At 37.6% G+C, this 72,089-nt stretch overlaps 5 protein-coding genes and 1 non-coding gene across 6 annotated transcripts in view; 3 read left to right on the top strand and 3 right to left on the bottom strand.

The window, feature by feature from the left end:
- Nucleotides 1-7,722, top strand: part of LOC145621623 (putative serine/threonine-protein kinase At1g54610) — an 18,707-nt gene extending 10,985 nt beyond the window's left edge. The window contains exons 7-8 of the mRNA XM_081676345.1: nucleotides 6,614-7,069; nucleotides 7,303-7,722. Of these exons, the coding sequence (XP_081532471.1) occupies nucleotides 6,614-7,069; nucleotides 7,303-7,467 (621 nt within the window). The 3' untranslated portion in view covers nucleotides 7,468-7,722. The remainder of the gene's footprint in view (nucleotides 1-6,613; nucleotides 7,070-7,302) is intronic.
- Nucleotides 7,723-20,605: 12,883 nt separating this feature from the next.
- LOC145619687 (uncharacterized) lies at nucleotides 20,606-22,521 on the bottom strand. The gene is made up of 3 exons (XM_081674389.1): nucleotides 22,193-22,521; nucleotides 21,472-21,964; nucleotides 20,606-20,731 (listed from the first exon to the last, which is right to left on the bottom strand). The coding sequence occupies exons 1-3, from the start codon at nucleotides 22,519-22,521 to the stop codon at nucleotides 20,606-20,608; spliced, it is 948 nt and encodes a 315-aa protein (XP_081530515.1).
- A 2,496-nt stretch (nucleotides 22,522-25,017) lies between these two features.
- LOC145621755 (small nucleolar RNA R71) lies at nucleotides 25,018-25,123 on the bottom strand. Its single transcript, XR_014108554.1, has one exon. It is a non-coding gene; the product is annotated as a small nucleolar RNA R71 (small nucleolar RNA).
- A 5,903-nt stretch (nucleotides 25,124-31,026) lies between these two features.
- On the bottom strand, nucleotides 31,027-40,830 carry LOC145620338 (protein SHOU4-like). The gene is made up of 4 exons (XM_081674996.1): nucleotides 39,961-40,830; nucleotides 34,501-34,656; nucleotides 32,361-32,572; nucleotides 31,027-31,753 (listed from the first exon to the last, which is right to left on the bottom strand). Exons 1-4 carry the CDS (start codon nucleotides 40,738-40,740, stop codon nucleotides 31,561-31,563), a joined length of 1,341 nt encoding a protein of 446 aa, XP_081531122.1. The 5' UTR covers nucleotides 40,741-40,830; the 3' UTR covers nucleotides 31,027-31,560.
- A 10,188-nt stretch (nucleotides 40,831-51,018) lies between these two features.
- Nucleotides 51,019-52,293, top strand: LOC145619686 (uncharacterized). The gene has a single exon (XM_081674388.1). The coding sequence runs from the start codon at nucleotides 51,019-51,021 to the stop codon at nucleotides 52,291-52,293; it is 1,275 nt and encodes a 424-aa protein (XP_081530514.1).
- Nucleotides 52,294-64,049: 11,756 nt separating this feature from the next.
- On the top strand, nucleotides 64,050-64,781 carry LOC145619685 (NDR1/HIN1-like protein 6). Its single transcript, XM_081674386.1, has one exon. The coding sequence runs from the start codon at nucleotides 64,050-64,052 to the stop codon at nucleotides 64,779-64,781; it is 732 nt and encodes a 243-aa protein (XP_081530512.1).
- The last annotated feature ends 7,308 nt before the right edge of the window (nucleotides 64,782-72,089 follow it).

The raw sequence follows: 72,089 nt of genomic DNA, 5'->3' as shown, positions 1-72,089 counted from the left end.
TTCCTTCATTCACTTCTATCTACTATCTAGTGATATATTGACGCGGGAGCAAGTATACGGCTTTTATTAATTATTATTTAGTTCGTAGTACATAGATATATTTATATTTAAAAACAGGATAAATATATAGTTTGATCATCATTATTTTTATGTGATTTATTTCATTAGGAATCTAAATTTATCTTGAGAAATTCTCAATGGTGCTCGTAACTTTTTTATTTTTCTCAATGGTAAACATAAAAAAATCAAATTATCACTGATTAATCTATAATTATAAGCCAAACCATAGTTAATTAAAGGCGAAATGACTAATATATCCTTGAAAATCATATTTTCTTTTATTTTTTAACAATTAAATTATTTTTAGAAAAAAAAAAAAACCATTAACCCCGCCATCATAGCCAGCCAACCAGCAGCCACCACCCACATAACCTCGTTCCCCTTCCCTCGACCATCAGCCACCCTCCTACCCCCACGAAACTCTAAACCCTTAGGGAGCAACCCCAACCCTCGAAAAACCCCAACCATCCCCAATCAACAATGGCGTTTGAAAACCCTTACCCCAAATATCATCTGAAATTTCAAATCTAGTAACGACAAATTCCCAACAACCTCGCCAATTTCGATATAGGGTTCGTGAAGTAAGCTCCAGATTCTCATGTTACCTACGGCAAAACCTCGGACGAACATCCAGAAGCAAATCTGCATCAAAACCATGCTCCCTGACGATCTAACATCGATTTCTAGCAATCGCAGTCAAAATTGACCCGATTTGTTGAGCCGGAAATCCGTTAGCCCGGTTCGATCTTCGATGAAACCTAGGACTGCTGTTAATGTTGAAAATGATGATGATGATGGTGGGTGTTCTGTTAATGGTGAAAATGATGATTATGATGGCGGGCATCGCGAAAGAAAGAAAGAGTAAATGGCCGATGGGGTTGTGCTGGCGCTGGGGTCGTGGGTACTAGGTAGGCAGAGGGTGGCTGGGTTGTGGGTAGGGGTGTTCAACCCGGGTACCCGAAATAGCGGGTACCTGGATCTTCGGGTAGTTTATAACTCGGCCCATGATTTGACCCAAGTAAGTTGGGTACCCGGGTTTCGGGTGCCCATTTTTTCGGGTCGGGTCGGGTCACAGGGTACCCGGATATCCGAATTAGATTTGACAGTTTTCTAGATTAAAATGTGAAAAATTATAAACAAACTAACATACAATTGGAAGAAGTTAAGAAGAACCAAAATTACATACAATTGGAAGAAGTCAAGTACAACTTAATTAGATCTTTTAGTTGTATTGAACATTAAATAAAAAAAAAAGAAACCCAAATTTTCGTTATTAGCTTACATCATTCACCAACACCAACCCTCATCATCAACACAACTATTATACACCATCTTCCTCCCTTGATTCACACCTAGAAATCATCGAAGACCCACTATGAAGGAGTATCAACCACCATGGCCAGGCCACCTTTAATTTCTTTGATTATAACCCAAAAAATGAAGACCTTTTCATAAAATCGAACTACCTACCTCCACCATTATGAGATCTACTGAAGAATATAGCGCAAGTTAGAGATAAAGACATTGGAGAATTACAAATGAATATATGGAGATTAGAGATTAAGAGGATAACTAGAGAAAGAGATGTATAGATGGAGATTAGAGGAAAACCCAAGAAAGAAAGAGAGGAGAGGAAAACGGCTGTGTGAGGGTAAAGTTTGAAAAGGCAATAAACTATAAACCCTAACAAGTAAAAACTAAAGATTCCAGAAGGGAAAAAAAAAAGGGACTTAACGGGTACCCGCGAACTACATAGATCGGCCCATGACCGGACACAACAGCAACATAAATTTCCCGGGTCAGGTATCCGACCCGACCCGAAAACTGACAATTTTTTTAACAAATACCCGGCTATTTTACACCGGGTCATCGGGACAGCGGGTCGGGTCATTCAGGTCGGGTATTTTTGAACACCCTTAGTTGTGGGAGGGGGGAAGACGTGGGTGGGTCTTTTTTTAAAAAAAATAGGGGTATTTTAGGCATTTCACTTTTCCCTCCCTTTTAAAACGTTAACCATGGTTAATATTTTCTTAAAATGTTTAACTAATGTTGCCACTGAATTAGTTATACAAAATATAGATTACCAAAGATAATTTGATATTTTATTGTTTACCATTTAGGAAAAAAAAAAGACTCATGAGTCATGAGTACCATTGAGAATTTCCTTTATCTTATTGTTTTTAAGATTTTGTCAATCTTTTTAGGGTTTATGTTAGTTGAATAAAGGAATCATTGTATTCTTTTATAAGTAGAGATTGATTTTAGCTGAATATGAGTTGAGCTTTAATGCTTAAACCTAAGTGAGAGGATTATTGTAAAGAGTTTGAACAGGAATTTAACGTTGTTGATTGGAATTCAACGTTGTTGCCGAACCCTTAGAAGTTGTTGTCTTCTAAGTTTTATCCTAAGGTCGTCAAGATCTGCATCGTATATGCTAATGTAAATCCATTTTCATCACTTTGTTTTCATTGCTGGTGCATCTACTGCTCGCTATTGCACATCCCAAACAAATCTTGCAGAATCACTCTTATTATATCCTCAAATGTTGCAACTTTTATTGATAAGGAAATTGATGCTTTTGAGCTAAGATTTTTAATAATCTTCTCTCAATTTTCATAATGCAAGGGTTATAAAATTAATTTAGAGCTTCACATATCTTAATTTTTTTTATTGAGGTTTATTCAATTTTTTTTTTTTTTAAATCTAGTATATTTCTTCAGAGTCTAGACTAAACATAAACAACCAATCGTTAATTGGGTTTAGACTTGCCAAGGAATTTTTGATAGAGTTCACTCCTTCAAACCTAACAAAAATTCTAAAAAACAATCCAACTTCATTTCAGCAATAACAATCTCTTTTTAACGAGCAACTCAAAAGTTTATTAGGAAAAGATAACTAATTCTAAAAGAAAAAAAAAAAAAAGAACATAGGTGAATTAATTCTAATCTAATTAGGAAACAAAATTGTGTGTACCAAGTACACATTTTCAGCAAACAAATTAATTCTACACTTGTAAGTAAAACAAGGTTACATTCCTTAGAAAGAATTTAAAGAAAGTTCTTGCCGACAATCGACCTTCAAATATCTTCTTATTGAATTCCATCTCACAAAGTGTTCCCACACATCCATCCCAAGATATGCATCTTTGTTGCAGTCATCTTCTTAATACGGTCTTTCCTAATTTCCTTGCATTCTGACCCATATAAGATGGTGTAATAGTTATCTTATTAAATTTCCCTTTAACACTAGTTACCACACGATATCTAGTTGTTGCTCTTTATATGAGCTACTCAAATTTTGTGACTACATCTTGGTTTGTTTTTCAATATCTTTGCAATTTTCAGCCTAAATAAAGATTCAAACAACTAATATCTTAATCTCCTCCTAGTTTTTTATGTTGTCATCCCTTTCTACGACCTTATATTTGAATATCTCTATAAAGACTTGCATAAACTCTCTTTCATTAGGTTTTTGTGGAGGATGAACTTTTGTTTCTATGATATGCACATTGTTCACCTAAATCCTAAATTCTCCCCTTCCTTGAAATTTATACATTACAAAGATGTGTAATTATTACAAATTTGTCAACAACTACCATTAAGCTATTACTTTTGCGATCAACTACCTTTTACCTCAAAGTTTATGAACAATTACCTTTTATGCCAGTTTTTGAACACCTATCTTTTATTCTGTTTTTGTTTTAATATCACCACTATTTGATGGATTTCATTAAAACTACTGTTTGTGGTACCTACATCCAAAGATTTCAAACCTAATTAACCTTGTTTGCATTCATTTAATCCCATTTACACACCTTAATACTAAATCTTGTTAATTCAAACGCCAAATTAATGCTAAATTTTGTTTATTTACCCCAAATTTAAATTTTATTGTTTTACCTTTAATTTCAAACTTTTATATAGATTCGAAACTCCGCCAACTAAGCTTGGATACAGGAGGAGGGTTACAGTAGGCAAGTAACAGCCAATGTAAAACTTTGTCACATCACATAATGTGGATGTCTACGGAAGAATCACTTTTGATTTATGTAGCCGACCCCACTTTTGGGATTAAGTCTTCGATTGATTGATATATAAATACATGACCTTTTGTTATAGTATAAGGTGTGTGAAACATTTAACTATGTTACATGGGCTCGAGCATATAACACGACATGACTTGGGCATGAAATTTGGGTTAACCCGACCAATTACTCTTGGACACGACTATTTCAAATCATTAATTCTTGAAATCCTAGATCTACAAATCTGTACTATTACTATTATATTAAACGGCGTTATTAAGAACGTGTATTTGTCACGTAGATGGTTTAAGCCACGTTACCTACTCAAACTGTCGTTATGCCACATCACGTGTCATTCAACCATTATCATTATGTCATTCAACCTTTATCACTCAATCAACCAACATTACTCCATTTAAAAGCACAAGAGTTAAACATTCAACCTTTTATAAGAAGGATAGTTATTGAACCATCTAAGCCAATTTTCACCCATGTTATAAACATTAAAAAAAAAAATGTATTTAATTGCAAATCACAAGGTCTAAATTTTTTTTTTTAATTTTTTTTTTTAAAAAAAGGCACCATGACTATTAAATACATACTACCTCCGTTTCTTTTTAGTTGACGTATTCCTATTTAGGAAGTTTTTTTTCTAGTTGACACGTTTCCTTATGGGGTAACTTTTTACCTTGCATTTACAAGCTACCCCACTTGTCTTTTCATTCTCTCTCACTCTCTCTCCTCTCCTTAATATGTGTGCCTAAATCAAACGCGTCAAATAAATAGAAACGGAGGAAGTATAATCACAAGATTTATTTGAGTAGCAATCTGGTGCAACGCTTGGACCATACACTAGTTAGCATAACAATTGAAGAGAAACAAATGTAATATGTTGGGGATTTCGTAAGCTCTTGCGAAACGATCCCCATGGAGGTGTTTAATTCATTGCTAGTGGTCAGAAAGTGACTAGAGATAATGCAGATGGCCTGGAAAAAAAAAAAAGTAATGAGGAGAAATAATCTGATTTAAGTAGGCGGGTGTGGAGAGAGATAAAGAATGTGGTAGTAAAAGTAAAATGTTGAGAAGATTAAAATGTTTTTTTTTTTTTTTTTGTCTTTCAGTGAGTGTTATAATATCCCGCAGTCCCGCCTCTTAATACTGTTACAAATTTACTGAAACTACTTTTCTTCTATATTTCTATAATAGACCAATTTTGTATTTTCAGGTTTTTTTAGCAAAATATTTCTAAAACAGCTGGAAACTATTAATTCATACTAATTATTTGCCTCCCCGTACTCATGTCTAAATCTTGGACAAAGTCCCCGTGTCATAATAATTTGAGATCAACGTACTAGACTTGTAACATAGCATTTTAATGAAGAATGTGAGTTATTTTAGTTTCAATCTAGCTAATTTACTCCTAGTTTAGATGTGTGTTCAATTTGAGGATATATTAGTAAACTCTGTGCTAAATTAATTTCATTCGAACAATCAATAGATGAATTGTGGTTATAATTTGTTCTTTTACATCCTTTTTTCTCTTGCTCTTTCGATTAAAATTAGGGTTATTTATTTAGGTTAATGGAAATTATGACGGAAACTGTCAAATGGTAGTGGTACCAAAACAAAAGTTTAATAAAAGGTAGTTGTCCACAAACTTTGAAGTAAAAAGGTAAGTAATAACTTAAAAGGTAGTTGACAAAATTTCCATCATCATTGATATAAGCATGAAAACTTTATTTTACAAAACTCCAAGCTCTATATCATTTTCCTTGTATTAACCTAATGTAGACTAATAGCATGTAAACAAGTAAATATTCCCATTTTAATAACAAGAATGTTTGTATTTTCTTAATTCTGCTGGGTACATTGTACTCTAATAGAATGCCTTTGTTAGAATAGTTTTACAGGGAAATATCCAGGGCTCAGTTTCTGTAGGATATGATGCATCATTAAAGTTTCAGGTCTTTAAAATGCTATATATTTTGTTGTAGATAATAGTTTGACATCAGTGTACCACATGTATGTAAGTTATTTATCTTTTGATGCTAGGCTTATTGCCTTATATAATGCTTTCATAATCTTTTGCTGACCATTTCTTGAAATAAACAAAGTAATGAATAGATTGCACGTTTTAATGATATTGTTTGGTATGTTGGGCCCTTTCTTTTAGCATGTGGGAGAAGTGTGTTGCTAACTTGCTATTGTGAATCCCTCCTGAATGTGAGACCTTATTGCTGAATAGCATTTTATCTAGAGAATTATTGACCTCTATACAGGTCTCTGGAACAACCTTTTATCCTTCACATTTTGAGTATTATGATTCAAATTTTGCTGCCTCCAGTTTTGCAAGTCCCATATATAAATTGTCAATGATGTTGTGTATATATTTATGGATTGGCAATTTTGTCTATCCTCTTTTGTATGTCATTTTGTTCTTGTATTTCTCTTTCTTTAGAAAGTTCCTCCAATTTGTTGCTTGACTTGCTCATATGCCCTCTTGCTCATTATACCATGATTGAATTGCAGAAAAAGAAGAGTCAATCCCAATTTATGCCTCAAAATGAGTTATGGCCTGTTCAAATGGATTTTTCTTCTGGTTCTACGGGTAATTCAGAAGCTGTCAAAGAAGTGAGTAAAGAAATCTTTGACCGCCTTCACCAGAGAGGTGTATATTCAGGTCCATTAGCTCGTGTGGATCGACGGTCAAATGGTGAGAGGAAATTGAATAATCCTCCATCATTTTCAAGACTACCAAATGTAACATCATCTAGTTTGGTGCCGAGTAGGACTTCAGTTATTGATGATAATCGCCAAAGATTTGGCCTTTTGAACAAAAAAAAGGCAACTGATGCAGCAGAAAGATTTTCAGGGCCTATTAATGATTTGGAGGGAGTAAGAAATGATGATTGGTTGCACTACTCTGGCAGTATGATGGGTTCCCATCAGCTTGAAGAAAATACACATCGAAGGAGACCGGCTTTGGTAAGTTTTTAATCCTTTTTGTGCGTTACATTAGTCAAATATCGAGTTTGAGTGTAAACTTTATCATTTGATTAAAGTCATCATATTGAAGCTTCCTCTCCTTTAACATCTATAACAACATATATGTTCTGCTGGCTGTCTTCTACTTAGAAGCTCGAAATTTTTCCAGACAGTACACTAGAATGTTTTAAATGTCAATTTAAGCATTATTTCTTCTGTTTCCGTCTATCCAGCAAAGTCTTGCACATGACAGTGACAGAATTCACTTATCTGGCCCACTACTCCATCCTTCAAAAGATCTGGATCAGATGCTTAAAGAGCATGATCGTCGATTTCAAGAGGCAGCTCGTCGTGCTCGTCATGATAAGTTAAAGCACAACAAAGTGCTGGCTAGTTGATCCGAATAGATGCTTAAAGAGCATGATTAGTGATTTCAAGAGGCAGCTCGCCATGATAAGTTTAAGCACTACAAAGTGCTGACTAGATAATTCGATCAATTCATACTGATACAGGTCAAGTTTCATTCAACCATCCATGTAAATACACATATCATCAACTTGTTTGGTGGTGATGAAGAAATTAAATATATATCAAGCAATATATCTGTATATGTAAATTGGGTTAATATAAGGATCATTAGCTAAGTACTGTTCGTTTAATTACATGAGCTATTTTTTGCATGTCTTTAAGCTACTGTTTTTTTTTTTTTTTTTTTTTCCAACCTCACCCAGCCTCTTTTTTCATCATTTGTAGGGTTTTGTTGTACCCTGCCCATATCCAAAAAGTTGGAGTTTATACGTGAGAAAAGAAAGTTTAACTTGATTGAATTAGAGTACCTCATGTTCTATCGTTTGAGAACAAGAATGAGTAGTTTTGTCAAACAAATTGTTGCAGGAGCTAAGCTCTACTGCTTGAGACAACAGAATTTGGTGAAATAGAGGAGATAAAGAGAGTTAGAGAGAGAGATAGAGAAGTTTTGTTTATCATATACAAGCTTAGAGGCGCACACAAATGTGTGCACTATTCATTTTGCCTTCTATACATTAAGTTTTACTTTTTTTTTTTTTTTTTACCCCATCTATCTATATATATTATCTATACAATATATTAAAACACGTTCATAAAAACGGAGCAATTTCCGCAAATAATGCTATATTGTAAACTAATTCCGTATATATACGTTGGTTTAAAAAAAATTTCTCACCATATCGTCCATGTAAGCTTGATTATTAGTTTATTTATTTATTTTTTATTTATTTTTTATATATTTCATCCTAGCTAGTATTAAACCGCTAATATTGATTGCGTTTCTAGCTTAAATAGAAACGCTAATGGTGTTAGAGGTTCTTCAAATAGAACAACTAATGGTATTAGTGGTTCTATATATAGTATTAGCGGTTCTTTTAGAGGTGATAAAAAATCGGGTCGGGTTGGGCCTTAACACAATTTCTCTTGCCCAAACCCGTAAAAAAGTAGCAGTCTTGTTGGGCCAAAACGGGTTTTTGGGCTTTTTCGGGCCGAGTTTTGGCTTTTTAACTAAAAAATTATTTTTATGCTTGCTGTTTATGGTAAAAAATACCCCAAATACGTGCTCCAATTTCATGGTGACACGTGGCCCAATCAAGAGGCGACATGTGTTGATTCAAGTTGAAATTCTTAGCTTTTATCAAAATATGTTGGAATCTGCTGCCAGTACTTTACCATCTGTTGATGTTGCTGTTGTTAGGGCCTGGAAATAGCTTTCCTCTGATGATATTGATATTTTTTTTGCTCCTGTCTCTCACTCTGAAATTGATCACTAGCATAGATGGGTTCAATGTTGTATTTTTTTAAACAAGCTTGGAATCATGTGAATATGATGTTTATAAAGTTATTTTGGAAGTTTTTAACACTGGTGTATTAGAGAATTCCTAGAGTTGTACTACTCTTACCCTGGTTCCAAAGGTTCAGAACCCCTCTTATGTGAAGGAATATAGGCCTATAGCTTGTTGTACTCTAGTCTATAAATTTATCTTTAAGGTCATTACTGCTAGATTAGCAAGGGTTGTAAGGTCAGTTGTGAATGAACCTCAGGCTGGGTTTATTCCTGGTAAGCACATAGGTGATAACTTCTTGCTTGCAACAGAGTTATTCTCACAAATTTGTTACTCCTAGGTGTATGTTGAAAATAGACCTTAGGAAAGCCTATGACTCTGTTGAATGGGGTTTTCTTGAGGATATGCTTGGTGAGTTGGGGTTTCCTAACAGGGTCATAAGCTGGATCATGAGATGTATAACTTCACTTACTCAATTATGATTAATGGTTACCCTTCTGCTCCTTTTCAACCAAAAAAAGGGTTAAGACAAGGTGATCTTATGTCTCCCTTTCTCTTTGCTTTGTGTATGGAGTATTTGTCAAGGTGTTTGCAGGATATAACTAAGAATCCAGACTTCAATTTTCAACCTAGGTGTGAGAAGCTTGGGATTACTTATTTAATGTTTGCAGATGACATGCTGCTATTTGCTAGGAGTTAATCTGGGGTCTATTAAGCTTCTCTTTTAGGCTTTTCAGAAATTATCTGAAACTTCTAGTTTATCTGCAAATCTAGACAAAAGTGATTAGGGGGGTATCTTGGAGCTTCAGCAGGTTCTTGGAATGGCTAATGGTTCCTTGCCCTTTAGATACCTTGGTGAGATGAAATAAAGGAAGAGATTCACACTAATATTAATGATTGAAAATGAAGAAATCCAAACTTGATTGATCAAATGTTGAGTTACAAGTCCAAATCCAAGAACTTCTCTCTAACTCCTCTCTAACTTCTCTCTCTAAAACTAAGCTAATGATTATTATCAAAAAGTTAGATTCAAAAAGGAAATACAAGTTTATTTAAATGCAAAGAAGGAACTCAGACTTCCCGCGCCCTCTCCAAGCAAACCCGCAGCCGCGGGGAAGTGGGTACGGAATCCATAACAAACTCTGCGGGCTGTTTGGGCAACTCCAGCGCCCGCGGACCCTTTAACCCGCGCCCGCGGCACAAGCGCGACATATCCCCTGCTCCCAAAGGATGATCAGGGGGCCGCGGTGTAGGAGTTTATAGGTACTACGCAGCGGAAATAAACATGAATCATATTCATACAGTACCTAATCAAAGGATCTAATGCATAACACATAAAGAACAAATAATTGTACCTTTAAAGCGTGATTCCACGTGCGATCGAGCAAGAACAAAGGGAGATAAAGAACCCCAAGCGTGATTCCTCTACTTGGTCCACGGGCACAAGTTAAACCTCCACTAATGCTAGTTAGTCGTGACTGAACGCTTCAATCAACCTTCAACGGAGAAGAGAGACACGAGCTAACCATGAACCACCACGACGAACACCACGAGCCACCATGAGGGGCGCCGCACGTACGGACGTGAAAGGGAGAGGGGAGGGCCGTGAGTGAGGAGAATGTTTTAGGGTTTTGGGATTGGTTGCCTTGATGTCAAAATTCACAGTGTGTGAATTATGACTGCTTGCTACAAACCCTAGGCATGGATCTTATTTATAGATCACATCTCTAAATAAGAGCCCATGTCAAAAGCCCAAAACCCTTATCCTAAACACACTACTCTAGCCCAACACTCTACATGGTATGTCATAATCTCATGAGGCCCATTAATGGGCCTCTTACTTGTTTAACCCAATACCCTTGTTGTGTGACCTCATAGGATCCATTCTATAAGGCTTTGGGCTATTTAACTAACCCAAAGATCAATTATCATATCTAGCACCAGATATTGACGACCCTATAGAATGAACTTATTATCTCCATAATAGTGATCCTTGATATATCTAGTAATTGCACTTATCGAAGACATAACTCCTTCAATCTCCCACTTGTCTGAGACAAGTGCGCAATATTCAAATTCCTTAAGTCAATGTGTGTCGATTTGATAATATGATTGCATCTTATGTCGTGATCATATTAATCTACAAATCTTTCTTGAAATCTGAGTTAGAATTACAAAACAAATGGTTACAATGTAATCCATTTGAGCACGGCCATGCATTTTCTGAATTCTCCCTCTTCAAGGGCCAAGACACATTCCTAATTAATTAGGTAGACTCGATCCAATCTTGTGGCAACCAAAGCTCCCACTCAACTCATGAAGTAACCGGGAAACATCCTTTATAATCTCCAGTTACGGCCAGACGTTTGAATGTACCACAGTTAAAACAATCATTGAATGAGATCAATGTTCCACTCATGTCAAAGGAATCCACTAATATATCCGGAAGCTCTATACTTGAACTTCAAAGTAGGTCTATAGCTCGATCATGCATCATTCATGCATATCCATGTGATTGATCGAGCATCACTACGCTCCTATAGCCCATGAAACTGCGCTATCCAATCAATCTTAACATGCTAGTCCATTATTGGAAATCATTTATGTCCAGTTTAATTATTCCGAACTAGGAACTTAAATAATGTATGAATTTAGTTCACCTGTGGGGTTTCATTCAAAAGGTCATCAACCTAGTGAGCCCATCAATTCATAATTATTTTGGACATTTTATTTAATCTTGAAACCACGATTAAATAAGATTGAAACTTTGTTTCAATTGATAAACATAATTCTGCAAGCTAATGTATTTACTTTTGTAATATGCTTTCTCAAAACATACACAACTAAAATTACATAACTTGCTTCAATCCAAAAACCTTAGTATGACTCTCATACCTTGGTCATGGAAGGGGTTTAGTAAGTAGAGTTCATGAGACATTCTCATAAACATGAACTTTGCAATTTCTAAATCTTATAATCATTTTCATCTCCATACACTAAGAATTTTCCTTCGCCCTTTCGCAAAGAACTTAGGAATTTCTAATTTGTATTCCAACGTTACATTGGATTTCGATTGAAATCTATCATCACTTGTTCTTTAAAACACGTGAATCAAATAGACGAGTATAGTCCATGACATGCATGATGCATCCTTTGCAAATTGCATAAGGATCATCACTCAAAATCTTAATTTCATCAACATTTCTTAAAGTATTAAATCATTAAGCAATGTGCCATGTTATATAGGATTGAAACTCCTTTCAATATAATGTTGAATCCTATAAGAATCTTATCAGTATAAGCTTCTTAACCAAAACTCAAACATCCTTCGAGACCTATCTATATAGATCTTGAATCCCAAATTTACTCATCTTCTTCTTCAAGATTTTCATATAAAATACATTACCCACCACTTGACTCTTCAAGCAATGAATAATTGCTCTTTATACTAGACCAAGAAGACTTAATAGCTCCCACTAAACATCTTATACATAAAAGACCTTTTCTTTATTTTACGAGAACATCAAACGATTTGATTAACTCACAAAATTAAGAACATTAACTCCCTGATGCTAACTTCAATCCATTATGGATCTTTTATGCATCCCTAGGATTATTGGATCTCTAAACTTTTGATTGTATCATATACAAATCTTATTTCATGAACAATTTCAAGAAAGTGTTTTGAAATCCATCTACCAAATTTCATAAGGTAGAAATCACTAAATTATCTTTAATAGATCTTTGCAACATGACTAATGTAAAGGTTTCATCATAGTCATAGTCATACTAAGAATTTGTTGAATCCTTAACAAGTCTTTGCTTTAGTTAGAAAACATTTTTCTTTCTTATCTGCTTTGCTTACAATGGGTTTCACCCAGTTTAGGCAAATTATTCAAGTTTCATACACTTGCTTACAGACTTAGAATCTATTGCAGATTTCCTGGTTTTAACCACTTGGAGTTATAACTTGTCAAATCATCCTTATTACTTGCATAATCATCATGTTCCAAAATGAATATTTTAGAACTCTTAGTCAATATGAAATCATATTTCTTTGGCTAAGTTTTACATATGCTAGTCATCATTGTGGGTTTTTATGCAACAGTTGAAATTCATACAACTTTGTTTAGTTTTCAATGAGAAACGACAATAGAGGATTTGCACTTGGAATGTACTACCTTCGACACATGGTTATTAATCCCATTACACTTAATGAGACCACGCGTTGTCATTTGTAACATGAGGTGAATCATGCTCATATTGTTGCTTTTATTCGATAACTTCTCAAATTTCTTCGAGATTTTCGAAATTACTTTTCTTGAACTCTTTCAAGGTTCTCGAACTTTTCGAGATTCTTATACTCCCACTTGCCTTTTGAGGAGGCATATTTAGCATAGGGTGAACTAATCATGGTTTGAACCACGTTTGTTTGTTGCTTTTCTCAAACTCTTTCGAGTTTTATACTACTCCCACTTGACCTTTTGGAACAATTTCCATAAGGGCACCTACTTGAGCAACAAACATTTTGTGCTAAGTATGGTTGTGCAGTAGTACCCTGTGCTCTATATAGGAATCGAACATGCATCAAACGGTTTAATACATGTTTTATTCCTTGCTTTGTAGAAAAACTTCATAAGAACTTTTCTTATCCATATCACATTTGAAGCCTTTGCTACATTCTGATTTGACCTATGTAATTTTTGTTTAGTTTTGTAGCTTATCTTAAAAGTATATACCTTGAACAATGGTTGGAAGATAGGTAATTTACATCCATTATCAAAATATATCTCATATAGATTGATAGCTCCCTTCAGAAACACTTCACAAGGTTTTCTTTCGGATTTTGTTGTAAAACGATTTCACAACTCTTGGATGTTTATCAATGTGTTGGCTTAAATTCTCATTATTACGATCATATCGCAATATTTCGAATGTGTTGCCAAGTACATGTCTTGACTTAAATTTTCACTATTTCAATCATATTGTAGTGTAATCATTATCTTGTCAAGTTGATACTGAACTTCATACTGAACATTTTGAACTTTTCAAAATCTTCATTTCCATGCTTCAACTAAGCATAAATAGTGATCATATCACAAATGAAGTTTCATTGTTTGTCTCTAGCCTTTGAACCTTTGGTTTTCTTACATCGATATGTATTCGACCTTTAGTTCGCAACATCATTTCTCTAAATGGTGACTTTGTCAAAGTTTCAAATTAGAATGATAATTACATATATCAATGGATTCATAATTCAATGATATTGAAAGTCCATCCCTTTGGATCTTCCGCATGTAATTTTCATTTTCATTCGAATTAATTGACATATTAGAGACAACTAATATACATAGAAATGGTTTAACTATTTCTATCATATAGAACTTTAAACCTATTTAGCAATTCAAAACACATTATGACTCAAAGAAGCATAGAATAACATTTATTCCACGTTTTTGAATCTTCGATGCTTAGTCATTACTAACATTGAATGGTGTTTTGATAATGGCAAGAATGAATATCATTTATTTAATTCTAGCCAATTATTAGTGGTGAAATACTGGTTCTACTTGTAAAGTTGCAACTTTTGCTTCCAAACTTGTAGATTCTACTTGTGAAGTTGCAACATTTGCTTCTAAACTTGTAGATTTATTCCTCCTTTAGCTAATTTCTTCCTTTAGTTCGACCAAATTGTGCAATGAGTGATCTAAACAAGACATCATATGTCCAAGAAGTAGCAATATGCTAAATCAATTTCTATAATATAATTCTTAAATTGGAACATTTCCATTCTTTTACCTTCCAACTGTATGAGGTAGTATCTAATCAATTGGAATAGATCCATTTAATTAGAAACATTTGTTGTTCATAACAACTTTTAGCATGTAAGTAGTTCTAGGTTTGAGAAGTAGCAACTTGTTTGCAATTCTTGGCCTATAACTTCTTAATGCAATCCTCATATATTCCTAAACCTTTCCATTTGAGCCACTTAGAACATTTCTCTTAAGTTCAAAATGATACCTTGCTCAACTACTTTAAGCATTTTTCATGATTTTACTAAGTCTATTCTATCATTATTTATATTTGAGTTTAATCAAGTATTAAACTCTATATAAAATAGATGAAGAATACTATCATTTGATCAACTTTTGATCATAGAGATTTCCAATCACTTTCTCATATTCAATCATATTGAAGATAAGAGATTTTATTGGATTTCTATACTTGTCTTTTGGAGGATTTGTACCTCCCATCTCATTATATCCCTTGAAACATTTTTCAAAATGAAGATGTGTTGGTATTTTACTCAAACATTTTGAATAAAACCAACCTTAGACATGTGACATGAATTTCTAAAACTTGCCTTTTAGAACAATCTTAGCAAAATTGGAATATAGGTTTATGGATTATCTTTTAAACTTTTTGAGAACGTTTCTCAACTTTATTTTTCAATCGAGGAGATTATATATAATAATAAAATTAAAACGACATGTTACTAATAAGTAAACGCAAAATTCAATTATGTTTATTAAATTTAAAGTACCATAAGCGAATTAAATTTGTAACTTTAAAGCATTTATTCAATGTTAATTGACCCCAATTGAATTAAATGATTCCAAGATCCTTTATTCGTGCAATAATTGACCGGACTTTGGCCCTGCCATCAACCATTACATTTTCAAGGTGAGTAAACTCTTTACTGATTACAACTCTTTGTAATTCTTGGTTGAATAATTAACCATCACATGTTTAATTATTACCCTTAGCTTCAAGGTTCTAAACTTTATCTTTAGGTAACCTTGTTGAGTATAACCAATTAAAAGTGTAGAATTTGTCCTACCCCCACTCCCCAATCAAAAATATGATGCCCAGCTTTGGCATGACCCATCATAAATGTCAAAGGTTTCATCGGGTTTTTAATTGGAAAAGCTGCCTCAATATTACTGGGATCTAGATTCATTATGTTGTGATTAAATAGTGAACTCTAGCGCATCATCACAAAACATCAATAAAATCTAACATGCATAAAATACTGAATGCATAAATAAGACATAGCATGGCCCCTAATCCTAAGAAAACTAATAAAGTAAATGCTCCCACTTGAATCATCATGGATCGCATCCATCTTGCTCCTTTGGGCCTTCGCTTCATGGGCTTCTTGGATTAACTGCAACCTGTAATTCTACTCTATTCTATCTACTACTTAAATAAAGTAAATAAAATTACAAAATACTTTATCGGTTCGTAGACCGTACTAAGATTACAAAAATACATCACGATGCGCAGATCGTATTTAGCAATCTACTGGGCCATACTAGTCATTATATAGCAATAAACAATATCATATATTATAAAATTGCCACATAATAAATCACTCATCATGCTTTCCTAAACTACAACATCGAATGTTCACAATTAAGGAAACATGGCATCTAAATATCTCATATTTTAATTAATGCAATTAGATAATATCATATATTATTCATGATCATCAATAAAATATCATATATTCTAAATTAGTCATGAGATAGAATCAAATCTTATTTTAATCTTAAAAGATAAATCATATTTATCCTCAAAGATTATCCTAACAAAGTTAGAAAATTCTATCCTAATTACAAGTCAATCACAAAATTTTAAATCAATTATATCCAAAAATAATTATGGGATAATCACATTATTTAAATCAATTATTATCCTTTTGGAATATGCTCAGAATATCCTGACAAATCTTATCCAAAATTAACTACTTTAATTATGGATAATTATCAAAATAACAACTTTAAATATGGATAATATCAAATATAACAACTTTTGAATATTTGATTTTATCCTAAAATAAAAGATCATATTTTCAAAATATTTTAACTTATCCAAAATAAAACTGATTTTATCCCAAAATAATTCATAATTATCTTGAAATAAATTTTCAAAAACTGATTTTTTTTTTTTGAAAACCGTGAGCCACCAACGCCGGCCACCGTGGTTGGCTAGCCGAAGCTAGCCACGGTGGCTGGCTGCCATGACAGCAGCGTGGCAGCTGCTTCTTCCGGTGCTGCAGGCCACCGTGCGTGGCCAGCCAAAGCTAGCCACGGTGGCTGGCTGCGGTTAGCAGCCACTGCCGCGCAAAAGAGGCAGCAGCAGCAGCCCTAGCGTGGCTGTGACAGCAGCCGTGCAACTCTTGCACGTTGCTGTCCAGCCACCTTTCGGACCACTTGCCCTCCCTTCCTCCCTCTGGACTGTCCACCTGGTCGGCAGCCGCCGTGGCTGCGCCACTCAGCCGCGGTTGCCGGCCACAATTTTTTTTTTTTGTGTTTTAATTTAATTAAAATAACACTTATCTTAATTAAATTAAATCAGTCCATAAAATTAAAATTAAATCACATTCAACTTTAAAATTAGGGTTCATCATAAAATTAATCCCAATTTAATTCTAACATTTAAAATTAAATCTATGATCATACATAAAACATTTTTATGCATAAATCAACCCAATTAAAATTATGAAACATAAAACATATCGAATTAGATCAAATCAAGCACAAAAATCATAATTTAGGGCTAGGATTTTCGAAAAAAATTGAAATTAGGGTTCTAGGGCTCGAAATTTTCGAACATATTAGGGCTTAATTCGGTCCTCTTCATGGCTATTTGAGCATAATTAAATCGCATTTAATCTATTCCAAAATTTTAATCACATTAAAAGTAACAATTGAACCATAATTAAAAATTCTCCCTCCTAATTGAATTTAAATTGTGGATTATCAAAGAATTATTGGCAATATGCGTAAATGCAATAGGCTCTGATACCACTGTAGGAGTTTATAGGTACTACGCAGCGGAAATAAACATGAATCATATTCATACACTACCTAATCCAAGGATCTAATGCATAACACATAAAGAACAAATAATTGTACCTTTAAAGCGTGATTCCACGTGCGATCGAGCAAGAACAAAGGGAGATAAAGAACCCCAAGCGTGATTCCTCTACTTGGTCCACGGGCACAAGTTAAACCTCCACTAATGCTAGTTAGTCGTGACTGAACGCTTCAATCAACCTTCAACGGAGAAGAGAGACACGAGCTAACCATGAACCACCACGACGAACACCACGAGCCACCATGAGGGGCGCCGCACGTACGGACGTGAAAGGGAGAGGGGAGGGCCGTGAGTGAGGAGAATGTTTTAGGGTTTTGGGATTGGTTGCCTTGATGTCAAAATTCACAGTGTGTGAATTATGACTGCTTGCTACAAACCCTAGGCATGGATCTTATTTATAGATCACATCTCTAAATAAGAGCCCATGTCAAAAGCCCAAAACCCTTATCCTAAACACACTACTCTAGCCCAACACTCTACATGGTATGTCATAACCCTCTCTAGCAAAATTCTTCCACCTTGCTTAGTCATTATGGTCCATCTTGATTCCTTTGCAAAGGCAACTCTCCAAGCACCTACACAAGCAAACAAAGAAAGGAAATAAAAGGGAAAAAGAGCCAAATAAAAGGAAAACACGAAGAAAACACGAGAATCATAAAGAAAGAAGGAGAAAAGAGAGACTAAAGGAAAAAGGACCAAAAATAAAAGAAGAAAGCATGAAAAAGGGAATGAAATCATCCTAAAAGACTACCCTATGAGTGCCATAAAAATGACACTCATCAAACATGATATAAATTAAATAGAGTTTTTGCAAAATTGAAACAACTATCTCCGTTTCTTCTTAACTTCATGCCTTTTAAACAAAATATTTCTTTAACACGTCAGCATTGAAACTGTTTCTTAAGACATGACCTTCTTGATTGCGAGGAGGAATGCACCTGGTCCAACCTACTCATGAATGATGAAAGGGCGTTCCCAGTTTGCTGACAGCTTTCCCTGCTGATTTCCTCTTCCTATTGTTGCTGTCCTTCTAAGGACTAAATCTAAGGACAGGAGCTCTCTGTGCTTGACCCTTTTGTTGAAAGCTTTGGAAATCCTGCTCTTCTAGGCTGCCAATTTGAGGGCTGCTTTCAGCCTTACCTCCGGTAGGAAGTCTAGCTCCTCCAGCATGCGTTTTTCATTTTCCTGCTGCTCGTAGTGTTGTATCTTCTGGCTGGGAATTTGCACCTCCACTAGGACAACTACATCAGCCCCATAGGCTAGGGTGAAAGGGCTTTTACCAGTAGACTCTTTCTCAGTGGCTATTTTCCCATAACACCTCTGGGACTAGGTCAGCCCACAGGCCCTTTTGTTTCTCCAGCTTCCTCTGCAGGGTTGTTACGATCAGCTTGTTCGCTGCTTCTTCTTGGCCATTACTCTGCGGGTGGCAGACTGAGGCACTTGCGTACTTGGTGCCCATTTCTTCCAGGTAGTCCTTGATGGTGTCACAGTCGAACTGACATCCATGGTCAAAGACTATGCACTGTGGCACACCGAACCTTGTGATGACGTTCTTCCATATGAATGTCCTTTTTTGTACTGCCTTTATATACTTTGTGGGTTCAGCCTCTATCCATTTGGTGAAATAATCTACTGTATTTCCTGCCCGCTGACCTAGTGTTGAAAGGTCCCAATGTGTCCATTTCCCACTGAGCAAACAAGATCGGGCTAAGGATTGGGGTCAGATTGTTTGCTGGCTGGTTTATGACTGGGGAATATTTTTGACACTTGTCGCACTTTTCACATATGCCAGTGCCTCCCGCGTTAGAGTTGACCAGTATGCACTTCTTTTGAGGACTTCTACCCCCAATGCCTTACCACCAATGTGGTTGGAACATATCCCTGAGTGTGCTTCTTCCATGATTCTCTCTTGCTCCTACTCTAGGATACACCTTAGCAATGGTTTCGAGAATCCCTTCTTGTTAAGCTCCCCATTCACTACCACGTACCAGTTGGCGTCCTTCTTAACTTTCTTAGCTTGCATTTCATCGTCTGGCAACGAGTCGTGAACTTTGTATGCCAGAATGCCTGTGTACCAAGCTCGCTGCTGCCCGATGCAGTTCACTTGCTCCTTTTCAGCGATACTGCTTTCATCCAGGATTTCTACCATCACCGTCCTCGTGAGGCTCTACAGGGTAGAGCTGGCTAACTTTGATAAAGCGTCGGCCTGGGAGTTTCCTGCTCTAGGAACCAAGTCTATCTGAAAGTGAACTAGCTGGACTGCCAGATCCTTTACTTTAGTTACATATTTCAACATGGTGGCTTCCCTAACCTCATACGCTCCCTGTAGTTGGCTGGCGACAAGCTGAGAATCAGTCTGCAGATGGACTTTGCGGGCTCCGGTTGCGATACTCATACATAAGCCTGCCAGCGCTGCCTCGTACACTGCTTCATTGTTTGATGCTTTGAACTTGAACTTAATGGCATACTCAAATACATTTCCCTCTAGGATGTCATTATGACTCCTGCTCCGCGCTTTGTTTGGGCTGAGGATCCATCTACTTCTACCTTCCAAATCCCAATGTCATCTTCTTTTTCTTCATAGGAAGCTTCCACGATGAAGTCTGCTAAGGCTTGTGCCTTGATGGCTGCCCTAGGTTTGACCTCAAACTCGTACTTAGAAAGCTCGATGGCCCATTTTAAGAGTCTGCCTGATGCATCCATCTGCTGTAACGCTTTTTCCAGCGGGTGATTTGTGAGGATTTGTATTACGAGCGCATCGAAATATGGTTTCAGCTTCCTTACCGTTGTTATCACTGCGAAGGCATGTTTCTCTACCAATGGTTACCTTTTCTCTACCTCAGTCAGTTAATGGCTCACGAAGTATATTGGCCTTTGCCATTTTTGTCTTTCTACCAGTAGAACGGCTGTGATTATCTGAATTGATGCAGAAATGTAGAGCTGCAATTTTTCCCTTAGCTCCGGGCTAATCGTTGTTTGGAGCTTAGTCAGATGCTCCTTAATACTCTCAAAAGGTTCTTTTTCTACAGCTCCCCACTTAAATTCTATGTTCCCCTTCGGTAGTTGGTAGAACGGCAAAGCCTTGTCTGCTGACTTGCTAATAAACCTGGTCAGTGCGACCATTTTGCCTGTCAACCGCATGATGTCTTTAATGCACTTAGGCCCGGGCAGGCTTAGGACTGCTTCGGCCTTTTCCGGATTTGCGTCTATTACTCTCTCATTGATCAGGAAACCTAAGAATTTTCCCGAGCTCACTCAGAAGACACATTTCTTTGGGTTGAGTTTGATTTTGTACTTGTTCAGGGTTACAAATGTTTCTTCCAAATCCATGATATACCCTGCCTACGTGACACTCTTAATAATTGAGTCGTCAATGTACACCTCGACATTTCTACCCTTCTGGTATAGGAACACTCTATCCATTGTCTTCTGAAAGGTTGCCTCAGCATTCTTCAGCCCAAAGGGCATAGCTATGTAATTGTACACTCCCCCTTCGGTGATGAATGCGGTTTTTTTCCTGTCGGGTTCATGCATGCTGATCTGATGATACCCTGAGATGGCATCCATGAAGCTTAGCAGGGCTTGCCCGCTGGTTGAGTCTACCAGCTGATCAATCTGCGGCAGCGGGTAACATTCTTTTGGGCATGCCTTGTTGCGATCCGTGAAATCAACACACATTCTCCACTGGCCATTTGCCTTCATTACCATGACCACGTTGGATAACCACTCTGGGTAATCGCAAGTTTCGATGAATCCTGCCTCCAAGAGTTTCTCCATTTCCTCCTGGATTGCCTTATTTTTCTCTATGGAGAAGCTTCGTTTTTTCTGCCTGACTGGCCTAATATCCTCCTTCACATTCAGCCTGTGGACCATGACTGCAGGGTCAATTCCAGGCATCTCATCTGCGGAAAATGCAAAAATATCCTTGTTCTTTCTCAGTAGCTCTATGAGGTGTACCCCTACTCCAAGAATGATGTCTTTCCCGATTTTTACTATTGTCGAAGGACCACCTTCTGTGAGCTCAACTGTGACATGCTCCCCACTGGGAAGCGGTCTAGCCATCTCCTCTTTTGCAGGCTCAAAGTTTTCCATTGCTAACTTCTGTTCATCCTTTTCCCTGTGATATACTTCGAGCTTCCTTTTTCTTGACTTCCTCTCAGCCTGCTCGGTGGACCTTTGTTCTGAGGTAGGCTGTTGTCTGGTCTTTGCAGGCTACTTTAGGGCAGTTACGTAACATTGTTGAGCTGTCTTTTGGCTTCCCCTAAGCTTTGCTGACCACCCCTCATTAGTCGTGTAGGGCATGGCAAGGTGGTAGGTGGATACCACTCGACCTATCTTGTGGATGAGCGGCCTTCCCATGATCACGTTATAGGGCGAAGGAGAGTTTATCACGAGGAACTCTGCTCGAACATCACGCCTTTTTTACCTTTCTCCCACTCGAACCGAGAGCTCAATTATACCTTCCGGAGTGAACCCTGATCCGTTAAACCCGGTGACTTCATAACTCACCCGTTTCAGGTCTTTCCTATCCAACTTCAGTTCGTTTAACGCGCTGATGTATATGATGTTGGCTGAGCTGCCTCTATCTATCAATATCCTATCCACTTCCCAGATCGCTATTCTCATTGTCACCACCAGTGGGTCATCGTGAGGATAGATTATGCCTTTGTGGTCATACTCATCAAATGTCGCTCGCGGCTGCGGGGGAAGTGGTGGCCATCTGCGCTTCTCATTAAAGTTTATCTGATGTATCATTACCCGCAGATCTGTTCGTGCCTTGTTCACTATTCCCTCGTGCACTGGTCCTCCACTGATTACGTACACTCTGCCTTCTGGCTTACTATCTATGTCTCTATCCTCAGCGGGACCCCTATGACCTCCTCTGCGGTCACGGCCTGCTCTATCCTTTTCTTTAAGGATTCTCCCCTCATTTGGAACTAGTTTGAGCCTTTTTCAAGCACTTTGTCTTAGTTTTGCTATGCTTTGTTCCCTTTGTGTTTCCCCTTCTTTTCCTTTCTTTTTGCTTTGCTTTGTCGCTTTCCCTCTCTATTGTACTTATGTTTGTGTTTGAGTGTTTGAGTAGGTTGAATGGAGTGCTCGTGTGATCTCGCTTGAGGCTTAGTCCACCCTTTGGAGTGCATTGGAATAGGAGAAGAGAGGAGCATGGACTTGAAAAAGAGCCCGGAGCACTTATGAGGAGCGGCCGCTCACCAGAGAGGAGCGCCTGCTACATTTCTTCCCTGATTTCCCTGCTTCATAGGCTTATGGAGCTCCCGCTCACCCAAAAGAGGAGTGCCCGCTCCATTTCCTCCCTGATGCCCTGTTTCACAGGTTTATGGAGCGCCCGCTCACCTAGAGAGGAGCGTCCGCTCCGCACCCTGGATCGCCTGCTCCTGTCTAGGAGAGCGCCCGCTCCACTACAGTCGGTTTCCTTGATTAATACCCTCTAGAGCGTCCGCTCCCCCTCGATGGAGCGGCCGCTCTCGTGGGTATTTCCGTGCACTTCTAATCTTTCTTTAGGGTAATGTGAGGGGAATATAAATACCCCTAGGATTGTAATGAGATGATTATGTACATTTTAGCCCTAATCTAGAGATAGAAACACCATTAGTTTTCATTTGGTAGAGAGAGAAAGTGTGGATTTTTTCATTGATGAACTTGGATTTTGAAGAAGAAGCTTGTTTGATCTTTTGTAAATCTTCAACTTCAAATAATGAGCAATCTCTTACTATTTTTCTTTACTTTTGCATTTAGTTTTGTTTGCTTACTTTTATTTTCCTTGTTTGCTTATTGATCATGTTGAAGCTTATTGATTTGATGATTGATATTGTTTTCAATATGATTTGTGAGTAGTCACCTAGCCAAGGGGGTGGGGATGGTGTAGTTGCTAATTGCTCATGCTTATAATATTGGGATTAAGTTGTTTGTGATTAAACCTTTGCATACTTGATATTCTTTAATCTTCTTGCAAGTGCACATTGTTTGTTGATTAAAGGTGAATCTTTGCTAACATGAAACGCAAGTTGACTTAGTTAAGGTTCATTACTATCGATTGTTCCTTGATTGCACCTCCCAATATATGGTTCTAGTGTGGAAACATAGAGGCTATGTTAGGAGAAGCCGATTAACTCCGGAAGGAGATTAGATTGGACATAGTTTCGATATTCATGTATGCTTAGTTCACTATCGATTTGTTTCATGTAATTGCATGCTCAAATAGCATCCTCATCTACCCATTCCCCTTGGTGCCTAGTTATATTGATTTTAATCCATTTCTCTCTTAGTTTGACTTCCTAGTTTTTCCCAATCCTTGTTTCGAGATAGCTTAGATTCTAAGTGATGAATGCGGTGTTTATGTGCTTCTCCCTGTGGTTCGATCCCTCTTCTTGCCCTATACTTGTAGTAGGTTGAGTCGAGTGTTATAAATTGTATTTGACTTAGGTCTAGTTGTCCAACGACGCGATTATTACCTTTGTCAAATTGGCGCCGTTGCCGGGGATACGGCTTCCATTGCTATTTCATTGCTTTATTTGAGACTATCTCACTTCTTATTTGTTAGTATCTACTACTTTTGTTACTTGTCAGTGCTTACGTTCTCCTTAGCTTTGTTGTATGAACAGAGGACGAACCCGCTCAAGGTCTTTGATTCCCATCGATCCTGAGTTAGAGAGGTCTTTGTCCCTACTTCGAATAGAAGCGAGAGCAAGGAATAGAAATTCTCACACCCCGACGAAAGATGGAGTACGAGAATTAGAAGATACTCCACCCTCTTCACCCTCAAGTGAAGAGTTATATAGTCCTAATTCATCATCAAGCCCAGAATCAACCCTTTCTCAACCTTTAAGTTCGAGAGTGAAGAAGGTTCTAAAATGGGAGAGAATACACCATTGAGTCGTCTTGGGGCTCCCGAAGCCTTTAGAGCTCAAAGTGGGATCCTAACTCCTACCACTCAAGCCAAAAATTTCGAAATCAAGCCTCATGATTGCTTTTATAGAGAGGAAACAATTCTCGTGTGGAAAGTTTGAGAGTCCTCATGAACACTTAAAAGAGTTTGAGAAATGTTGTGACACAATAAAGGCCAATGGAGTGACTTAAGAATATATTCGCCTCAAGATGTTTCCATTTTCTCTAATTGGGAGAGGTCTAGAATGGCTAGAGAAGGAGGTGCCCCCTAACTCTCTCACAACATGGGACCAAGTGACTACGGCTTTCTTAGCTTGAGGAGGTTTTACAACCATACAAAGACCGCCGAGGCTCGGCCTTTGATCCAAGGTTTTTGCCAAAAGAGTGGTGAGTCTCTAAGTGCGGCATAGGACCGATACAAAGATTTTCAACATCAATGCCCACACCGTGGGATACCCAAGTATCAACTCATTCATACTTTCTATGGAGGTCTCACACCTCAAGGGAGAACAAGCTAGATACTCCTTATCAAATTCTACCTATTTTTGGACTATTTTTCTTATAAATAGGGTCCTGAACCTCCGTTTTTAATCATCTACAATCAACTCTCATCAAGAATTACTTGATTCTCTCTCTCTCTTTCTAAACTAGCTTTTACTAAACACAATACCGAACTCATTAGATCTAGACACACCTAGCCAAGTTCGAAGTTGCCTTCGCCCTAGACGTGAAAGGCTTATACTTTTCTGAGGGTTTGGTCCTAAATCCTGTCTAAACTTTTTAACTCTTTCTTTCAATTTATTTAATTTAATTATTTGATTTATTATATTCATTGAAGTTTACTATTGCGTGTATTTTTTTTATTAGAAAGCGGTACGAGGCTTCGAAGTAAGTAAATTAGCTTACTCCCTATTTAATTTCAATGTAGAAAGCATGTTTAGATTTGATTAATTCCTAGTATCATGTTAGGATGTTTTTATTGCTTTCTAGAATTATGTTTAGGATACCTCTTATTATTTATAATAGCATGTTAGTACCATGTTAGGTTAAAAGCTTTGATCATTGATGTTTAGTGACATGCTAGGATTTGTTATTAATCTTGTTAGTATCATGCCTAGGATCTTGCTATTATTTTTAAGCTTTATTATGCCTTATCATGATTATGATTATGATTGTAATTAATATGATTATTATGATTATGATTCTTATGTTGCTTGATATTTGTTATTGCTTGATCACGCCTTTTATGCATATTTAAAGGGAATTTGTACTTAAAATCACGCTTAATAAGATAAATAATAATTTGGTTTAGGCTAATATGATTTTAATTCAAGTGATCGCCAATAATAGTTTTATTTGCGTATTAATTCAACCTACATAGATATTTCTAATTTTCACCAAAAAAAAAAAAAAAATTCAACCTACATAGAAAAACAGGTTTAAGCTTCACCTAATATTTGCATGTTAGTCAAAAAGCGCACATGAATACGAGTAGAATAAAGTAGAGGCCTATTTTATAGGGCGAGTTATCTCTTTTGTAGATTGGATTCGTACCCTCATCCCCGAACCCTATTTGGTTCTTGACCTTATGGAGTTGACGATCTCATGGATCGTTAAGGGGTGTAACCTTCACCTCGTGAACGGTTTACAAGTTCCTAAAACTTGTTGGCGACTCTTTTGCTCTCTTTTCTTTCCCTTTGGACGCCACCATGCTTAAGTGTATGATCACAGTGGGGTTCAAGCTTGGGGTTATCATACTTGAAATATTCCTTACACCCCGGCTAGCTTAGTTGTTGATAACATTTGGTAGTGTTTAATTGTTCCCTATGGTTTGACCCCTATGATTGCCTTATACTTGTATTAGGTTTGTTTAGGTTGTTAAAAAAAATTTTGATCTAGGGATAGTTGTTTGACAACGCGATTATTTCCCGAATCATGTAGCCATATCCCATGACATGCTTCAACTTGAACTTGGCCAAGTCGATTTTCATGGTTTCCCGCCTGCCTGCGGGAACGTGCATGTAATAAGGAGCACGCTCCAGGCGGCGGGAGGCAGACGGCTCGGCCCAGCCCTCTCCTTCCACAGTCAAGGTCTCCCTTGTTGTGTTTATTTTAGCCCGTGCCTCCGCCTCCTCTGAGTTAAGGGAGGCGCTATCAGAAGATGACGAGGTCGTGTCGTCATCAAAGCTCTCATCAGAGCTGGGGGACTGTCGGCTGGTGCCAGCAGTGTCCTCCCCCAATCTCTCCTCCAACGCCTAACCAGACGGCTCGAAAGTTGGTTCATTTTAAGCCTCCCTCAAGATTGTGTCACTGGGAGTACCACTAGAGCTCGGGGAATGGTAGTAAGATGGAGTTGGAGGAGGATTAAAAGAAGGGCTCGGAGGATGATCATAAAGTGTGTTAATAGGCGCCCTAATGGAGCCATCTGAGTAAACGGTAGACCCTTCCGAATGGTAAAAGAACCATCCAAATTATACTTCCTAGTTGTTCTCTTTGTTATGGCCATGGTGTCCTACACAGACACAGAAACAGTCGAATTCAGGGAAGTTCGCAAAGGGGAGTCCATGAACGAGCATTCGGCACCGCTAGTTCTAGATTCAGCCGTCCCTGGTGACCGGCTGATCACTGCCCTAGGCCATGCCGTGTGCGTTTGGGAAACCATTTTCGAAAAAAAGAAAGCAAGAAACAAAGTAAAAAAAGAAAAAGAAGCAGGTGGTTACCTTTAAAAAGTAAGGAGAGGCGGCTGAAAGGCTTGGACTTCTGTTTACAGACAGACTCGAAGACGACTGTCGGATGCTTGCAAAGAAAGAGACAAAAGTTCAGAAGTTAAAGCTCTAGATTCTCTCAAATATTCACAAACGTGTGAATAATGAAAGGGGGTCAACCCCTATTTATAGAAAGGGTAAAGAATCTGGGGTAAAAACCCTTAGATTCACCCATGGTAAATGGTTAAAAAAACCAACCATCCATAGGCCGACACCTGTCACAGGCAGCACGTAGCAAGCCACGTGACCCCTGTGAGGGACAAATGATTTGGTATTTTATACCCCGCCAAGTGGCCCAATCAGAGTGTGACACGTGTCAGAAGGGGCGCCAAAGTGGACCTTCAAGATGGTGACACGTGTCGCGCAGATATCGCCCCTTGGGAATGGCGGCCTTCAAGGCCCAAATCCCAAGGGGGCCCTAAAAAACAGCGTGCCCTAATCCCTAGGTCATCAAACCCTAGGGAAAGTACACTTTTCAAGGACCCTATAAATAGGGAGATTCCCCCATTTATCAGGACACGTTCTAATCATTACCCATCTGTCACTCTCAAGAAACAGAGAAAACCTGAGCTCGGAATCCGAGCAGATAACTTACTTTCCGCATGTTTTACTCTGATTCCGTACTAACTTAATCTTCGGAGGCGGACCTCCGACCATTCGGAGTTCCGTTTGTTTTGCAAGTACAGGCGTCCTTGTCGAATCCAGTTTTCGAGCTGTAACTCTCCCAAGGGACATAAAAACACCCGAAACAACCACTATGTGTGGACAGCTAATATAAGGAAGAATCTATGTATTATTGGTGAAATTAGATTAGGTCTCGTGTCATACACGGTAATTTTATTATTGTTTATAATTTAATATTATATATTTAAACAAATAAAATTAAAACATTTTCATATTGCATATGGACATAATATAACCATAGTGTATGTTTCTTCTTAGTGTATGTTTTAATATTACATTATAAATGAATTGTAAATTGCATCCATTTAAAATAAAAATTGCAAATTGTAGCCCAAAAGTTCGTATAAATTATAAATTACAGCTTGATTCAACTTTTTCATTAGTTTACATGTCGAAAAATCTTCGATTAAGGTTTTAGGGGCCATTTTAGTCCTTAGAGATCTGAAATGAGCTCGGAATTAGTAAAAAAAATAACGTTAGTGCCTCGTTTTGCGTAACAAAAATGTTTCGATTGTTAGAAAATTCTAAAAATGAGACACTTAGGTTATTTTTTTGCTAATTCCAAGCTCAAATTGGTTCCCTAAGGCCTAAAATGGCCTCTAAAACCTTTACTGAAGATCTTTTGACATGTAAACCGATGAAAAAGTTGAATCGGGCTGCAATTTACAATTTCTACGAACTATTAGGCTGTAATTTGCAATTTTTTTTTAAATGGCTGCAATTTACAAAATACGAACTTTAAATGGCTGCAATTTGCAAATTTTCCAAAAAAAATAATTTATATAATAAAAGATATAGAAAAAAATATGAATCACAAATAAATATTTATTTAGGAAAGTGTGTCTTTTTAAATGATTTGATGAATATATATAAGGTATATATTACAATAAGAAGTTTTTTTTTAAAATAAAAAAAAAAATAAATAAATAAATAATAAAAAATAAATAAAAAAACAAGATTTTGAATGGAAAAAAACAGCACCAAGATGTGACACGTGTCATTCCTGGTGTATGTTTTAATATTATGTTATTAACTATATTAAACTCGTGCGATGCACAGATTGAAAAAAATATTAGGATGAAATATATTGTTTCTATTTAATATTTTCCCGTACATACTTTTAAATTAGATCATAAAAATATGTCTTTCATCATAAATTACTTAGTAACAAAATGTAAAAATAAAATTTTAATCCGATCTAATCAAACCATATGCGTACGAATTTAAATATCTAAGATTTCGAAATAACAATTAAAAATACATGTAACTTAAATAAATTGAATTGATGTAATATAACAAATAAATAAATAAATTGAAACACCTTGAAAATACTGCGAAACAATACTAACATTTAGCGACAACATTAGTTCATTTTTGTATAACAAACATCCATATTATTATTACATGACTTCATAGTTAGGTTGCTTACACAATCCTTAGTTTACACACACATAAAACCTTACACATTTCTTTTTAAAACAAAATATCGTAGTTACCTAAAATGTTTTAGCTCAATATCAATTTTATTTATTCCAACCAAAAAAAATTATTTATTTATTTATTGACATAGTCAAAGATTGAAATAAAAATGATTAAAAAGAACCAATTTCTTATTAAAAAATAAAAATAATTTTTTTTAAAAAAAAGACCAAAAATTACATATGACATCATAAGTGCATTAAGCGGGAAAATTTTTTATGAGAGAGCGACACATATATTGTTTGAGGAGAGGATAATGTTTCTATTGTAGTAATATTTAATAGATTTGGAAGGAAAATGAAAAATCGCCTTCAACCTTCCCTCACCTCCTTTTCCATTCCCTCTTTTCCTTCCCCTCCCTTTCCTTTCACTATTGCTAACAAAATAAACTTACTATTGGAGGAAATCAAACATTAATTTGCCATCGTTTGTTTAAATTTTTTCCCATTTATTTCTTTGAAAAGTCACAAACTCAGAATTAATTGTTCAACTTAAGCTTTTAATGTGTTACTTGGTTTGTAAACATGTAAGTGTTACTTGTGAGCATGTACAGTGGTATGATGGACCTTAACACTGTGGTTAGATAGATAAAGGGAAAGGAGGGGACGGGAGGGGAAGGGAAGAATGATGAGTTTTCCTTTCAAATCTCTCCACAGTTACACTTTGTTTGGATAACAAATAGGGAAGGAAAGGAAGGGAAGGGAAGGGAAATAGAAGGAAGGAAAAGAGGAAAGAAAGGGAGGTAGGGGAGGTGAATTCCAATTTCCCTCCAAATCTCTCCAATTTTAGAAGGATTATGTTTATGAATAAGAGAGGGAAAATGAATCCCTCCATCTCCTTTCCCTTCCTTGGCTCCAATCCTTTACCCAAACAGGAGAGTTTGGCCCCCTCCATTTCTATTCCCTTCTTTCCCTTCCATTTTCTTCTATCCACACAGTGTTAGAGAGATCAATTTCTTACGGTTAAATCTCTCGATTCCCTCCATTTATCCCCCCCCCCCCCCTTCAATTCCCTTCTTTCTCATTTCACATCCAAATGAAATAAATTTCATCCTTCCAATTCCATTTTCCTTCCTTTCCTGCCATTTCTTCAATCCAAACAAAGCAGAAGTCCTTGATAATAATGATATGGAAAGATTCATAGGTGCATTTTTTATCTTATTAAGATACTTTGAAATAATAAGACAACTATCAAAAAGAAGAGACAAGTATCTCTCAATTCATTCTTATTAGCAGCATGCTCTGCAGCTGTCTCATCCAAGCTCATGCAATTGATGCAGTCATGCAGAGGTAATTCAGGTTAGCTGTAGAACAGCATGTATGAAAGTCTAAATATGCCTCTAGGTCTTTTACAGGAAAGCAATTGCCCACAACTCAGCGTGAAAAAACAGAGAACACACCATAAGGAAAGCAATTGTCGCAACTCAGCATGAAAAAACAGAGCACTGCTTACATAGATGCTTGAAGGATGGAAGAACATTTACTCATAATTATATATTCAATACACAAAGCACTAGTGTTAAGCATACTCTACCTTTCGTGAAATAAATGGAAAGGAAACAAAAATGCGGAAGAATAAAGAAGAAAATAGGGCTCTTCGGATTTGTTGTAGCTTATTTACACTTAACAAAGCTAAAGCTTTAAAATATACGTGGCTCATCGTGAAAAACCCGAGCTTCCTTTTCTCATAGTGTTGATTAAAACTTCTCCCTCTAATTGCTTAACCAATTAAACACGGAAAGGTTTGTAAGAGACTCAAGAAATTCTTACTTATTACACACCTGCATCCTCTGAGCCCCTTTGTGTCCCCCTGAGGCTGGTTTACATACACTTGAGAGCAGAAAATCTATGGACAGAGAGATGGAAAAGCATCATGCCCTTTTTGCAGTCTTCGCAGGGCAGATATGTACTTGTGGAATCCACTCAAAGAAGAAAAAACATGGGAGGAAACTAGATCTATGTACTTACACAGGAACCACTTCAGAATCTTGATTATCTTCACAATGCAGTACTAAGCCTTCGACATACATCGGAAGGAGGCATCGTAACCATTGACAACCTGTAGAGAGCGGTTCTGAGGGTGGTACAATCATGAGGATATTCTCATGGCGCCGAACAATGCCCATGACACTGACAGTACTGCCTTCTTTAACATACCTGAACAAGCGAAGAGAAGGAACTGTCAAAAATGACATTAGGTTTTAATTCTACTCAAACCAAAAACTTAAACACCTTCTACAGCTGCCGCCACAATGGACCAGTTCAGCCCAGTCCTGACCAGGGGTGAGGAAGCACAGGACACAGGTATGGCCTTGAAAGTTTCAAGTTCTGAAACAGGTCTGCTTTTCAGCTCAAAAGAGAGCAAATCATTACCTAATTCATCAAAAAGTTCGTTTTAAAAAACTCTAATTGACTGCAAAATGGCCAATACACACAGCACACAACCAGGCAGCCAGGCATTGGCCAATTCTACCTTGTCCAGAACAATCTCAGCCCTGGTCCCGCATAACTGAACCATCACAAGACTAATTTTCAGGACAGGCCCAGGGTCAGCTCAGAACTGTGGCCACTTCTCACCCATCAAAGCTACCAACCTAATTGTTTTGGAAAGATTAGAACTAATTATTTAAAGGTGCAATGACACTTTACTTTCCCTTATTTCTTTGGATGCTTTCCTTAACAAGCCATGCCAATAATAATGGAGGATTTCCTTTGGCACATAAGTAGTAAAAAGCTAGAGTGACACTAGGCAGAGGAGTAATACCCTTCTTTTAGGCGCATTATGCGATCATCACTAGAAATACTTCGATCAGCTAGCCATTGCAAGAAGTTTGGAGACAAAACTCGGTTTTCTTTCGTTATGTCGACAACAGTTACAGTTTCCACTAAAGGGGCTACCTTTGCTCCATATCCAGCTTTAACGAGGGCTCTTAATCCAGAGTGGAAATCTGACACATAAAAGTCTGCAACATATTTCTGCAAATATAATACAAATGTTTTAGATACAGCAGCTGCTAAGAAAAAATGCAATAAGATGGATATTTTTCACAAAAATAGATTTTTTTCACAAGTCCCTAGCAGATTGATCCAGGTAATCTGGTATTCCAGAGAAAGAAAAGTCAACACCAAAAAAGTTTGACACCAACACCAAGTCCGCTTATGAAAGGATTTGTAAGTGGGTGTTTGGTTCATTACAAGGTATAAGTTAGGTATAGGTTTAGAATCACACAAACCCACACCACTTGTTTTGTTCAAGTTTTTAGGGGCTCCATTCTCCATTATATATGTATTTCTGTATGCTATCAACACACTACTACACAAGTGCCTTAATCTCTAACACTCAATCGAAGTTACCAAACTAATTTCATGAAAATCAGCAACCAATTTCCCACCATTGCTGCAGGCTAGAAACTGCCAAAGCCAGAAAAAAATTAATGATTTTACTTACCTTTTTCATTGGACTATTAAAAAAAATTTGCTTTGATCATTCCGATGCTTTTGGTGATAAGTTATACTGAGTATGATTTGGAGCTATTTTGGTCGTGATTGAGATGTGGGCAGCAAATATTTAAGTTTGTTTTTGAAAATATGTGAGCAGCAGTATAGTGCCCCTGCCCCAATATAGAATGTGTGAGAGAGATAATGTTAATTTTTTTGGGGGCTAATGAGATTATCTTTAAGTTTATATGCAACCAAACACATGATTTTAGGGATGTTTTCTTGGTATGACTCAATCCAAACCAACGAGCTAGATACCTAATCCCACACCTCATACCAACATATGAATCAACAACCCCCACGGCCCCACCCCAACCCCCCCCCCCCCCCCCAAACAGCCAAAATCCCTTTTTTTTGGAAACTACACAACCAGAAATCTTGGTGAAGTAGAGTTCCAAATTCAATATAATTTTTTGGAAAAAAATACTTCTTTTTCATATTTGTGTAACATTTACTAAAAATGGCTGCTAAACATTATATGCAACAATTAGACCTGGTCATTGGGCGGGTCGGGTCGGGGTCGAATGCGGGTTGGGTCAAAGAGTCACATTTTATAGGGTCAATAGCGGGTCGGGCTAATGCGGGTCGCAAGTCAATAGCGGGCCAATGATGGACGGGCCAACAAAATATTAATAAAAATGAATACTGAATAAAGCCAATAGCCCAATATTAAGTATATATGAATACAAATTTATCTATGTAATTAATTTGACATTATCTATATTGTTTGTGTATTAAATTGGAAAAACATTTTGGCCCTATATTGACCCTACCCAATTAGGGCCTTGTCCGTAAAAGGCCCTGTTCATTAAAAGCCCTTTTAAGCTTAATTCTGACCCTATTGACCCTATTATCATTGGGCTACCCTACCCAATAACCACCACTGGCAACAATGTTTGTTTCCTTTACAAGTTTGCATTTCTATTCCTCTCCCCTCGTCACATGCATCTCTAACTTTCTATTTCCATTCAACACTCACAAACAATTTTATTCTACGAGTCTATGCAAACCTAAGCTTACTTTTTTAAATTCATCTTTGAGGTTCCTAGCTACGAAGGGTAACTCAACTTCATTGGTAGTGCTAGAACTTAAATTAACTAGAGGGAAAAAGATTATGACAGTATTGATAACTAATGGTAGTGGTAAAGATCCAGAGGAAGAACTTGGCTCCTAAAAGACGAGCAATAGAAGATAGTGTCAATCATTAAACTTTTGGAAGTAGAAAATCAAAATCTGATATTTTTCTTCTAGACTGGTTTTGGAGTAACCAAAACTAGAGAATTATATATATTCCTACTAAGTCACTTACATAGTTACATACAATCAAGTCCAACAAGATTGTTCAGTTCAATAACAGCAATATCTATGCTATATACGACTGCCTAAAAAGAACTGAGTTAACTGACCTCTGAATGCCTGCATCCCCATGAAAGGCAACGATGTTTGGTGTTTGCATCCTTCCCACCCCATCCTTTGTACTCATACAGCTCAGTTGATACATACACACACCTAGGTACGCTCTGGAATGACGATTCAAGAGGTATACTGCCACATGTAACAACCTGCATCCAGACATAAAAGGAACAAAAAATATATATATATTAATACTACAAATTATTTTAACAGTTATATATCCAGTAGGCATGTTCGGTGTTAGGTGAAATAATATGGTTTTTTCAAATTATATGTTTACGAAATATCAAGCAACATATGTTAAAGCATTAAACATAAAAACCACCACATTGATGTTGGATGATTTTACAGTAGCCTTTTGAAAAGTGACTACCACAAGCCTTATTATGTAGCATAGTATGATTGGATGTAATTTGCCATGTAGCCTTTGACTTTTCAAATCATATTTTAATTAAACTTTAATTTATATAATTTCTGACTTTTTTTTTTATTTTCGAAAATTATATTATATAATTTGTGATTTTATAATTTCTTTATTAATTTCAGAAAATCAATATAAAAAAAAATTAAAAAAAAAAATAAAAACTGTTCTTATTTGCTTTGAATTTCAACCGATGATTTGAACACGTCGGCTTCTTGGCGTTGATGCTCCACCACCACCAATAAGATGGTTGTTATGGTAAAGCCAATCGTGGCGAGCAGTCAAGCACGCTCCTTCTTAGCCTCACATTTACAAGCTTCGATTTCTTCATCGCAGCGTTGAGGGAGATGGGCAGATGGCAAGATGGGTTGTTATGGTGGTGGTGGAAGCGCCATTTAGGGCCGAATTTAGGGCGAGGTGGGGGTTTACCATTGACAAGGCGGAAGGAGTCTTCATCAGGGGCAAGTGTGGCGGCGAAGGAAGGTTGTTGAGGTTGCGAGTCCAATCGGCGATTTCAGACGAGTTTGTTGGAGCGAGAAAAAGGGGCGAAGGGCGACGTTGCTGGGGATGGTGGTGGTAGATGGTGGTAGAAAAAGAATTTCAGAAATTATAGAGTAAAAATAATTTCAGAATTACAAAAATGAATTTTAATTAAAATGTGTTTTGAAAAGTCAAAACTTACATAACAAAGTACATCCAATCAAATTATGCCACATAATAAGACTTATGGTGTCACTTTTCAAAAGGCTACTGTAAAATTTTCATAATTTCACAGTTGCAAAGCACAGATGACTGATGAGCACATAACTTCAATGTTCTTTGTTCTTTGAGTATAAAGTGAAGATTTAATGGGAAAGGAAGTGCCACTGCACTGATCACAATTACTATGGTAGCAAATTGCTTGTCACAAAAAATAATAGGCCAATCCACACAAAAATAAGATTATTTTTACTTTAATAACTACAGTAAATATAAGTTCAATTCGTTAAAAATAGTTTCAGAAAAAGTAGTCAGTTCAGTAATAATAAATACTATTTTGCTAAAAAAAATATATAGGTTTGATGATGTAAAAATAGGTTCTACTCAACAAATAAGTTCAATTCAGTAAAACTAAGTTTAGGTGAGCAAATATAAGGGGAGGAAAACAAGGTCTAAGTATATGTTTCATCTTGCAGTTGTATGCAATAAAATTTAGTTTCAAGGGAAGATAAATATGTATCATGGTAAAAATGATAACATAAAGAAAGAAAATGGCTCAACAAATATAAATTAAAATCACAATATTCAAATAGGCACATAAATTGCCAATAATATGAGCAACAATCACAATTTAGAAGTGGTAGCCTTGAACGAATATTATTCACTACATGAAGGTAAATATATTTCAACAATACACACACTAGATTAGACACCCACACAGTCACTCACAAAAAAAAAAAAAAAAAAAAAACAACCTACTTAGTTAGAACCTATGTTTTCTTCTGCCCATAAAATGATGTCCTATCGATGCAGTTCTCAATAGAATAAAAAGAGTTCTCTGCTCTACTCAAAATCATATAAACTGTACTTGTTTAATTATCACACTGACACTGATGGATGCAAAAGTGATTCAGTTACTGGATATTGGGCAAGCTAATTATTATAAATAGCATCAGTGCATCACATAGGAGATGTTGGACCCTTATCGTAGCTAAGCTGCTTAATTCAGTAATTATCACAGGCCATTATCAATAACCCTCCGTCACAAAGTAATCGCTTTACATTCTAATCATAATGATTACAATAATAAAGGTAAAAATAAAAACTTAACAGAGAAGGACATGAGACAGTAATACAACAATACCATAATGACAAAAGAGTTCAATAATTTTTAATTTTCATTGTTTTGTGGGGGTGATTTGAACAGCAGGACATTGTTCATCAATCAAACAAGCGACGGTCATATGTCAAACTTCATTACATAAGGTCAATGGCTTCTTCCTCCTTTTCATGACAAAGTCCGAGATCCTGTAAATCTAGAAAGCTTACTGCATACTAAAGTGGCCCTGTCAATAGCAGAAGCTGAAAACAAGTTTATTGAAAGGGTTGCCAGTAAATTGACATTGGCTTTCAAAAATATAATTCAAGTTTATTGTTCCCAGGGTCGCTCCCAATCCTTTCAAAACAATCTATATTGCAGATTTGCGAGAAACTTCCCAAAATGGACGAAGCACATTTAGGCGTAGAGTTTGAATGTCATTACGTCTGAGAGCAATTACAGCAGTCTAGTTGCCCCTGAATATGAGTCAACTACAGAGCAATTACCAGATTTTTCCTCAAGGCTTTGCCTGCCTCCCTGCCCTCATTTTTATCTTCCTTACACTTTCCAATTTGAGGCAGGCGTTGAGGCAGTGTTTTGATAATCAGCAAGCTCAGTAAGGTGGATTACACTACAAGTGACAATCAAAGCATACTCCCTCCCTCCCATAATCTTTACAACATTTTCTGTTTTGGTTTTTCTCAAATTTTTTGCTCCATTTCTCACTACTATTTCACAAATGGTGGGGACTCACACCACCTTTTAACAATTTTCTCGCAACTTTTCACTCTCCTTGGTTTGTGTTCAAACACCCCATGGAGCAAATACTATAGAACAAAGGGAGTAGTAGTTGTGAATGTCTTGCTGACTGCTTAACTTTGTTAGATATATCAACAAAAGCTAATTAAATATTAGTTCCTCCGAATCTATTTAGTTGACACGTTTAATCTAAGCACACATATTAAGGAGAGGAGAGAGAATGAGAGAGAATAATAAAGCAAGTGGGGTACACTTAAAAAACAAGGTATAAAACTTACCCAAAAAGGAAACATGACAGCTAAAAATAAACTTCCTAAAAAGAAATACGTGTCAACTAAAAAAACGGAGGTAAATATTTCTGCATTGGGAATTTTAAGAACTCTTTTTGGCTTGTGGAAACTGTTACCTGTAACAGTTTTAAGAGAAATGAGTAGCTTATTCTAGCGATCACTCTCCCTACTAGCATGCAAGTTAAAATAAGGTAAGGGAACTGTTTCACTTGTTCAAAATCCTTATTAGACATAATTGTATTAAAAAAAAAAAAAAAAAAAAAAAAGGTGAAATTGTCTAATTACCAAGGCAAAGCATGTTAGACACACCAGCAATCCCAAAACTATCAAACTAATAGACCTTCAGTCTTTCAGACAGCCCATTCCATAGGACCCAAGGCAAATCTCACTAGATCCTTGAATTAAGACATAAATGATGATATTAATGCTCATACTGCATTTGCAATTGCTTGTATAATCTTTAAAGAGATTAAGAGAGTATTTCACCTCTGACAATTAAGAACCTTAATTTTGTGACTTTGTCAACCTATTGGTTTAAAATACTTGGTTCCCTTTTTATGATATATACTTCATTCCCTTTTATGATATCTTCCGATTGAGCAGTGAGGACACATTCTCTGGAAAATTTGGCCGCTCTTCAGATAAATTTTGTCACTTTTTGGATCTGCAAAGGCATGGGCAGTTGAAAAGGAGGAAAATTTATCCATAAATTCAGAAATCAAGATTGATCCCATCTTCTTAAATACCCAATATGGGTGATCAATCATTCAATTTTCATGTTACTAGCTTGGGTAGCTACTATTGGCCTTTCCAAGAACTCCAAGTAAACCTAAGAGAAGTATCACTAGTGGAATCCAGCTTAGGCATCTGCACCTCAAACTGGTCACAGTAAGAATAACAATAGCCATCAGCAATAATGCCAGCTAAACCTCAACCTGCAGTAGCTTTTCATTGCCTTTTTTCACTACTTGGAATACTGCTCAGTCTCCAAAATTAATTACTTAAAACCAAAGGATCCTGATTAAAGTTGCTTCCCAATCCATGAGTTCGAATAAACATAACCCCTGGATACTACCACCTAGAGCTAATACGATAAGGTTTCCAGTAGTCATCATAACTAAATTACAATACCACGTTTACGCTGAACTCAAGGTGAATCCCTTTAATGATAGCTAAAAGAAGTTAAAAAATTTTGTTTCTCCTATCAGTCTCCGCCATCACTTGCAAGATTCAAGTTAAACTTACAAGTGACCTGCTCCCGTTTACTTAATGAGAGCTTCAGTAGGCACATAGATAGACTAAACCACCTTATAACCTTTCTTGCAAATGCAAACTCAAGATATAAATATTATTAGACCAGTTCAAGGAACCATGATGAAAAGCACACATTAAAGTATTAGCATTCAGCAACATCAAAGGCACAGCAGATCCCAAATAGCTTAAGAAGCATAACAACCCAATCATTACAGATAAGCCCAACTCTCACTACCCTTGTAAATTGCAAACTCTAGCCTTCAAATGCTTGACTAGCACCTAAGACTTGAGAAACGCAAAATAGCTCAACCCCACTTCTCTTTTCCATTGATCAATGAATAATAATCCACAACTTTTGCCAATGACTAGTTTTATCAGTGAAATGACAACAGAAAAGGAATGAATCATTACTCAACTACTCAACAGTATGCTTATCTATGAAGCAAGTATTTTGTCCACACCTTTTACTTACTACTCACTACTAGAGGAGTTTAAGCCCAAATTCCATCTGTGAAAATGACTAAATGGGATGAAGCAAATGCCAAATTATAGCAATCAACATTAACTAAGTCAAAACCAATGAGTAATGACATCACATAAAAAGGCTCTAAAATGACAACATAACCAAAAACAAAACAAAACAAAACAAAACATATCATTATCATCATCATCATGATCAATCACAAAATAAAAACTTACGCTTTGTTTGGATAGCAAAGAAGGAAGGAAAAGAAAGGGAGGGAAAATGGAGGAAGGGAAGGGAAAAGAAAGGGAGGGGGAGGTGAGCACCATTTTACCTCCAAATCTCTCCAATTTTGGAAAGATTATGATTATTATAGAGAGAGGGAGAATTCCCCCAATATTTTACCCAAACAAGTCTTATGCCAGAAAATTCAATTAATCAAAAATTTAACACAGAAAATGGACTTACCCCAGTAACCTTGACAAACTGGCCATCAACAGCACCTCTAAGTTCAGCATCAGGGAACTTTTTAACAAAACCCAAGATTGCCCTCTTTCCCCAAGCATAATTCCACCCTAACCCCAAGAAAATCGGAACCAAAATCGCGGCGAAAACCACCAAGATCACAGCTTTCTTAACGGCAACCATCAGAAACACCCCAATCAACAAACCCATCAAAACCACAATCCCAAATACCCACATTGCCCCTCTTGAAACCCTCATCCCATACTTCACCCCTTCAACCCCTAAACTAGTGACAGCTGTCCCATACACCATCTTCCCTTGTCCCCCACCCCCATTAGGACCCACTTGTGGCTGACCCGGGTCGAGCTGGCCCGACTTCCGAATCGGGCCGGACGTGATAAGCCCTGTCGGTGGGAGCGAAAGTGGGCCCGACACCTTCTTGGTGAAGGACCCCGAGTTGCTGAGGCGAGGAGGGAGTGGGCCGGAGTTGGGCCCGGATCGAGCTGACCCGGAGTTAGGCTGGGATGAGGCCCGAGAAGGTGGCGGGCGAGGAGAGGAGAGAGAAAGCGAGGAGGATGATGTTGCGGTTGTGGTGTTGGAGCGCGGAGTGGCGGAGGTAATGTCGAACATCTTGCCGAGTTCGCCAGATTTCTTGATGTCGCCGCCAGTGTACGGCACGGCCCGTGCGGCCATTGTGGGCGGGCGCTCCTTGGGCTGGGAGTCGGGCCGGCCCGACACGAAGAGCCCGTTTCTGAGCTGATGGGATTGGGTGCGGCTTCCCATTATGAAAAGGAAAAAGGAAGTGAAAGAAGAGAAGTGAGTGAGTGAGAGAAAGAGAGTGATGAAAGTGGGTGAGGAGAGGAAGGAGAGAAAGAGAAAAGAGAAAGAGAAAGTGAGTTTGAGTGAGTGAGGATTTTTGGGGGTATGTGATATGACGAAAATGGGGTTGAGACGGGAGAGTCGGTGACATAGACTTGTCACTTGAGCTTCCTTGTGTGGGTTTGTGTGTAGACCCGTATAATTTTTACTCGGACCCGCAAATCCGATTTTAAGTTGATCTGTCTAGTAGGTTTTGATTCTTTGGCCGTCAAAAAAAGGTTTTGATTCTTTTGAACATATTTTTTGACCTGTAACTCAACCGTTTAACATGCTCATTATTCGACCCAAACTGACCAGTTTTGTGGAGTATTTCTTTTACAAAAAAAGAGATAATTACATATATTGGAATAAAAATGTTGTTCTTTTGCCCACAATCCTACATTCATCTCTCTATCAGATCCAAACCAACCATCATCCATACCAACCCACCGATACAATAAACAACCACTCACTAACCCACATAGAAAGCCACCCACACCAATTGATCTACACAAACTACGTCACCGTCACACTGCCACCTAAAGGCCCAAAATGAAAGGAAACCAGCTTGAAGGCAAAGTAGACAGTCCGATTTTCTAAGAGAGTTGGCAATAAGAAACATAAACTGCAAAACAATTCTGGGAGTCGGTCATAACCTCTTTAATTTGTCTATAAATAGAAGCACGAATCCAAAGAAAAGGACATCAATAACTCAATCAACAACAAACATTTATTTATTTTAAGCTTTCTTCTTATCTTTCTTATTTTTCCTTTGGCTGCAATAGTGTAGTTTTCTTAGCATGTATTGAACATCGTCGGTTTTTTCCCAATTGTATGAACATGAAGGTAACTTCTCCTTCAACTTATGCAATTGTAGACCTGACTTTATCCATTAATTAATGGAATGCGTTTTGTATCTTTTGTCATATATTTAGGTACTCGTTTCTTTAAGCAGTTGAACTTGTTTTACTTTCTTTGGTAAATTTTTTTTTATTATTTTGTTTTGTTACCGTAGACACCTAAAAATGTCTCCCCAAAACCAAACCCGATGATGAACAACCTTTCACCGCCATTATTGGTCGGGTTGAGTATGTAATCTTTAGATTGCTTAAATCCATGTTACATTCAATACATTTAATAAACCAATCCAATTCATAGCCCATTTTCCCAAACCATAACTTGTTTTCTTCTTTTCGTGCCTTTAAACCCAAAATAATTTATTTCATGTCCATTAAAATCATTCATTTCGTGTCCTTTTTATAAAAATGTTTAGAATAGTTTATTTTGGTCCATAATCTGGGTCCAATGATTTAATATTTGGATGGGGATTGAAAAGAGATTTCCAACGATATATTATAAGCCCAAATCCATGAAGGAGTTATGTCTTCGTCATGTGCAATTACTAGATATATAATTGGATCAAATTTTGGATATAATTAAGTCTGGACATTTGGGTCGTCGTTTTGCCATAGCTAGAGGTACTTACGATCTTTGGACTAGTAAAATAGGCCAAAGCCCAATTAGACGGATCCTATAAGGTCACACAAAGGGGCTAGATCGAGCATTAGAGGACGAGGCCCATCATGGGCCTCATCACTCTAGGTGGCCGGCCATATGGGGATTAGAAGAGGTTTTGGGCTTCGTGCCCTAGTCTAATTATAATGAGATTATAAATAGACTAGGTGCCTAGGTTTGCAAGTATGAAGATACTGATCTTTTGATCAAACCCGAATTAGCAAACACGAAACCCAACCCCTCTCAAAGTCCTCTCTCTCACGGCTCTCTCCTCCTCCCCGGCGCACGGTGGTGTCTCGTGGTGGTGGTGGTTCGTGCGGTGGTCGGTTGTCCAAAAAGGTGGTGATCGCGGTTTTCCTCAATCAATCGACCAATCTAGTATTGGTGGACGGCTCGTTCGAATCTCGTGGACTAAGTAGAGGAGCAACAATTGGGGCTCTATTCTCTCCCTGATTTGCCAGTCGAATAGGTACATGGAATTCACGCTTCAAAGGTATGATTATGTGTCTTGTGTGTTATGCATGTGATTCTTGGGATTAGGTGCTTTATTGAATATGATTCATATTATTTCCGCTGCGTCGTAGTACCTATCAACTCCTACAGTGGTATCAGTTAGCCTCTTGTATGAACGCGCTAGATCATAATAATACGATTATTTGATGTCCACGTTAATTTTATTATCAATAAAGAGGGAGAAATTAATTTAATTATGGTTCAATTATTATATTTAATGTGATTAAACTTTTGGAATAGATTAAATGCGATTTAATTATGCTCAAATAGCCATGAAGAGGACAAAATATGATTTTTGTGCTTAATTTTGATTTCATTCAATTTGTTTTATGTTTCATAATTTTAATTTTATTGATTTATGCATAAAAACGTTTTATGTATGATCATAGATCTAATTTAAAAGTTAGAATTAAGTTGGGATTAATTTTATGATGAACCCTAATTTTAAAGTTGAATATGATTTAATTTTAATTTTATGGACTGATTTAATTTAATTAGGATAAATGGTATTTTAATTAAATTAAAAACAAAAAAAAAATTTATCCATGGCCGGCAACCGCGGCTGCCGACCAGGTGGAAAGTCTAGAGGGAGGGGAAGGGGAGGGCGGAGGTCCGGTGGCCTTAAATAGCAGCGTGCAAACGTTGCACAGCTGCTGCCACGGTTAGAGCAGGGTTGGGGCTGCTGCCTTGCGCGGCAGTGGCTGCTGCAAAGCCGCCGGCCACCGTGGCTAGCCAAGGCTAGCCAACCACGGTGGCCTGCAGCCCAGCAGAAGCAGCTGCCACACTGCTGCCTTGCGGCAGTGGCTGTTGTCGTGGCAGCCAGCCACCGTGGCTAGCTAACCACGGTGGCCGGCGTTTGTGGTTGCGGTAATTTCAAAAAAAAAAAAATTTCTATTTTGAAAAATTATTTCAAGATAATTATGAATTATTTTAGTTTTATTTTGGATAAGTTAAAATATTTTGAAAATATGATCTTTTATTTTTAAAAAGATAAAATTGGTTTAATTTGGATAAGATCTTTTATTTTAGGATAAAATCAAATATTCAAAAGTTGTTATATTTGATATTATCCATATTTATTATTTAAGTTGGTACATTGGTAATTATCCTAAATTAAAGTGGTTAATTTTGGATAAGAATGTTTAGGATATTCTGAGCATATTCCAAAAGGATATTAATTGATTTAAATAATGTGATTATCCCATAATTATATTAGAATGTAATTGATTTTAAAATTATTTGATTGGCTAATAATTAGGATAGAATCTCCTAATGTTATTAGGATAACCATGGAAGATTAAATATGATTTATCTTTCTAGAATAAAATATGATTTGATTCTATCTCATGACCAAATTAAATATACGACATTTTATGAACCGTCATGAATAATATATGATATTATCTAATTATGACTAAAATATAAGATATTTTAGGAAATGCGTTGACTTTATAATGAACATTCGATGTTGTAGTTTAGACAAGGATGTTGAGTGATTTATTATATGGCATGTGGCCCATAGATTCTTAAATACGATCTGCGCATTGTGATGTATTTTTGTAATCTAAATACGGTCTGCGTACCGTTAAGTATTTTTATAACTTTTATTTAATGTAAATGGAATAGTTATTTAAATAGTGTTAGTTAAAAGAAGCCCATGAAGTGAAGGCTCAAAGGAGCAAGGTAGATGAAAATCCATGAAGATTCAAGTGGGAGCATTTATCTATTTCTAATTTTCTTAGGACTAAGGGGTCATACTACGTCATGTTTATTTTATTGCATTAGTTGATTATGCATGTTAGATTTTATAAATGTTGCTTGATGATGCGCTATAGTTCACTAACTAATCACAACATAATAAATCTAGATCCCAGTAATATTGAGGCAGCTTTTCCAATTAAAAACCCGACGAAACCTTCGATCGTTTATGATGGGTCGGCCTCAGCACAGTATCATAATATATCTTGGGGAAGTGGGGGTAGGACCAATTCTACAATTTTAATTGGTTATACTTAACAAGGTTACCTAAAGCGTTTAGAACCTTGAAGCTAAGGGTAATATTTAAACATGTGATGGTTAATTATTCAACCAAGAGTTACAAGAGTTGTAATTAGTAAAGAGTTTACTCACCTTGAAAATGTAATGGTTGATGGTAGGGCCTCAGTCCGGTCAATTATTGCACAAATAAAGGATCTTGGAATCACCTAAAATTCAATTGGGATCATTTAATTATTGAATAAAGTGCTTTAAAGTTACCTTATTAATTCGCTTATGGTACTTTAATTAAATTAAACATAATTATTAAACTTTGCCTTATTTTGACATAGATGGGTAGCCGTAATAACAATGACAGCAACATTTACAATTTGCGACCATTCCTTGAGAAGGATAGGTTGACAGGGGAAAACTTTTCCAATTGGGAAAGAATGCTAAGGCTTGTTATGAAAACTGAAGGTAAGGAGGATGTCATTGATACCCCATTGCTAGGACCTCTGCCAGAAAATCCTACTGCGACAGAGATCAAGAAGCAGAAGGAAGCTCATGATAGAGCTATGCCTATCACTTGCTTAATGATTGCTACCATGGAACCTAGTCTTCAAAAGAGTTTTGAGGACCAGGATGCCTACTCAATCATGGAAGAACTCAAAGCTTTGTTTAAGAAACAAGCTAGAGTTGAAAGGTATGAGCTTCATCGTGAGTTTCTGGATTGTAGAATGGAGAAGGGTACCACAGTTCATGATCATATTTTCAAAATGATCGGCCTAATTCAAAGTATGGAGAAACTGGGGTACCCATATAGTGATGATTTGGCAACAGACATCATTCTCCACTCACTTCCAGAAAGTTTCAACCAGTTTATCATGAATTTTAATATGACTGCCAATGCAAAGACTATGAATCAATTGCATGCAATGCTGGTTAGTGCTGAGAAACAAATCCCTAAGGAACCTAAGAAGGATGTTCTTATGATCCAAAAGGGAAAGGGGTTCAAGAAGAAGGGGCAAAAGGCTAGTGCCAAGAGCAAGGGCAAGCAAGTTGCCAAGGCTCCTGAAAAGCCTTAGTCAAGATGTCGAGTAGCCCAAAATAATTTCTTTTCCGGTTCCTTCGTGAAAATATTGAGATGCTCACTAAGGGGAGATTTGAGACTAGTGGGGAGAACGCGGTAAGATTAAATGGGATAAACGTGGATTGTGATGTCTAGTTCCTACGCTTAGCATACTCTATGTGTCAATCAACCTTGGATATCTTGGAACGTGCATACCTTGATTGCTTGAGAAAGATGTTCATTCACTTGTTGTGTAGTCTTTTTGTAAGTCCAATTCGCATAGGTTTTGTTTTCCCTTTTCTTTTCTTTTTATGGTTTTACCCCTCGGATGTTGGGGGAGAGTTATGGGTAAACTCTTAGGATACTCTTACGAGAGCATTACTTGACCCCTAGGGTGATCTAGGGGTTTAAAATGGCTTGTTGTAGCTAAAAACAACCGTGATTCCTATGAAAATGAGTCTTAGTTTATATTCCCATCTTGAGTCTTTCTTTTTTTCTTTTTGAATAAATCTTTCAACCTTATTCTTTCTTGCTTTGTTTTGCTCGAGGATGACAAAAGTTTAGCTTGGGGGAATTTGATGAGTGTCATTTATGGCACTCATTTGGCTTCTTTTGGGATTAATTTCATGCTCTTTTATAGCTCTTTTCTTTAGTTTTCCTTAGTTTTGTTCTTTATTTCTTTAGTTTGTGCTTTCCATAGTTAGTTTTTATCTTTGTGCTCTTCTTAGTTTATTTGGTCTTTTTCCCTTTTATTTGCTTGTTTTTGTGTATTTTCAGGTTATGATCGTGTTTCGAGGATTCCCGAGTCATTCTCTCATATTTCTCATTATTTTGGATGCCTCTTGCTTGTCATTTGGAGCTCAAGTTTGAAGGAATGCAAGGAGTAAGTTCATGAGATCGGTGCATGCATGCGGTGGGGGAATCATCTTAGGCATGAACCCAACAAAGAATCCATTTCAAGACTGCCTACCTTAGTGTTCATCATCATCACCAAGACGAGCGCACGAGGATGAGCTAGGACAAAGAAGAAGGAGGCTTCCCCTGCTGCTAGGTGCGGCCGCGCACGAGGGTGGTGCGGCCGCCCACAAGGGTGGAGCGGCCCTGTTCCATACCCATTTTCCCGCGGCCGCGCCTTTTCCAGATGCAACCGCGCCATTATACTTGTGTAGGGGTGTGTTGAGTGTTTATAAATTTTGTTTGGCCTAGGGTAGGGATTAGTTTCAACGACCTAGCCACGACCCTCGTCAGTTCAAAAATATAGAAACATTAAGGAAAAAACCAAATATATAATAACTATAAATATGCCATTAAGATTCAAGGTTTGAAAGGCTTAAAATTTTTCATCAAAACAAAAAATCCCTCGAAAAAGGCATTTCTCGTTAGATGTTGGCCTAAATTACAGTTCTAAAAGGGTTAAAACATTTCGAGAACACCTTTTCCACTCAAAATTCACTATTTTGGGCAAAAATTTGGGTTCGGAGCCAAAAATTGCATAAAACGGGATTAAAAATAATAAAACCGAGCTATTAATTTAATTAGCAACACAAAACTAGAAAAATAAAGCCATAAAACACCTTGAAAATTATGATTATAAAAATAAATGAACCTGGCTCTAATATCGCTGTTGGGTTTTGATGAGTCTGACTCACCGCAGAAATGAAACCAAAGCCAAGAACAAACTCACAATTAATATACTCAAAAGACATAATTAATAAGGCTAAGGAAAGACAGGATTAGCCTTGAAGCGTGTTTTGCTCGACCACCGAGCTCTTACTTGAGAAAGTTTAAGTCCCGCAACTGGCGATAACCTCCGACGGTATCCACCCGCAACACGACCCCGGCTAGGACTACTGCTTAGAGGTTAGCCAAGTTCGACCAAATAAACTACCCGAGTAATTATGAGTTTAAAGGTTTTCATGCCTTTTCTAACTCTTACTCAAGTGAGTTTCCCCAAATCCCAAGAGAGATATTTATAGGTAAACTCGTGAGTGAGATCCTCTCTACCATCAATATGAGAAAGTAGGTAAAATCAATATTCCCCTTTTATTTTTAAATCAAAAATAAAAGAAAATAGCCAACAACTAATTAGTCAACAAGTGGCATTCTAAGAGGAGAGGTTAGGCAAGGACCACAAGGGAAGCGAGGACGATTGCTTGATCCCTAGGGTTCCTAACACTAGCTCCCTCAAGCCAAGTTTCCCTACGGGCTGCTACCATGTGGCAAGGCGAGCCTAGGCACCCAAGCAGCCTAGTTGGCGCTTGGTGTGCGTGGCTGGCCTGCTGCTTTTTGCAGCATGTATTGTTGGATGCAACCTGAAAGGTTTAGTCAAGATTAAGCTGTAATATTAATTATACATTAATATTGCTGATCGGAAGCAGCCTCCATCTAGGCATTTTGATCACTTGACCTCATTGAATAATTAGCTTTCTAATAATTCCGAACTCTCTATCGGAATAATACACTTGTTCGAAGGACACCATTCCTTTACCCCTGGTATGCCATTTAGTCCTTACAAGTAATTGGCATGATTAGTAATCAGGTCGATAACAATCGCGATTAGTGATCAGCTTGACGACAATCATCTCACTACACTTAAGCACCTAAACTTTGGCTCATTACAAGCACAGAGGTATTGGTTCACAAGCAAGCATTAAGTGCTAAAGTACCGGCTCATTATGTCTAAAAATGTGGCGAGGTACTGGCGAAGCAAAAAGGAAACCGAAGCATTCGCATAGAATGCATTCAACAAAATGAAGCATCAGAAATCAGAAAATTGTGGATCCCAAGGAATCGATGTCTTGTCACAGCGGTCTTCGACGATGTCCTGAAGTATAGAGGAGATTATCTACAGCGGCGAGGTACAACCACAAAACTAAGGATGGCAAAGCAAGGTCACCTTCGACGATGTTGCCTAGCTAGGATGTGGAAGATTGCCATGGCAAATGGATAGCAAGGCACTATTACCTTCAGAGGCATTCATGAGGCACTGTGGATGTCGTCACAACAAAATTCAACAACAAAATCGGTTACTCCCGAGACGTGTACTTTACGGTGGAAGATACACATTTCTAACTCTTTTATATGTTAAAGTAACACTAGTTGGCAGGTGTCGGTGTTGCATGAATGATTCAGGAGCCTAGAACATTCTGAATCATTCTGCGTCCCTATCGACTACTTTAACTTTTGTTTTCAAAACTTAAGTTTCTCTAAACTCAGTCAAAGTAGGGGCTTCTGTACACACCTGATTGTGTCCCCAAAAACCAAACCCAGTGATAAATAATTTTCACATCATTGATTATCAAACAAGGTGAAATGTGAAAGAGTCTCGTGAATCCCTATGTTTTCTAAATGATTTTAATAAAAATAGTTCTTTTTGCGTTTTAAAAATCTTTCTTTTCGTACCCTATTCATGAAAAACGTCCAATCCAGTTTAGTTTGGTCCATGATATGGGTCCAATAATTGTGTAGTTGGATATGGTTTGACAAGAGCTTTCCAACGATATATTATAAGCCCAATTCCGAGTTAAAATATGGAAGTTATGACCAAAATACTAAATTGGGCCTAAATTGAGATTTATGTACGGCTCAATGATCATGTGGAGGGTCCATTAATTTTAATTGCATTCCTTAAATCAATAGGATTTGTCTTAATCTTCTAGAATTAACTAAAAGGTTATTTTAAGTTATAAAGGGATATGAATATTGGTTTTTTCACCAAATGACCTTGAACTTTTCAAAAATTCACCAGATACCCTCTAGTTTTTCAAAATTCATCAAATACCACTGACGTTTGTTAATATTCACACTTTGACCTCAAAATACCTCTGACGTTAAAGTTCCGTTAGCAATAAAATTTAATTCACCAAATGCCTTAACTTTGTTAAATAATTACACAGTACCCTTATTTTTGGAAGTACAATGTCAGTTTGAAATTTAAGAAAACTAGCCGTTAGTTTTAATTCTCACCCTTTATTTGCATAAATATTCAATACATAGATTCCTTTTATTTGCTTAACCACAAATTTGTAACACTATGAGTTATCAATCCAAGCCCATGTGCCATTTTTCACCTAACTTGTACTGTAATAAAGTAAACTTTGCTCAATGGAAATTTAAAAAGATGGCCGAAATTACTAAATGCTAAATAAATAAAAGCATGTGAAATCAAATAAAACAGGGGCTATTAAAAAAAAAAAAAACAGGGAATATGTTATTGGATGCTAAACGAAGCATGGAAACTAATACTCCCTCCGCCAACAGTTACCTGCAACAACTGTACTTTTTACGGACTCCTAGGAAACTTTTAGGGAGGTTTAATTACATTTGTGTTGGATTAATTAAGTGTAGTATTGGAGGGAAAGAAGAGAGAGAAAAAAGAAGCACATGGGTGGGAAAGTGCAAGTGGGTACTTTTTTAGTGGGAAAAAGGAGAGAGAAAGTGGTCCTCTCTTTTTTTGGGTGGAAATCAGATTCCCAAAAGTAGAGGGAATTTGGTTTTCCCTCTAATATTTTGGTGTAAAAATTTCAAAATTTTAGTTTTCCACCCAAATTTTTAAAAATTTCAAAATTTGACAACTTTTGCCAAATTTCAGTCACATAATCATCAACATTTCAGCAATTCAAGTGCCATATAAAAGGGCACCATTCCAAGAGTTAGACCATTAATTACACAACCAAAGCCTCATGGCTTAGCAAATTAAGGATTCATGTTTCTTCAAAAATAACCCCCTTTAAATCCTAACATAATCTGTCCAAAATATACACTGCCTAAACTACAATTAGTCCTAAACTATGGGCAGCATTAGGGTTCCGCTTCTTTGAGGTCTTCTCCAAAAAACTTCAACCAGCAAAAAACTTCATCACCTTCATCATCAATCTGCAAAAAAAATTGAAGAGGGGACCACACACATGGAAGAATATTTTGATAGGAATTTTTTGATATTCAACAACTACTCAATGAGGGACCATATGAGTATTTCAGTGGTGAGTCAAGCATGGATGAAGGAGACAGTGACCAAGAAGTAGTTAACAATGCTCAGGAAAACATGACACCAGCCCAGGAAACAAGCAGAAAACAACTTACTGTCCAAACAAAAAGGCAAATGGTTGATGAATTTTTACTGAACATGCATGGGGGGGAACTCAGAAGGGGATTTGTGTCACATTGCAAGAAAATATGGAGTACACAGAAGCACAAGTCTAAGGGTTTGGAAATTTGTACAACAAAGCATTGCTCAAGGGAATGTCATTGATGTCAGAAGTAGAAAGTTGGGCAAAACTGGTCCTAAACCAAAGGAAATATCAGATGAGTACTTGCAGTCTGTCCCTTTGTACAAAAGGACAACAGAGAGAAGCTATGCAGCAGCTCTAAAAATATCTCATGGATTTCTCCACAAACTGAAGAAAAAGGGCAGATTAAGAACACATACTGCAGCAAACCATCCATCTCTCACATCAAACCACAAAATTGCAAGGATGAAGTGGGCACTAGCACACATTCACCCAATTCCACCAGTAGGAAATCCTACTTTTGTTGACATGCAACAGGACATACACATTGATGAAATATGGTTCTACATGAACCCAGAAACAAGGAGGTTCTATCTCTTACCTATGGAAGAAAACCCCTACAGATGTCAGCAGTCAAAGAGGTACAAAATCAAAGCAATGTTCATGGGGGTAATTGGAAAACCATTGTATGACAGCAATGGGAACATGCTACATGATGGGAAGTTTGGTATTTTTCCCTTCATTTATGAACAGAGGGCCAAGATAAGAAGCAAGAACAGAGATGCAGGAGTTATGGAAACTAAGGCCACAGAGAGTGTGAACAAGGAAGAGATCAGGAAGATGCTCCTACACAATGTCATACCAGCAATCAAGAGACAATGGCACCCAAGTCTGCCTAAAGACATAAACATACAATGGGACAATGCAAGGCCACATCAGATTCCTATGGATGAGGAATTCACAGCAGCATGCACTACAGATGGGTTCAATATTCAAATGATCTATCAGCCACCACAGTCACCTGACCTAAATGTGCTTGATTTGGGACTCTTTAAGGTCATACAGTCAATACAATACCAATCATTTCCCACCAAAATTGAGGAGTTAATTGAAAAAGTCTATGAGGCTTATGAATGGTTTGATCCCATTCTCAACAAGTACACATGGATAACATTGCAAGGTGTCATGCAGATGATTCTAGAAAAGGAAGGGGGCAACAATTTCAATCCACCTCATATGGGTAAAAGGAGGTTAGACAGCATGGGATTGCTTCCTGAACAGTTGGAATGTGATAGGGGACTTATTCAACAATCAGTTGAGTACCTCAACACACTTTTTATTGAAGTCAACAACAACAATCAAGACAATACTCAGCTTGAAGTGGATGCAGATTAGGGGCAGGGCATAGAAGACCATTCAAACACAACATGACTTCCACACATAACCAAACATGTGCTCAAAACATGGTTTTTGAAAACTTAAGCAAGTTTATTTTTCTTTTTGCTGAAAATGGTTTGGTTATCTGTATTTTGTTAAATATCCTGTTACATTTTAAGGGAGTATGTAATGAATGGGTAAGGACTCAATCTTTTGGTGTTGTAAAATGAAATCATGATATGAATGAAAATTGGATTGGCATAGGTTGTGTAAATTCCATCAGTTAGGTTTCCTTTTTTTTCAATGGAATTATGTGAGGGGGATACCTCTACAACAAATGTGAAACACACTTGTTGGAGCAATGCCCCCTCACAATTCCAAATCAAAGTGAGTCCCTTCATCATTTGGAATTGTCATTTGAACACATGTATCATAGAGGGACTCATACATGTAGTCTACATCAGAAGGGGACTCAGATTCATAGGGTAAGGGACAGACTTTCAAGAACAGCATGCATCAAAAACCTTAAGGGACAGGATAGGCACCAACACAGGCTTCATCATGCATCAAAATGACAATCCCATAGCAATAAGTACAGTCTTACAACTACCAGCAACCACACACATAACAAAATCCATGAATCAGTCCAAAATAGAACAAGCCCACATCATAATCAGATTCTCCAAAATTACAGTACAACTACCATAGTGAATCCAGCAACCCAACACACCATCAGCACACAACAACCAACATCTCACCAACACCAAGGGACTCAAATCCAACATAAATACAAATCCATATGAACAGATGCATGAAGCAACAACAACAGAGTCAATCCAACACATCCTCAAACACAAACACAACACAAAACAACACCAAGGGACTCAACATGCTTAACAAACATTTTCAAAAGCAACCAGAAAATGCAAGAACAATGAAAACCATAATTAGGGTTAAGAAATAGTTACGCTGCGCAGATCAGTTATTGGGAGGGAAATCATTAGGGTACTTGTCCCTAAGGAAGGCCAAATAAGCAGGATCCCAGTCACTGTAGTCCATGGTGAAGATAGATCTGACCCGTTTCTTGCCCACACAGTTGGAGGAAGAAGCTGTTGACTTCAGGGACTCCGGTAAGACCCTTCCTCCAGAAACAGGAGAGTCTGAAAGCACCACAACCTCAACTGGTGGAGGCTCAACATGAATCTCCACACAGTCAGAGTCCTCGGCTGACTTCTCAACCACAGCTACAGCGGAGGAAGCTTCACCAACCACCTCCTCAACAGTCCGGGGACCCTTCTCCCCTCCAGATCCACCACGTAGGGCTAGATCCTCCCCCTCCTCCTCCGTTGAAGGCTCCTTTTCCTGCTCCTCTTCGTCATTGGACACATACTCTCGGAGTTTTGCTCCGATCTTGCCTCTTCTGTATCTCCGAAAGTAGGAAGTGCAGCGGCGAACAGGTTTTAGGTTTCCAGATCCGGGTTGAAGCTTGTAGAGGGTAGATCCTTCAGATCTACGAGGCGGGGTGTTGTTTGCTGGGGACTGGTTTGGATCTTGATCCATTTCAGAAGAGAAAGCAAAGAAATTGAGGAGTTAGGTTTCGCAGGAAAGAGAGAGGGGGAGATTTCAGGAGAGAGAGTGTGAAAATGAAAGAGAAGTGAGGGGTTTTGTTCAAATTCTGGAGATTTCTCCAGAATTGATGAAGGAGGCATCGTAATCGAGAGAAATTCAATGAAGAACATTGAATGAGGTAGTTGGGAGATGAAAGGTTGTTGATGTGAGAGAGTGTGAGGGTGTTAATTTTTGGTGGGAACAATTAGAGTGTTGTAGATCATTAGGTGTTAATTGTGTGTAATTAAATAGAGTTAAATATGATCAAAATAAAAAATTAAGGGTACATATGTCTTTTACCACTTAATTTATTACTAAATGAGGAAATAAAATTTTTTGTTGCACATAATAGAAGCACCCATATATGGCAAATGTTGCAGATAATTGTGGGCGGAGGGAGTATATATTTTAAAATAAGATCAGTAACATCACTTAGATAATTGAGCTTAGTTTGATCTTAAGTAGTCAACTAGTCAACAAGCCACCTTAATTTATAAATTAATTATTAATACTACAATGTTCAAAAGCCTATTACTGCCCGCCAAAAAAGGAAGATATAGAACAAAAGTAATAAAGATGGATTATCTTCTGGAAACACTAACATATGCATCATCTACTATATAAATCCTCCTTTCTATCTTTAATGTTTTATCTCAACATTTCTCTCTTCACTCTTTAAAACAAACTCATATAAAATAATTTTATTTTTTCTCATCAACCATGAATAAATTGAGCTTGAAAATCACAAAAGCAATGTTAAATAAGTGGAGAAAGATGGAAAAAAAGATTAACCATTTCATCATCACATCATCCATTGATCATTGCTTTCCGCCATACTCTTCAAACAAGACAATCAAATACGAAAGAGTCCCGGATATTAACCTCGTCGACAACGTACCACAAGACGTACCAAAGGGTCATATGGTGGTATACGTTGGAGATAATATGAAGAGAATAGTAATAAATTTAGAGTTGCTCAAACACCCCCGTATTGTATCTTTACTCGATTTGGCACGAGACAAGCATGTTGACTCCCCCACCATGTTAAGATTGTGGATCCCTTGTGATGAGGAAGAGATCCTTGATGTTGTTCGATGCATTAGCTCATCGATAGTTCGTCGTCATCGTTGTCCCTGCCGAAGAACAATTGCTAGTCTTTTCTGCCTCTAATAATATTATGTCATCGAAAGAAGAGTGTTATATGCTGCTACATTATATTTTTTACCCTTTTTTTTCCTTTCACATATTACGGTTGTTCATAATATTGTGGACTTCAGACCAAGAGTAGTCTTTATTTTTAACTGTAGAGACACCTTTAATAGAATTACAAAGTGATTGGATGATATCTAATTTCAAATTCATAATTATTGTATGGTAATCAAACTATCAAAGTTTATTATACGTCTTATATTAGTCAATAAAGATATAGGTGGGATAGAATCAACCGGTCTTAATATTGTTTATTATTATAAAAAAAGACAACGTTAGAAAGCTTGCAAAAAATGAGAGAAAGCTTAATAACATTGATGTGATTCTATGAGTAAATTGTATGGGAGAACGAATGGCTCAGGAATCGACCGGTTCCGAGAAGATTCGTGAAGCCAGTAATTGTCATCGAATGCGCAACCCCACGCAGCGCAGCTATTTCAACTAATCTTTCTCGAAACGAAGCGTACTTCCCTCGAGAATAACACTCCCTAAAAAAAATACCCGCTCCGATAGTTTACGAAAAAAATGACAAAGGAACTCGGCAAAATGACCCAGTAACTTCGGCTGGAAAACAAAGCGAAAAAGGAAGTAAAGCGAGTGCCCCGACTCGGCCACAAGAAAACAAGCAGAGCGCTTTAGTTTTAGAATGTGTCGTTCATCCTGGCTTGTTCCAAGTAAGCAAGATAGCACCAACCGATCTGGACTTTCGAACCACTTTCCAAAAGCATAGCTTTAGCTTAAGAAAAGAAAATCATCTTCTTGGCTTGCCTAAAAAGTGGGACTCTTCGATCATCTACTGATCAACCTAGTTTTGTAAGCTCGAATGACCACACCACCTGGCCGAGGTAAAAACCCTTAGAAAAAGCTCTAGATTTGTCATAAAAAAAGAGGAATTTTTTCCGGTTCGACCATCAATTCCATTTCTAGATACCACGACCAATCCTCGATCAAACTTGCGTTCTCCAGGCGCCTGATCTCACATTGCGAGGAAAGAGACGTGGAGCTTTTACAATTGAAGCTACTGTCGTGTTGTTCTTCCCTTGAAAAGAGAAAGCGAGGACTTTTTTTTTTAGCTGCTGGCCCCAAAAGGAAAAAAAGATAGCAAAAGCTACCCAACCTAATTGGGGTTTGCTAGGGTCGACAAGGATCTCCTTTATCCGGTTCAATGAAAATAAGAAGGTTTTATCCATGAACTCTGCGATACCAGATTGGGAATCGATTGATGTTATTTTTATAGATGAGCCGGATCTAAATCAAGCAGGTTTTACATGAATAAGATTTGGCCCAGCGGGACAATCTCTTACGAAGAGATTGGACAGCAGGTAAAAAGCTGTCTATCCCGAGCAGATAAGCCCATCCAATTTTGCTGATTCAACTTACTCTTCTCAGGAAGCTCCTAATCTCAATGGCATGCGCAAAAACGAAGAAAATCAATGAAATTCGTGAGATTTTTCCAACGGCGGAAAGCAGACAAAAAGAAGCTTCCGTTGGATCAGAGTCGAAGCTTCGGGGTTCTCCGGCCAAGACTTAGGTTTTATGACTACCATTCGGCTTACTTTTCTTTTTTGAAAAAAAAGGTAGCAGGACCGACTTCCCGGAGAGCCCTGGGATTGGATTTGATTCAGATATATATACGTATATATATATATGTATATATATATATATATATTTATATAAATATATATATATCATTTCCACGCACTTTCTCTCTTCTTAACCAATTTCTCTCTCCTCCATTGCAATGAGCTTTCTATATCAAATTGGGGATAATTTCCTGAAAAATCGTCTAGATCTTGCTGAAATTGCTTCAAAATCGTCAAGATTTTGTTGGAAATTCAATTTTTCTTTTTTAATGTGGTTAATTAAGGTCAAATTTCTTCAACGACTCTAAATTTTGAGCGGCTTTTGAGGTAAGTTTTTTTTTTTCCTTCTATTTCTTAAATCAACAAGCTTCATCAATTTCATAGAGAAAATCAAATTTTTTAGGAAGACAAGACAAAAAAAAAGAAAAAAACAAGAAGAAAAGACAGAAAACAGAAAAAAGGTAAAGAGCAGAAAGAGCTTACCAGACTCATGTGTACGGCACAAACGCATGGCAGAAAGCTGCTCATTGCCCACGATGTAAATAGAGTTGGGCAGCTAGACCTTGGGAAACTTGGAGTCGCCTGTCCTCGCTCCCTGCAGAGCCTCAAAAGCTTCTGTCTCACGAGCAGGTTCAGAGGGAGAAACTGTGACCCCAGCCATGTTGGTGCGAATCTCTGTGAAGTTGCGCGAAGTAGCAAAATTGGAAGGCACCCTCACCCAGAAGAATTTGTCAGTCCAGTCCCTGAAACGCCCAAGTTTTGGGTAGGACAAGACTCTACTCTCTTTGGGAGCAACATAGCACCACCCGGACTTAGTCCCAGAGGCTGATCTTTTCAGGCTCATGAGAGACTTGAACCAATGCAGAAACTCAGGGTACCTTCGAAATCTCAAAAACTACAGTAGACAAATCAGGGTATGAAGGGAGGCAAGATGCACCAAAGATATGCAGATGTTAAGAACGCAACAGCTTCTCTAAGGTAGGGTCCAAGGGGAACCTCAAGCCCAAGTCTAGCTGCGAGGCAAACACAACAATATGACCTGCAGGAGAGGCTGATAAATTTGCACTGTTAGAAGGCAGAACCAGCTCGTAGCCCTCCCCGAAACCGTAAAACTTCTGCCCAATAGCAGCCAGGTCCAGTCTCTCAGCGTCTCTACGCTAGCTGGAATCCAACACACAGTTCTTAGGCCCATAACACTTGTCATCAAGGAAGAATTCAGTCTTGCCCTCCTCTACGGGCTCAACAACATAAGTGGGCTGACAGTCGAAGTATGAGCGGTCACCAGGAGACTCAACCATTCTACTTGATTGAACTGCTGGGGAAGGAGAAGGTGATGGAGTCCTAGTATTCCCACTGCGCACTACATAATGATCAAACCGATGCATGTCACCCATGTCATCAAGCCAAGCAAAACTGTTTAAAGGCTGAACATGGGGAATGGGGCTAAGAAAAGACACATTAGGGGGATTGGCCTTAACAGCATCAACCAACACTTTATGGTGCATTGCGCGCAACCTCAGGCGAGTAAGATGGGATAAGGGAATCCCATCCAGCGTAAGCACTCACTCACAGTAAGGATCAAAGAAATCAGGACGGGGTCTACGCTAGAAAGAGCGAAAAGCACTACCCTCAGCGGGACGACTACTGCCTGACCCAGACGCAGCAGCAGGAGTCGGAGCAGCACCCATCCCGCTCGCAGCGGGGGGAAGCTCAGGAGGCATAACAGTTTGTAAAGGAGTAGGAGAAATAGAAGAAGTGTGTGCAGGGCGCTCACCTGAAAGAGAAGATCGGGAAGAAGAGGAATCCGATCTTGTGGCCGTTTGAGGCTCACTCATATTCTGACTATCAGAGGCGTCAGACATTATGAAATCTACAAAGGAATTCAAGCCTGGAAAGGAAGGAAAAAGCAATGGGGCACGAGAAAATCAAAGAATCAGTTTAGAAACAATGATGGAAAGAAAACAAAGCCAAGAATGCAAATACAACAACAAAAGAGAAGAAATGGGAATAGCGACAATTGGGAAGAATCGAAAGGCACAATCTTGCGAGGAAAAAGTAAAAAGAAGCAAAATTGGGAAAATACAAACAACAAAAGGTACAAAGTAAGTACCCTTAAGGAAAAAAGTTGCAGAAGCAACAGAGTACAATAACAATGGCGGAGATAAAAGCCTAAGCAAGACAAAAGTTCGAATCTGCAATTAAGAAGAACAAAGAAGGAGAAAGCTAACAAAACGACAAGAATTGAAGGAGAAAACGCAAGTAAAGCGAAAATTAGGACAAAAATAAAGACGAAGAAGCAAGAACTTACCACAACAATGGAGGATCAGAGACGCTTATCAGAGGAAGAGCAAAGAGCGAAAATTTCAAAATGCCAAAGTAACGACGAGGGAAGATGAAAAATTGGAGGCGTAAAAGAAATGAGTGAAAGAAGGGGACAATGAAATTAATATGGAGTAAATGGGCAGTTAGACACAAGGCATAGCCAAACCGCCATGTCACTTCAGTAAAATCAAACTGACAGCCCGGATTGCCAACACGTGTCCCACTCATGCAAATGCGATTCCCGCCTCAACAAAAAAAAATAAAGAAATAATAATAATAATAATATTTTTTAGAAGAGAGCACTTCAGCGGGAGTGATCGAAAATCCTCTCTGCAAGCTCGTCATTTCTTAGACTTCAGTGGGAGTGATCGAAAATCCTCTCTGCAAGCTCGTCATTTCTCAGACTTCAGCGGGAGTGATCGAAAACCTCTCTGCAAGCTCGTCATTTCTCAGACTTCAGCGGGAGTGATCGAAAACCTCTCTGCAAGCTCATCATTTCTCAGACTTCAGCGGGAGTGATCGAAAATCCTCTCTACAAGCTCGTCATTTCTCAGACTTCAGCGGGAGTAATTGAAATTCCTCTCTGTTAGCTCGTCACTTCTTAAGTCTGGAACTAATGTCACCATACAAGCAATAGGGCAACGGACTCAGCAATAGCATTACCTGACCTCCCAAGTCTCCAGGGCGCCTCAACACCCTAGAGACTTGAGGGGCTATGAGTGTGCAGTTTATTTCAGTCAGACGGCCCGTTGAGTCAGGGCCGATAAGGCTACACGCTTAGAACATTTGGCATGAAAGAACCTCACGCCATCTCTTAAGGGGCTAGTTGTAGGGGGTAGCTCATGCTGAGCTATTCCTTCCAGCTGGGCTCAGTTGAGAAGACCGTTCTTACAGGAAAAGAGTCGGCATGAGTGACCTCATACCACCTCTTGAGGGGCTAGTTATATAGGATAGCTCCCGCTGAACTAGCGCCCAGCCCCCAGGGTGCGCACTCACCGCCGAATAAGCAACTAAAGGAGGGCTCATCAGCCCGGAAGAGTCAGCCCGCAGGGCTGACCAGGCTAAACTCTCCACGAAGGAGATATTACGCCTTTAAATAGAGGGTAAAGTACAACGGAAAAGAGGTTAGACACTTAAGTTATTATTATTTCTACATCTCTCTAAGTACACTTTCTCTCTCTAAACACTCATTGACTTAAGCTTAAGAGGGGGGTTCCTCGAGCCACCCCCGAGGGCAGTTTACGTGTTCTGCCTTGTGTAGGTAGTTGACGGGACCCTGCTTACCCAGCAGAACCCTTGGATCCATACCTGGATTACTTAGCATTTCTTGGAAAACTCTGTAACGTCCTTTCTCATGCTGGGCTTGTAGTACCCCATTCTGAGTGCTCTGCTGGCTAGATTTCTCCCTCTTAAATGGTTTCCACATTCACCACTGTGTAGGGACTGTACAACCTGTTGTGCTTCTTCTTTTTCTAAGTATCGTAAGAAGGGAATCGCTCTTTGTCTTCTTCTCTAGTGAGGACTGCGCTTATCGTCCCTTCAAATACTACGAGGTACAATTGGAGTGGTTCCCCTTCTCCAGGTTTAGAGAGTATCAACGGGTTGGCTAAATATTCTTTTAACTTCTGAAATGCTTCGTCGTGCTCTTGTTCCCATTTGAATTCCTTGTTTTTCTTCAAGACTTCATTGAAGGCTTTGTTCTTGTCGGAAGACTTTGAGATGAACTTGTTCAGTGCTGCAATTTTTCCTGTTAAGCTTTGTACGTCCTTCTTTGACTTCGCCCTTCTAGATCTAGGATGGCTTTGACTTGGTCTAGGCTGGCTTCTATTCCTCTTTGTGTTACCATGTATCCTAGGAATTTCCCTGACTGAACTCCGAATGTGCATTTCGTAGGATTTAGCAATTTTTACTAGTGGTGGCGATTTTAAGATCGTATACAAGGTACGTTCGCGTACTTAGCATATTTTTATGATGTAGAACCATGCTAGGTTTGGTTTCAATTAATTACAAGTAATATCATGCTAAGGTTTATGTATGGAATTGTGAATCATTGGTGTTGGTAATTGAATTGTGAAGCATGAATTATTTGTGATGGTTTATGGATTGGAAAGTTATATTTTTGGCATGATTATATGGACTACACTTTTATTTATGGCACATTAGAATGCATGATTAATTAAACTAATTGTTTAATTTGGTTGGGAATATTGAAAAGAAATTTTATTATGGTTTATATAATATTTATTGATGCTTTAAGCATGAGGAAGGAGCTAAATAAGTGTCTATGTACACGAGGAATAAATGGTATGTTGGTGCCTTTGTGCACTTAAGGTGTTTCTAACACCGAGGGATAGGATTTTTGGCGCTTTATGCGTTTAAGATGTCTTTAACACTGAGGTAGAATTAAAAAGGGTTCAACATTAAATATTATGTGGTCACTAAATATTCAAGAATTAAATGGCATGTCTGATTGATTGAATAATTATCGTTGATTGATTTATTATGCTTTGAGAGTCATCACCAAGTCTAATAATATGTAAATAACGTAAAGTGAAAGAGATTACGCACCAAAACTCTTGGAACGTATATACCTTGAGTATGAACATATGGGGGGAGTTATGTGACTTTTCATTTGATCACAACTTCTGACGGAGTACAGGACGCTGTACATTCCTTATTATTATTATTATTATTATTATTATTATTATTATTATTATTATTATTATTATTATTATTATTATTATTATTATTATTATTATTATTATTATTATTATTATTATGCGCTGGAATTCCGCCACCTATGTGTGGTTTTGTCGCTGGCACAGTTAGCTCCCGTGTCAGTTAACCTCAATTCATTGGGGGAGGTAGAGTTGGAAACCCGTTCGATGCGTAATCAACGCTTAATGAATTATTTAGTGTCTAGTTAAAGTGTCTAGTTGATTGTTGTGAGTGCTTGTAACAGGTGCTTTGAGGTAAGTGTGTGTGTTGATAGGTGAAAGCATGTTAGTGTGTCTAATTACGCTTATGTACTCGGCTTTGCTGATTGTGTGTGTTTGTGTGTTTGGCCACGTCTTTTATCTTGGCCCTATGATGACCCATTTTTAATGGAGTGTAGTGGGGACAAGTAGAGATACACTTTTGCAGGTATTGAAGCATATTCATGGCTGGGCATGACTGAAGAGAGAATAATGCTAGTTTCCATTAGATTACGATGTGTTTTATGCGTTCTTTATTGATGATATTTATTTTGTGGACTAACGCAAAGGTTTGGTTTGGAACGGTTTTGAATAAGGGCCTTCAGTGGTTCCAAGTTGTAGTTGACTTTATTTGACTTTGTTTGTTGATTTTAAACTTTACTTTCGTTTAGTTGACTTTTGAGTTGACTTGTTTTAATGGTTTTAATTATTAAGTCTTCCGCTATATATCTTTGATCGTTGTCTTAGCCGCTTTCACGGTGGCGGTAATGTCTTAGATATTCCTAAAACGTATTTTAAAAGGGTAAAGTGAGTATTTAAAGAAAGTGAATTTCTAGGGTGTTACAGTTGTATTCCTTGACTTCTTTAGGGTCCCCTTTGATTTCCTGAATATTCCATCTGGTAGGGAATTTAATGACTTGATGGTATGTGGAAGGGATGGCCTTCATCTCATGTATCCATGGTCTGCCTAGAATCATATTATACGATGACAGAGTGTCGATCACTAGGAACTTAAATTGTAAGCTGACCCCTTTTGCATAAGTGGCTAATGTGATCTCTCCACTTGTCTTCTTGGCTTCCCCACTGAATCCTATTAGCATTGTTGATTTGCTGATGATGTTCTTCTGATCGATGTTCATATGTTTTAAGGTATCAAGCATAATGATGTTTGCAGAGCTTCCATTGTCAACAAGGATTCGCTTGATCATACAATTTCCAACTGGGAGAGAAATTACTAGGCCGTCATGAATACCATTTATTATTCTTCCAATATTGTGAATATTTGAAGTGTAGATAGAGATTTTTAGATGAATGTTTCTAAAAGGTTGTACACATCTTCCTACCTTAATTATATCTTCCTTGGTTCGGTAGTATAGTTAAGTTCACCATGTAATCAGTAATCTATCTGTTCCTTAGACTTTTTCGTACTCAATATTCATACGATCCGATCGAGGTAGAAAATTTAACCGTTTTTATATGTTGTTCTAACAAAAAAATGACCTTCTTTGGTAAAGAGTAATTTAAAAATGTTTTAATTACCGAGCCTTATTAGAAATTTGACCATCTTAAAAAGCTAATATGGATGTTTTGTATATAGCTAATTGAAAGTGTTAATTTTCGGTGTCACGTTTTATTACTTACTAACTTTTTTATAATGCAAATTGTTTTTGCTCATTCCAAGTCTCACATACAAAAAATAAGGAATAGAAGAGTTCCTTAAAATTGAGGGTAAACCTCATAAATACTAGGACATGGGAAGATGTCAAAAAAAATTCGTGCGAGGGTTAATAAAAAAGTAAAATTTTTGTTACAATCAAAGAAAAACCATTGTTATTTAACTCCTTCAATTTGCCTTTTCTATCTTGCCAGCCACCACATTATTTCTTTGGTACCTTAATTTTAGCCAATTTCAAGTTTTGTTCTGCTTCCATTTGCTTACTGCTGCATTTCAGGCACACCAGTACCAACTGAATTTCGATCTCACATTTGTTTGAAACTTGGAAAACAAGATTTAGGTAGTTTAATCTAGACTCTTTTAACATGGATGTTGAGACAATCTTTTTGTAAAATTCAATTTTTATTGATTCCAACATAATAGGGGATATATATGTTTTTATATCCATGCCTAAAATGCAACTCCTATATATTAGCAGCATAAAATTAGGCTAGCTACCACTAAAAAAAATAACAATGCCTTTTAATCATTTTACCTCATCAAAAACACATTTTTTGGACATCTAATTTGTCTAAACCTATGGTAAAAATTGGAAAAATGGCGTAGTTAACTACTCTAATATTAGCAGAGAAAAAGTAAACAAAGAAAAATATCTCTTTGAATTTTATTACCTTCCTTAAGATGTATTCAGGGCAACACCAACCGCCACCAAACTATGTAATGCTACAACATCAATATGGTAATGTGCCACCCTATTATGCACCTCATCAACCATATGGTCTGTATCTCCAACAACGTGCTATCCCCCAATATGAGACTCGACGATCAGGGTGTCATTGCTGCCTCAGGTTTATTTGTTGTATCTATTGTCTTCTCTTTATGTTGATATTTTTTATGGCATTAGGCCTTGTTTTGACCTATACATTTTACAAGCCAAAAATCCCCATTTACAAATTACAAGATTTTAGTGTTACAAGCTTTAATGTACAGCCTGACATGAGCATAGGTACAAACTTTATGATTACTGTTAGAGCAGAAAATCCCGACACAAGAATTGGTTTCATTTACGGGAAAGACAGTCCAATCACAGTCTCTTTTAAGGATTCCGTTTTATGCAGTGGTAAGATGCCCGCATTTGAGCAAGGACATGAGAACGTGACAATGATCAATATCCCATTAGCAGGGAAAGCCCTGTTTGGGTCTGAACTTCATAAGGCCCTCACTGATGACCAACAACAGGGGAGGATTCCATTGATTGTTCGGGTTAAAGTTCCTGTTATTGTCGTTATGGATACGATCCCATTAAGACAGTTCGAGTTTCATGTAAGTTGTCATGTCACAGTTGATGGTTTAAAACCTGATAAGAAACCCAAAATCTTGTCGACTACATACACATTTGGGATCGGAATATGATTAGTCCTTTGTTTTTCGATCTTTATTATTTTCTCGTTGTTGTGAAATATGTGTGAGATGATATATATGAGAAAATGCGATAGTGCAGGCTGAATAATTCATACATAAATGTAGAAATGCGAAAGAAAAAAAAATATATTTGTGTGTTTTTTTTCTTTTTCTTTTGTAGGTTACAGCAAAGATTTTGTTCAAAAATAAAAATGTTATTTTTAGAATACATGATGTGATGGATGAACACAATTCTTTCCAATGCGTAATAATTTTTTTATTTTGAAGTACGCAATGCAAAATAGTAAAATAAGATATCTGATCGAAAATTCTATAGTAAACGACGCGCACTGCTATGTACCACTAAAGTAATATACCGTTATGTACCACTGTTAAAGTTAATTTAATTATATTATTTATTTTTTGCAATTCTTAAATATGGTTATACTTTAGCTAAGATGGTGAATTGCATTATTGTTTTAATTTGAGGTTTTAAGATCGAATATTTTTGTTCACCGTTTTTTATTTTCTCCTTCTTAGATTTTTTATGTATTTGATTTAGTTAGTTTGTTTTTTCTTTGCTGCTCGATTCTTTTTTTTTTATTTATTTTTTATAGGAGCAAAACCTTTATTAATCAACCAACTAGGCTAAATCAACCATGATAAATTCACTTACATCAATTGGATATTCCCCCTCTATATACTCTAAGCTAACCAAACTGATTACAAAGTTTTTCAAGACCATGTGCAACTCGGTTTTCACATCTCTTCACAAAAGAGAAGGGCTGAGAGAGTGAGGGATAACTCAAGTGGTTAGAGCTTCCCTCCCGGTTCCAGAAGATCATGGGATCAATTCTCACCCCCGCCCTTGTGGCTCTCTAAACACCAAAAAAAACAAAAGAGAAGGGCTGCTAGTCTCCTCTGCAATCTCTTCATTATCAAACACAAACAAAAACTTTGTATTGTATTTGATTTTATTTTCTGAAAAGATATAAAGATATATTAATTATTAGATGACTATTCAATGGCCATGTAGCTATTGTAATTAGTTTTTAATCTTGGCCCTATATTTTTAATAATCAATCTTGTCCATTCATCCAATTGACTTTAATTTTTAATAAGAAAAAAAATAAAAAATAAAAAACAGTTTTCTTGATTATGATTAAAAATAACTGTTTTCGGTTTCTAAAACAAAATACTGCACTTTGCCATTGATTGACGCATATACTTGTAATTTACAAGTTCAAAAGATTCTCCCATCTTCATTAAAAACCAATTACTCAACATTATATATTACCAATCATCTTCCATCAAAGAAGAAAAAGGTAGCAAAATAGAAGTAGATCGAATAAGAAGATAAAAGTTGTGAGATTTGTTTCTAATCTTTAAGAAAACAATCATTTGACATTAAAGATTAAAACAAAAATTGAAAACAAGATAAATTATAAGTTTCATCAATTCATCGGTTGAGATTCACTAGTTACAATGGCCACATTTTTATTGTAACCATTTGAAAACTAATAAAAACAAGTTCTTCATAAAAAAAAATCAGTCAAACCCCCACCCACCACGGCACCACCCCACCTTTCTCCAACCATCCACCTTCATCTCCGGCGACCGAGCTTGGGTACCGGTGACGACCAGCCCATTGCCCCCTTCCTACCCCGCCAATCCCCCTCTCAGCCCCGCAAATCTCCCACCCCAGCGCTACCCCGGAGAACCCACACATCCTCCATCCCCATTCCCCATCTGGCCATCCCAACCGAAATACCCCCACCCTTGCCGACGCAAACTTAAGCCATCTAGCAGCAGAAAAGAATTGAAGGATTGGAAAGAAAAATTAGAATAAAAGTGACGGGTTAAGGATTTTATTTTTTATTTTTTTCATCTATATATTTAATAATACATATCAGTACATGTCATTTACGATACATAGCAGTATTTGTCATGTACGGTAGACTCTCCCCTGATCCATATACTAGAGCGAGAAAGCTAACATAATTATATGCAAAATACACTTTGACTATATTTCATGATAAGGTAATTGTGGGAAATGGTTTTGACCTCTATTTTGTGTTTGTTAAATAGCATATTCAATTGAGCAAAATTAGCTTTTTAACTAACATTAGCTTAATTCACTACGAAGTATTAAATAAGCTAATTTAAAGAGCTTATTTTACTAAATAACCTCCTTTTCAACAATCTTATTTTGAAAGTTTTTTCACTATCTTAAGATGACATGAAACTTAATACAATCATTTATTTTAAAATCCTATCTCAACTACCTACTCCACAATTAGGTTATTATCAGTTATTTTACATACTCAAACAACACTACTACAAAATTAGCCAAAGAGACCCGTCTAAATTAGCCAAAGATATTGCCTTAGAGGCGGTCTCTAGCTAAGTGGTCTCTTTGGCAAAGAGACTGCTTTATTAGAGATGATCTCCAAATTGAGAATACTGAGACCGCCTATCTAGGATAGGTAGTCTCTTTTTTGGGAAAAAAGAGACCGCTTATTAAGGGTAGGCAGTCTTTTTTTTTAAGAAAAAAGAGACTGCCTATTTTACTTAACAGGTCTCTTAGGATATGTACATGTACTAAGGCAGAGCTCTTGGCTGTGATGCGTGGTCTCTTGATTGCGTGGGATGGAGGACATCGAAAAATCCTGCTTTCCTTGGACTCAGAAGTCGTTGCTCGTATGTTGGTGGATGAAATTCCAGCCAACTCTCCATACATACACATTATTCGTCGCTGCCAAGCCTTGATCAACCAACGCGATTGGGAAGTGGTAGTATCACATTGTTTTAGAGAGGCCAATCGTGCTGCGGATTGGCTTGCTAATTATGGGGTACATGCTACAGAAGACTTGGTGCTCTTTGAGGCGATCCCGAGGGATCTTCAGGCCGTTTTATTGGAGGACTTGGGGGGAGTGGCGCTGCCTCGTATGGTTCCTAACTAATAATGGTTTCTAATAGTGCCCCTATGGCATTTTGTTAGATTTTTTCGTTTTGGTTCAATAGTTTCCTTTAGCCTTTTATTGCTGTGTGTTTTGTTTTAGGGGCTTTGCCCCTCTCCTTCACCAAAAAAAAAAAAAAAATAATAAAAAAATAGCTTATTTAATTTGATTTATGCTATTTTTTGTTCGATAAAATTTAAAGAGAATATTATGTTAATATTGCCACATTAATGTTTGTACTAACAAAGAATTTTAACAAACTTTAATTAAATTCTACTAGTACATATATTTATATCAAACATGTAGCTTGACTACTTGAGTACTCCAACTTCTTCCTCTTTCTTTTGTTCTGATATTCTTGTGTGAAAAACAAGCATATCTGTCAAAGCAAAAGGCACAAACTAAATCAATCATAATAATTGAGAATAACCAAAAAAATTAAACATTCGTTTAGAAATTAATTGAAAAATGAACTAATAAATTAAAAGATCAACTCCTTTAAAAACAAGAATTTGTAAATTAATGGTAGCAATTACATGAATGATAAACAAGAAATTTACTAAAACAAATCCAATATATTTCCAGCCATGTGAATTAGATACTGATCCACTATGATAAATATTGGAGATTAATTCCTTGCCTTTCTCATTAGTATAACCGTGTATATATACAAAGTACAAGCGTCATCCTAGGCTAATTACTAGGAGATAATTAAGAATATACAACCAACTAATATATACAAAAGAATATAGTCTCATATATTCTAACGCACCCCCTCAGTCGAAGCGGGAGGTAGTCGAACACTGAGACTTTCCCTAAAATCCTCAAATAATATCAAGGGAAGGCCCTTAGTAAATATGTCTGCAATCTGCTAACGGGAAGGGATATGTAAGACGCGAACCTGGCCACGAGCAACCGTTTCGCGAACAAAGTGAATATCCGTCTCGATGTTCTTAGTGCGTTGGTGTTGAACCGGATTCCCAGACAAATAAATGGCACTAACATTATCACAATACACCAATGTAGCTTTCTAAATAGGACAATGAAGCTCCAAAAGTAAATTGCGTAACCAGCACAATTCAGAAACTACATTTGCAACCCCACGGTATTCGGCCTCTACACTAGACTTGGACAAAGTGGCTTGACGTTTTGCAGACCAAGATACTAGGTTATCACCAAGAAAAACACAATACCCAGATGTTGAACGCCTGGAATCAGGACATCCACCCCAATCAGCATCAGTATATGAAACTAGGGTAGATATCTAAGATGGATATAAATGCAAGCCATAGTCAATAGAGCCCTGTATGTAGCGCACAATACGCTTAAGAGCGAGCATGTGCTCCTCTCTAGGATCATGCATATATAAGCACACCTGTTGCACACCTGAAGTAGTGTCGGGTCTCGTGAAAGTAAGATACTGTAGAGCCCCAGCAAGGCTCCTATATAGAGTCGGATTAGCTATAGGTGCGCCGGAAGAAGCACTCAATTTCGGTTTAGTATCAACCGGAGTAGGAGAAGGCTTACAAGATGTCATGCCAGCCCTGTCAATAATTTCTCTAGCATATTTCTTTTGAGAAAGAAACAAACCACCCTTATGCCGTGTGACAGCGATCCCAAAAAAATAACTCAATGCACCCAAATCCTTCATAGCAAACTCAGAGCTAAGAAAAGAAATAATAGACTTGCGAAGTGCATCGGAAGAAGCTGTCAAGATAATATCATCCACATACAAAAGAATATATGCCATAGAAGTACCTTGCCGAAGGATAAAGAGAGAGTGATCTGACTGACTATGAGTAAACCCAAGAGTGGAAAGATAGTCTGCAAATCTCTTGTACCAAGCCCGGGGAGCCTTCTTTAGGCCATACAAAGATCTCTTGAGCAAGCAGACATGATCAGGAAATCCGGATCACGGAAACCCAAAGGTTGATGCATGTACACCGTCTCCTTGAGGTCACCATGTAAAAATGCATTTTTGACATCCAACTGATGAATAGGCCATGCCTTGGATAGAGCCAAACTCAGCATGGTGCGAATAGTAGCTGGTTTGACCATCGGGCTAAAAGTCTCACCACAATCCACACCAACTTGTTGTGTTTTGCCATCACCTACAAGACGGGCTTTATGCCTCTCAAAAGAACCATCAGAATTTTCTTTATGAGTAAAAATACACATAGAACGAATTGCATTAACATCATGTGGACGGGGCACCAACTCCCACGTCTTATTTTCAATTAGAGCATTATATTCGTCAGTCATGGCCTTTTTCCAATTCGGGTCACGAAGTGCCGAAACTAGATTATGTGGCAAAGGGGATTTTATACCCTTACAAAGAAGGCTAAATGGCTTTTTGGGTTTGAAAATTCTCCGCTGACTCCGTGTTACTGGGCGAGTAATAGTGGGGATAGTATGTAGTGGGCTGCACGACATGGTGGGCTGGATTCCCATGAGCTGCTGGGCTAGGTTGGGATGGGCCGTGGTTCATAACAGGGTCAGTAGGAGTGGGCAGTGGTGTAGCTGGGCTCGGGTACAGGTTTGGTGATGGAGCTGGGCCCGGGGAAAGCTGCGTGGAGGGAGTTGGGCCAAGAGATGGTGGTGGAGAGTGGGGAATGTAGGCTTGGTCCAGTTGGATAGGTGCCACTCGGTCCACCTGCTGAGAATTGGGTTAAGCCAATTGTTGAATCATAAATGGTGATAAACCGTCATCTAAAAAATCATAAGAATGAGATTGCGGAGTATGCACCTTAGAAAAAGGGAATTGGGTCTCATCAAATATAACATGACGACAAATGATGATCTTATTAGAAGACATATCATAGCATTTATAGCCACGATGGTTTGGCGAAAATCCCAAAAAGACACAAGGTGTAGAACGGGCTTGAAGTTTGTTTATCGTAGTAGAAGGGAAGAGAGGATAACACAAACATCCAAACACACGAAGATGAGCATAAGTTGGAAATTTTTGGTAAAGAATTTTAAGAGGTGACTCGTAGCCTAATCCCTTGTTTGGAAGAATATTGAGAAGATAGGTTGCCATTTGTAAAGCGTGGTGCCAAAAGCATGGAGGTAATGAAGCATGAGCAAGAAGTGTGCGAATAATATTGTTAATGGTTTTTATTTTTCGTTCTACTTTCCCATTTTGTGATGATGTATGAGGACAAGAAAGCCGAAAATATAACCCATTAAGTTTGCAAAAATCCTTAAACAGCCCATTATCAAATTCCCTCCCATTATCACATTGCATATTCTTTATCTCCCTTTCAAATTGAGTTCAAATGAAAGCTCTAAAATTTAAAAATGTTGGAAAAAACTTGGGATTTTTCAGCTAATGGAAAAGTCCACAAAAAATTAGAGTAATTATCCAACACAACAATGTAATATCGATGACCCGCAGAACTCAATACAGGAGATGTCCAAAGATCACAATGGATAATGTCAAAAGGCAACATAGTACTATTAATAGAAGAAACAAAAGGCAACTTTATAAGTTTTCTAAGAGGACAAGAAGAACAAATAACAGTACTACGAGGTTTATTACACTCAATAAAATTATTCCGCCTAAGAGAGTCTAAAATAGAAGATCCTGGATGACCCAAACGCTCATGCCATAGGGAAGGTGCGAGAGCAGCAAAAGATGATGGTGTGGCTTGTGTTTCGGTGATGGTGGTGATAGGATAAAGATCTCCCCGACTATTACATCTCATTAGACGCCTCCTCGTCTGAAAATCTTTCACAGAAAACCCAAAAGGATCAAATTCCATAGTAACTGAATTATCAGTAGTGAATTTACGAACTGACACCAAATTCTTAATGAGTTTAGGAGCATGAAGGACATTTTGTAAGGTTAAGGGAGGATGAGGAGGGGACACTAGTAGAAAAATTGAAAAAGGCACCCCTAATTGGCCACCGGTTCAACCCAAACCCGTGGCAATATTAGTGGGGTTGATGAGGTAAACCGGAATGGCCACCGGTTCATAGCAAACCCGTGGCAAAAATATAAAGGCCACCGGTTTTGAACCAGTGGCAATTTCAAATTTCATTTAAAAAAAAAAAACGCGCCTCCCTCACTGTTTCTTCTTCGTTCTTCTCTTTCCTCTTTCTTTTTCCTGTTTCATTCACGAAAACGCAATTCACTCTCAATTCACTCAGCCCTCAAGTCACGAAAACCTACCACCACTCACGCCACTACTGACGCCACCGCACCACCCTCCACCACCGCCGCGCACCCCTGGCCTCCACCTCTGAACTCGGCCTCCTTTGCCCTCCATTGTCGGCCTCCTCCTCTAGCACAAGCAGCAAGCAAGCGGCCTCCTCCACCTCCACCACTACGCGCGAGTATAGCCGCCTCCACCACCAG

The sequence above is a fragment of the Chenopodium album genome, chromosome 27 (assembly GCF_948465745.1).
Source record: "Chenopodium album chromosome 27, dcCheAlbu1.1, whole genome shotgun sequence".
In the NCBI taxonomy this organism is placed as follows: Eukaryota; Viridiplantae; Streptophyta; class Magnoliopsida; order Caryophyllales; family Amaranthaceae; genus Chenopodium; species Chenopodium album.
The sequence above is the reverse complement of the archived record's forward strand: the minus strand, read 5'-3'. Positions and strand labels throughout refer to the sequence as shown.

Coding starts and splice junctions, on each gene's coding strand:
- LOC145619687 (XM_081674389.1), bottom strand. CDS start 22,521: ATGATACATCAGATAAACTTTAATGAGAAGCGCAGATGGCCACCACTT. Junction 21,965..22,192: donor TCGGTTCGAGTGGGAGAAAG/GTAAAAAAGGCG, acceptor TGCAAAGACCAG/ACAACAGCCTACCTCAGAAC. Junction 20,732..21,471: donor GGTTATCCAACGTGGTCATG/GTAATGAAGGCA, acceptor AACAACGATTAG/CCCGGAGCTAAGGGAAAAAT.
- LOC145620338 (XM_081674996.1), bottom strand. CDS start 40,740: ATGGGAAGCCGCACCCAATCCCATCAGCTCAGAAACGGGCTCTTCGTG. Junction 34,657..39,960: donor AGTTTGTCAAGGTTACTGGG/GTAAGTCCATTT, acceptor GTCTGGATGCAG/GTTGTTACATGTGGCAGTAT. Junction 31,754..32,360: donor ATAATGCGCCTAAAAGAAGG/GTATTACTCCTC, acceptor TCGCTTGTTCAG/GTATGTTAAAGAAGGCAGTA.
- LOC145619686 (XM_081674388.1), top strand. CDS start 51,019: ATGGGGGGGAACTCAGAAGGGGATTTGTGTCACATTGCAAGAAAATAT.
- LOC145619685 (XM_081674386.1), top strand. CDS start 64,050: ATGTATTCAGGGCAACACCAACCGCCACCAAACTATGTAATGCTACAA.